Raw genomic sequence first — 72,089 nt, 5'->3', positions numbered from 1 at the left:
TGAGTCTATCCGCCTGAAGTTCAGCTGTTAAATTACCAAGGGCACTTGCAGTAATATTAGCAGTCGACTCAACTACACGTGTCAACTGTCTTAGGTTCCTGCTATTAACCATAGGTCCCCAAAACGGCAAGAAACCCTTAAAGAAGTCTCCTGCTTCTTGACCGGCAGTATCCTCTTTGCTAATAACGCCTCTCACAACTCTAGTTTTGTGATAATCTGAGGCGACAGTGAAAGTCGGTGGTAAAAGATTCGCAATATAACAGGTACCCGAAAAATCACGGGGTAACCATGTATATGCGCGTTCATAACATACAAAATAAGTGCCCTTAGCGGTCAGAAAAACAGGGGAAGTGAGCATCGGCAGAACATACGTGTCAGTGCAAGCACTGTTCCCAAGTTGTGCTCTCGGATTTCGACCCAAACCTTTCAAGCAGAAATTACCGAGGTGTGGTACAATCCATATTGGGGACGAGCTCTTAAGCTGTCTATCACCCACTGACGTACTATACTCAGCCTCGCTCAGATCCTTATAAGCCTGTACCTCTTCATTTGGGATAAGCGATGCATCAAAAACATCTCTATCTAAATCCGCGATCGCTATCGCCAAGGGTTTGTGATACGGCCCAGGACCAAGATTGGCAGAACGTGGCTCTCGACTGGGGTAGGAATCTAGTGCACTACGGAACATAGTTTGGAATGCTCGAGCTGAACCCTGGGAGCTGTACGGAAGGACCAAATATGGAATACCCCTATCCATGGTATATGGCATTAACCCACACACCCAACAATTGGTAGTATTCATCACCAACTGATGCTGATGTAGAAGTTGAACGAAGGAGTTATTCATAAATTCCGCACGTCTAACCTGTTCATGTTGAGGCAGAGGATGGAAAGAATGTGGGGAAACAGTGGTGAGGGAGCTTAGTTTAGGAGAAAAGGTAGGTGAAACAGAAGGTAATAACAACTGTACTCCAAAATACACTCGACCCACCAATAACATAGATACGGTCAGGAACAGTAGGAACACCTGAAACAAAAAACATTTTGTACATACAACTCTTCTTAATTCTGATCTCTGCGCTGACATCCTTTCTACTTCCAACAGCTTAGAGAATGCCATCCTCTACAAACCGTCCGTGACGTACTTGACGCACTTCGTTCTGAGTAGCGATTATCAATCCCCAGGAGTTCCCAGGAATCGACAAAAGTAACCGACCTAGCGTCAGAAACCTGCTAAACAGAAAGGAGTACCCGCACGGCCCTACGGTGACCCGGATGGAGAGGTTTCCTCGAAAAGTTCAGATTATAAATCTCTTAGCCGTGGGACAACACATAAAAATTCAAAAAGAAAGGATAATTGTCCATAATGTTCATAACACCAAAAACAAATATACAACTAATTTTTATTAGTCCTTGAACGAAGAAAGTATCGACTTCTTCCAGGTCGAGTTTGCTCTACAAACAATTGTTCAGCTGGCGCAACAGTATTCGATGAAGTGGACAACGAGTCAGACCTTGGGCTCTCTGCTACCGATGACTCCACATGTGGGTTTGGCAGTGACAAATCATTCCCCACAGGTTGAGCGTCGCTAAACGGCACAAAGTGCAAAGGAGTCTCAGTTTCTGTTGCCGAAATCCCAGTCCTCACCCAACCATCCGTTGGTAAGGGGATCGGTACCTTCTTCGTGTGGCTGGCGTGTACCCAGTTCTTCCGGCCCTCCAGTCGAACCGCAGTCCGCGTTGTCAACAAGACTTGAAAGGGTCCTACAAATCTTGGCTCCAAGTTACGCTTCCGACCAAAATTTCGGGTAACAACCCAGTCCCCTGGCCGGAGCTGGTGTCCAGGACCCTCTGTCTGCGCCGGTAGAGCTTCAAAGACCTGTTGATGTATTAACCGTAGTTTAGTGGTCAAATCATGCAGGTAATCAATTAACATTGGATACTCAAGACTATCAAAAGCCCTTGGTCTCGGGACCCCCCAAATATTCGCAGGGCGGCCGAACACAATCTCATATGGGCTAAGCCCTACTCAAGAGTGTACGGTCGCTCTGGTCGATAGGAGAGCCAGAGGCAAGGCATCAGGCCATGATAGGCCAGTCGTAGCTTGAATCTTGGCGAGTTTTAGTTTTAGGGTACCATTGTACCCTTCAACCAAACCCGCTGCCTGAGGATGATTAGCACTATGGAATTTTTGACGAATTCCGAGACCCTTACACACACTCTGCATTACACTTCCCACAAACTCACTTCCATTATCCGACCATACAATCCGTGGCATTCCGTACCGAGGAAAGTATTCCTTCAGCAGGATTTTTGCTGTGGACAGGGCAGTGTTATCCTTAAGAGGATAGGCCTCAATCCATCTGGAGAACGCACAAACCACAACCAAAACATACTTTAGGTTATTGCATCTTTCCATATGGATAAAGTCCAGCTGGATAACCTCAAAGGGACAAACAGGAGGAGCAAAATGACCAGGTGGAGTGGGGGTGCCCTTGCCAGGATTGTGCATCAAACACACCATGCAATTCTTAACCACTCTCTCGGCACATTTAGCAATACCCTCATTTCTCCATACAGGGGACAAGAACCTACATATTCCTTTCGCACTGATATGTGACAACCCATGAGCCATCGTCACAACAGCTAATACATACGCATTTGGTAACATCCACCTCTGACATTCCGTCAGGTCAACCCAACATCCATGCATGTCCAACTTTCCCGTACTTTCTTTCCACTTAGTCTTTTCAGCTTTAGTAGCTTCGTTCTGAATTGCTTTCACACTCTCAATAGTATTTTCACACATACCAGTCTCCGTCGGCCACCTCACTGAACTCGTGACATACATTCGGGTCGCAAAATCTTTAGCCGTTTCCTTAGCAATCTCATGCGCAAACGCATTACCACGACCAACATCATCCGTCACTTTCTGATGTGCACTACATTTAACAATCGCCACTTGTTTGGGCAGTGTAAGTGCATCCAAAAGGTCATTCACGAGCTGCCCATGCTGAATCTTCGTACCATGTGATGTCATAAATCCTCTTTCTCTCCACAGTCTTCCAAAGTTATGCGCAACACCGAATGCATACTGACTGTCGGTAAACACATTCACTCGCTTTCCTTTAGACAAAACACACGCTCTTGTCAATGCGATCAACTCTGCAGCTTGTGCTGAATTCTGATTCAATCTCGCAGTTTCCACAACCGTGCTCAACGTCACCACAGCATACGCAGTCGTCACATCGCCATTCGGCAACTTAAAGCACGAGCCATCCACATACAAAGTACCATCGGGATCTGTCAAGGGAGTGTTTTTCAGGTCCACACGACCTTTTGTTTCTTCCTCAGTTCGTAAATAACAATCATGTGGTGGCACATCATCTGATTCCATATTAATCGGCAACAATGTCGCCGGATTCAATACATTACAACGTTTGATCTGTATATGACTTGCCAAAAGGGTCAGCTCGTACCCAGACAACCTTGCACTCGTCAGATGTTGAGTCTTTGTCCAAATCAAAAGAGTATCAAGTGCATGCGGAACCATCACCATGAGCATATTATCCATAACAAGACCTGCGGACTGCCGAATAGACGCCGCTGCTGCCGCTGTCGCCCTCAAGCAACTTGGCAACGCTCTAGCTACCGGGTCTAAGGTCGAGGAAAAATATGCACACGGGCGCTGCTTGCCACCAAATTGTTGCGTTAAAACACTCAACGCACAACCTTCCCTCTCGTGAACGTATAATGTGAATGGCTTGCTGTAATCAGGAGTACCTAACACGGGAGCCGAACACAGTGCATCACGTAGTTCAGAAAAACTTTTCTGACATTCCTCCGTCCATGGCAAAGGAGTCGAAACGTCCTTGCACGTGAGAGCTATCAATGGCTTCGCTAACAGTGAAAAATTCGGAATCCACTGTCTGCAGTATGACGTGATACCTAAAAAGGCACGCACATCTCTCTGGGTTGTTGGCACAGTCATTCGAGCAATTGCTGCAATTCTTTCAGGGGTCAACCTTCTTCCCGCCTTTGACAATAAGTGACCTAAGTAGGTAACTTCTTGACAACAATATTGCAATTTAGAAGGTGACACTTTGTGGTGTAAGTCACAGAGATGCTGTAACAGTGACACAGTAGCAGTCTTGCAAACTTGTTCAGTATCTGCAGCTACCAACAGATCGTCGACGTACTGAATCAAAGCCGCACCAGTCGGCAGCACAAACGCATCTAGTTGACTCTTAAGAGCTTGGCTGTATATCGATGGGCTCTCACAATAGCCTTGAGGTGCGCGTTTGAAACGGAAACTGCGACCTCCTAACGAAAATCCGAACAAATCACGACTTTCCTCAGCAATCGGAATGCTAAAGAACGCATTCTTCAGATCAATTACCGAGAACCATGATGCAGAGGCTGGAATCAGAGTCAGTAAAGCTGTAATGTCTGGAACCACAGGAAACTGCGGGACAACAATTTTATTTACTTCCCGTAAGTCAATAACTAGACGGTACACGGGAGGCTTGGACGGATCAGTTCGTTTCAGAGTAGGCAACACAGGACTATTACACACGTTACCTCGTGTCTCCTCGATAACATCTTTACCGATCAGATCATAAATGATCGCTAATAGTGCCCGTTCACCATCAAGGGAAATACGATACTGGGGTATGCGTGGTAAGCGCGCATCAACTTTCAATTGAACGACATAAGGTGGGATATCCAGCAGGCCCACATCATTGGGACCTGTCGCCCACAAAGAAACCGGAAGAGAAGTCAATTCCGGTGGGAGCTTATCAATCGATAGATACATAGGGGAAATCACATTCTCACCCAATGTAAGCTCCACACCCGTAGGAGAGCAGTACAAAGTCGCATGTAACCTCTTCAACAAATCCAAGCCCAAAAGATTCTCACCACAACCAGTAGTCAAAATCAAAGGAGCTTCTAACTCATGAGACCCAATCGTAAGGGGCAAGGGGCTAGAAACTGGATTGCTAACGGGGGCGCCAGAGAATCCTACGGAAACATTCGTTAAGCCAGACAAAGGCGCGCCAGGGAGTTTCGAATGCATAATGGAACTTTTTGCTGCACCAGTGTCCAACAGAAAAGGCTCAACGACGCCCAATGTGGCTACTGCAACATAAGGCCCTCTCTGATCAACCGGAACTGATACTTCTCCCTTCCTTCGTCTATGGCTGTCCTAGTAGATACCATCCGTATCAACATCACGCTCGACGTAACAGTCATCCACATGATACTGTGCAGATCTACCGGACGATGGTTCACGTCGATCGAAACAATTCTGCGAGTCTAAAGAAAGTGGCAAAACGCTCGGCCTGATTCTGAGTAACTCCACGACCTCTACCACGTGAAGCTTGTTGAGGACCACCACGACCTCCTCGAGCTGACACACCATTATTCCTATCACGGAGAACCGGACAATTAAACTTCAAATGGCCCTCCCCTCGACAATACGCACATTGATTATATCCCAACACAAAACGAGGTGCGGGAGAGTCATTTCGCGTCTGCGATCTGGAGAACTGTGATTGCGATCAATTTGGCTGTTGCGAATCACTGAAATTCGAGCGCGGAGGATACGCTTGCTGCAATAAGACCTTAGTTTTAAGATCCTTTGTTTTCTTATCTGCACGTTCACTTTCCTCCTTTTCCCTATTTTCGTAATATTGGGCCGTAGCCAATATTTGAGCAGTGGTAGAAACAGCCCATGAACTCTCAGAATTTTTCAACTTATTGCTAAGTTCGGGCAACAAGTTCGATACAAACTTATCAACGAACAGCCGCTGACCACCCTCTGAACCCATGTCCTGGCCACTGTGATCAACGAATGCTTCCTCGAATCTCGTAAAGAAATCGGAAACGCTTTCATCCCTCTTTTGCTTGCACGCGGACAACTTGTCCCAATTGACGCGCATCGCCGGCATAAGCGTTTTCACAAGAGTAATTATCCTCTGGGGCAATTCCACAATAAGCTGCTCAGGCTTAGCCCCACCGACTTGCTGAGCGTCTGCCGCTGTAAGGGCAGCCCAGTCACCGCCTAACTCGGCTGCGTGATTCTCGTGACGAATTTTCGCCCAAATCGGCTGAGGCACTACATTGCCAAACAACATGTCAATATCAGCAAGATTCATAACAGTAGCATCCACCAATTGGGACAGCTCCTTATAATAACCTGCTGGATTTTTACGGGGATCAGGCAAAGTTTGCTTCACCTGTAAGACTTCCGATCGTTTCCAAGGGAGGTGTATCCACACTCTCTGAAAACGGCCTGGGACAGCAGGGTTAGCATTAGGATCACCTGGCATCCATACTGGGGGAACTTCCCGCATCGGATATTGACCAGGTTTTGCCATCCATTCTGCAGTCTCTTCCTTAAACAATGCTCGAGGTTGCACTGTACATCGAAATGATAACAAACGTTCTAGAGCTTCTCGAACCTTGTCACCCACGATCACACCAGTTGTGAACCGATGCTGGAGCTCAGAAACCTCAGACGGTACAGTATCTACCACATCATGATCCCACTCCTCCTTCAACGATTTACACAATTCCTCAAACACGAATCGTTGAGTGGGCGCATTAAACTGAGAAAATGTTTCAAACACTACACGCGAAGGGAATTTAACAGGATTACGAATCCATTTACGTGCCATTTTTACCAGCGATTCACGTTCTCTATCATCAGGAAGCTGGCTGCGCCTCTGAGCGGCATCTGAAAGAGTCGAGCCGAGTATTGGCCCAAAAAGCGGAGAATAAAGAGTAGCAACAGCAGTCAGGAGACGGCTACGAACAGAAGGAGAAGAGGAAGAAGATGCAGGCGCAGCAACAGTAGGGGTGGAGGCAGTAGAAGTAGACGCGGCACCAGGAGTAGTGGGAACGACAGACTGAGGAGGGACTTGAAAAGGCGCAGTAGGAAGAGAAGCCGGTAAAAGAGGATGAACGATCTGTGGTACAAGAGGATTCGGGAGAGCGGGAGGAACGGCGGGCTGACCAGCAGCCGCCAAAACAGCAGGTGGAGGAAGAGGTAGAATCACAGGGCCCAGAGTATCGGGAGCATAGGGAGGTGGTGATTTCAACAAATAAGACAATAGCGAATCCTCTACCGCTTCTTCTCCCGACTTATCAACATTAGACGGTAGCACCGGATAACATTTATCCACCGCCATATGATGAAGTCGAGCACTAACTTCCTGCTCTTTCTCATCTTTGTCTCGCTGATACTGTTCAGCATCTTGCATCACCGCAATAACGCCTTCTTTTTTATTTTTCTTACTCTGTTTGATTTCTTTCTGCTTGGCCTCTTTGCGCCATAACCGGAAGGAATCAAACATGGCCGGCCTAGCCTTCTTTATAAACAGTTTAGCTTCAAAATTATCTGAAACGGCAGTTTCGAAACTACCATGAGATGGCCAACTAAGAACACCATCATTTTTAGTGTAGCGGACCCAATATTCATTATACACGATAGGACCCACACCATGGCGACTATAGAGCTCGTAAATTGGAGTTCCAACCGGAGGTATCGGACATGAATCCTCCAGCCGGGAATCCATTCTGCAACATTTGAGAAACCCAAACAAAGTACTACGGCTAGGCATCGCGCACACTAACCGAGTTTACAAACTTCAAGGGCTATCGAATTTATGATATCCTCGCAAAAAGTTTGCGAGACCCTCGGTTTTTGGCAATTGCAATCGTCAAATAAAACCCAACAACTAAGAACCACGAATGCTATGGTACCATGCAAACAACAAAGGAACACTGGGAGCGACCCACAAATACTTAACTGAAAGAACAATGGCGTCACCAGGAAGGCCCGTCTATCGTCTCGCCGTACAAAGGACTACGCCAGGCGCCAAAACAGGTCGACAGTCAAGGCATCAGTCCGTCGCAGCCGTCAGGAGGCGGGGATCTTCGCGGGAAAAGACGTCGGGCCACTTAGTTCGACAACTGGATCGATGAAGCGGGGTGCACCTTCCCTCTGAGATTTCACACGAAGTTCCTCACGATCGTCGGGCTTTGGACCGGTACCGCTGATGTCGCCCCACGTTGGGCACCAACTGAAGGACTGGGTTATTCTAAGACCCAGCGGTGCCAGGGAACAACACCTGAAACCTTCGTGGGTTACCTGTTCTGGCGTACCAAACACAGAGACACGGGACACTTCCAGCGACGTCAGAGATCAGCGTTTATTTACTGCAGGGATACAGAAGTCACAAGAAGAACACAGCGTGTAGGTTCTCGGAGACTGCTTCAATTTGCAAAAGTGGATCGCTCCTTTTATACACGTTTTTCCCATAGAACAGTATGGTGAACAAAGATTACAACTCAGTTCCCACAATAAACTTCAAAAGAGTCGCGTTCATGTTTCAGGAGGCCGGAACATAATTACAACAGTATTGCCAGTTCCCAACTGTAAAAACATATCTTCTCTGCAATAAAACACATTCCATCCTGACCATAAACACATTAGGAGAAGGGACAAGAACAGATGCAAAGAAAGGACAAGGATGCACAACAGATTAGAGAAGAGTGTTAGGAGTAATAGAGGAAACTTGATAACGAGATCAGAGACACCGTGTCTAATGTATGCATGACTGAAACAATAGACCGGCACGGCAAGATGAGCCTTGAGCGGGGCCATCTGCCTTCGTCGTGTCATTTCCCTCATCATAAAAGTCATACTCAAAGGAACACGTGTCCCTCGTGTAAGCTTGGGAGTCCCAGGGTCACGAAGCGGACAAAGTCCGTTCGCTGGCTACTTGAGGGCAATAAACAAAATGGATGCCGTATCTAAAATGGAACCCGAGGGTTCAGATGAACAAACCCGAAGATAAGACGAACCATACGTGGTTGCGTAGCGAAACTGCGTACACCCACTATACTCGTCATTTGCGGTTCGTAGATACCTAACTCATCCATATTCGTCACCACTCAAAAGTGTTGTTCCGTCTCACACGGAACCTCAATATGAGTGGAGGTGAGTAATATCACGCAATAAAACAGTGGCATACAGTATCTTCAAAATAAAATTATGATGTGGTAGTACACTACCCCAGATAAAATACACAGGGTGTTCAGGGAATGTCCAAGTACATGTTGGAGAAGATGTGAAGCCACAAACACAACTGGTGAAATTGACCCAAGGTTTAAATATAGGTGAAATAAGACCTGGCTGCCAAGGATATAAGGGATTCCCAAATCCAAGAGACACAACTGCCAGTATTGGGAATTAGGCCTAAGACAAGGTAAGCAGTGAATGAAGGAGTTGGAAACTACTAGATACCATGGGGCAAGAATGGGAAGAAGTAACATGCCCCCCAGGCATCAGGCTTTACACCTGTCTGACACCTACGGCAAACGCAAAGTTGAAGGAGAAAGGACTGAGATAAGGGGATGGGTGGGAAGGATTAGATTAGATAGAAGAACATTAATTGATTTTATATGGAAAATATTTTCACAAGACATTCAATATCACTCAGGACAATGGAAACGTGAGGAGTGGTGACTACTCTCGTGATGAAGTAAGAAGTAAATGTTGATTCCACTGTAATCGTTACATTGGCAACAAAAAGTACAAATAAAAAAGTGTTGAAGTATAAGGCATTCCACAAATATGATATTGCATTGTATTGTTGAACTTGTGACTGGGGTGTGTCTAGCTGAGACTGTGATGCGTGTGTGTTGTGATGACGCAAGCTGACACAAAGGCAAGCACATTTGAAATTGCATATACTGCTAGGTTTTTAAGTGTTTTTACCTGTTTTTAACTAACAAAGAAAAGCAACCTTTTTAAATTTTACTCACTCCCTGCTCCCTGGTTTCGCTACAAGCCGCACTGCTCCCCGGTCCACCACGGGTTTTCCCGCTTGAATGGAGGGAGCTGCCGGCCAAAAATTCAATTCCCTCACTTCTGGGCTTGAGACCGGAGGGGGCGGAGCCCGACAGGGTTACTTAACCCACATGCCAGTCTCTGCGCAGTGGCAGAGCGCAGAGCGCAGCAGGTGCGCCGGCGGCACGCCAAAGGCAAGCCCGTCTGCACCTGTCCTCAGCCGGACGGGGCCAGGAGCCACAACCCCTGCCCGTTTTCAGCTGCATATTAGGTCCTATAGCCCCCATTCTCTCCTAGACCTTAAAGGAACGACACTTGACAGTTGCCAACACTTATGGAATGTTTCAGCCGAGCACACTACTTGCCCACACTGTCAGTTTCATTTCCAACCCACCATCAAAAACCGTGGCCCCCCAGCCAAGCATGTCAGCCTAAGCATGTTCCTGCTGAACTGCAGATCACTCCCTAAGCACACCACCAAAATCGTCCTGTTGCTAGAAGAACTCAAACCTGATGCCCTCTTCTTGACAGAAATGTGGCTCAATGCAGAGCCAAACCTTATTCATGCCCTCCCCCATGGATACTTCATACAACAAGAAGATCGCAAAAAGGGCAGAGGAGGAGGCTTAGCGATTATTTTTGAGGACCACTATACCTGTCACATCCTCCCAAACCAGGTACCAGATTGTGAGAGTCTTTTTTTCACCATTGATTTCTCCTCCACGAGTACCTTCTCTGGGTTACCTATTTACCACCCACCTGGGGCCTTTGGCCAATTCCTCAATGCCCTCCCCCCACCATAGCAAATCTTGCCTGCTCCCCATCCAATTTCACAGTATTAGGAGATCTCAATATCCATCTAGATAATACCTCTGACCACACCACCAAGAAATTGATTATGAGCCTCTCTGCACTTCAACTCAAACAGAAACTGTTTGAACCCACCCACACTAAAGGCCATCTACTCGACCCTGTCTTAAGCAACTGCACCGAACTTACAACAGGAGTGCCTTCCCAGATCCCCTGGTCTGATCATTTCCTGATCCCCACTGTCCTGGGTCACCTCTGATTCTCCCCTCACCATTAACACGGTTTCTCGCAGGGAACGAAAATGGTCCAAGCTTCCCCTGGATAATTGGATATCTGCCCTGGAAGCCACAAAACCAACCAGCAACCCTAACCCTATCTCAGCCAATGAGGAATTTAATCACTGGATCCAGGGCTCCCTAGATCAGGTGCTCCCCATAAAGTGCTCCATGACGAAAGGGGGATAGAGGGTTTGGAATCTCAGTTTTTATAGATGCTCGCTTTCTTGTAGTGGAAGTAGCTGGCTAGGGCTGTGCAGTTTCTGTGAAGATGGAATGAAGTTTTCCTTGGCTGATGGGCAGGTGAACTCTCTGATGATGATGAAGATTTCCTTAGCGTGGTTGGCGCTAGTGTCAATCCAGTTGGTCAGCACCTCCCTTATTGCAGTTTCGATCTGTTTATGTTAGTTGTCGAGGGCTGATTTGAAGGTGGGTCTATAGGTATACAATATTACGTCAGCCATAACATCCACTAGCAAACTGTATTGGAGCATGCTCAACTAGCACTGGAGACTCATAATTTGAGCAGGTGGGTGTCAGGAACGCCACACAGACTCATACTCACAGATCTACATACAGACTCACACTGACTAACACTCAGAGACATTACACATACATCCATACACACACACTCGCACCTAACATTAAAAAAATAAAAACTTACCAGGCTGCAGCTGTGATTTCGAGATACAGGAGGGACGCCTCAGTGGTTCTTGGATGGTTGGGACTGCTGCCTCCTCTCACTGCCTGACCTTGGGACAGGCAGTAATAAGAGGGGGCAGTCCCTTAGTTGTCACAGAGTGGGATGGAGTCAGTGACAGTTGCTGATGCCACCCCACTCTCTGAGGAAGCATCACTATTGGGTACTTGACCCTGAAAACTTCAGGGCTTATAACTGGGGCTATCAGTGACGTGCCCCACATCATGAGAGGGAGGACTGAAAAGAACATTGCCAGGCTGAAAAGGTCCCACCCACATGGCTGTGACATCTTCAAGCTTGCAAAGTTCAGCTCAGACAGCAAGGGATTTACTGCGAGTACAGTGTCTGGCTGCATGACCTGACATGAAGAGTAGCTGTCAGGCTTAGCAATGGTTTGGAAAAAGGTGGAGGGACGAGGCCTCTCTGCTCTTAATAGTGAGCCATGCCTGTTGACAAGCAAAGTTACAACACCTATTTTTAGAAGACTACATTCTGGTTTCCAATGGAGACACCCACATCCCAATTTGGAGTTTGGTGGTCGGGGTACTCAATTGCAAATGCGACAGAATACCATGCCCAACAAACATTCCGTCAGCCATGACAGAATTGTGTGAGCAGTACTTCTGATACAGTCAGTTTCAGCAAAACTTTAAAGGAGCCTGTAAATTACATCCCATACTCTCTCATGTAGCTTTGGGGATATAAGCTGGCTATCGCCCAGTATTTCATCAGAGCAGGCTTTCAATGCTTGTGTTAAATATAGGAATGTCTATTAGTCACTCAGCAGTGTCCGGAATCAATCCATGCCTGAAAAATTGCTTTCTATCAGATGAATAAACTACTTTTTCTGAATGAACAACAATCCTTTGAAGTCACTATGGTTTTGTGTTCGAATCAGTATTGATTGGGTCATTTCTGTTTGCACTATAGGTGGGTGGTGGCCATGGCAAGGCTGTATTCCTGCACAATATATTGTTTACAGCAGTTGTATGAGTGCTCAGTAATAATATAAGTTAGTAGTTATATGGGTATTTATAGTGCAGAATCATATGTTTTTCGCATCCATAATTTGAACTGCTTAGAAATATCTCTGCCACACCCAGCTTTCCCTGAGTGGTAACCAGTGTGTCCTCTCTTGTCACAACACCTCCGCTCAAGCCACTGCGGCCTCTACACTATGATAATCTTTATACCTGGAAGGGGAAAGCAAAGAGCAAGAGAGATATAGTCAGGGAGAGGCATAAACTTTTCTTGCCATCCCTCCTCCATCCTTAAAGCACAGACCTCAATTCACTTACAGCTACGGTTCTAGCACGCTCGACCCAGCAGAATAAGAAAAAGGACCAAACCTCAGCACAGGCAAGGAAATGAAACTGAAATAAAGCAAGAGCTGAGTACAAAGTTTTGTGCAGTATAACATGAGATGATTGGTTCATTGAAGACAATGGTCATCAGCACCTCTTCATTGGCGCAGTTGCCACCATTGTTCTCTTCATGAAAATCAGCGTCCAATACTACTTAAATGCTGGTTGGTACATCGGCTCCTGCTGCCTCTTTTGAAAGAGTGTCAACTAACCTATCATTGCCCCCAAAATCATCCTGCATGTCTAGCTTCTCCTGGCACTAATGGTGAATGGTGAATGGTAAATGGTGAAACCAGCAATAGGTCTCGGTATTTCTGGAGGGCACATTTGCATTCACTTGAAAAGCTGTAAAGGACTCCTTTCTGATGTAGTTTCAAGTATCCTGGGCCCTTACTAGAGCGTGTAGGGTCTGATGCAAAAGAAGGTCGGGACCTCTGAGTTTCCCTCTTAAAAGAGCACTCATTCCTTCAATAGATGTCACTTCCCTCTTAGAAAAAAAGTAAAAAGAAATCCTTGAACACTACAGCTTTTTGTGTCCTTCTTTACTGTGACTAGTGATAGGAAGCAACCTCTTGCATGGTAGCGTAGGGTCACGAGGGCTGCAATCCTTTGGTGCATCCGGCACATTCTTGGCCTAATTATTATGCATGAAGGGCTATCCTGCAAATACCTTCCCCATCAGGTGGGTTACAGACCCTCGCAGGTCTCATCTCAGTTCACCTTCCACATTCCCACATTATAAGTGGATTTAAACTATTACTGGGCTTTATTGGTGAGAAGCTGCCCTGCCAAGTAATCCCATTACATGGTACAAGATAATGGTGGAATGGCTATAAGGACTCTGATGAGAAAACTCAAGTGTCTGATTACGCTAAATTATCTCTACTACAGTTACGACTGATGGTCTTTTATTTTGCCTGCTAAAAGTGGTGGAGGGGAGAAAAACAATTCAAAGTTATACTTTCAATTTAGTCATACTCTAAGGGACAACAGACTCCGAACTTCAATTTAGTGGGTTTATTATAAAGCCAAAAATAATTGAATATAAACACACATCAATATCAGAGTTTATAGATACATAAAAATCAATACAGAGCCAATTCTAAGAATATAGTTCATCCAGCACAGAAGACATGATATGATGAACTGCAAAATCAAAATACAGCAAAGAATAGAAGCTGAGTCCTATTCTATTTTCATTTAAGAAAAAGCAAAGATAGCTTTCCCTACACTACTCTAAAAGAGGGTCCTGCCTATCTCCCCTGTATCATATCCCAAAGGTGTCAGCACGTGTTGACTTCCTAAGAAGTACTCACGTCAAATGGGTCTATTAGCTTAAAGCTATGGAGCTCCCTCTAAGACGCTCCTTTTCCTCCTAGAATAAGCAGAAGTCTACTTAAACTGTCCATGCACATCATACAAAACCCCATGTTCAACCCACATCACGTCATATAAAACTTTCCATTTTCAGCCCTTTTCAGTGATTTTCCACAGAAGCTCTAATTAAAATGAACTTTTCCAGTGGCCTTGGTTCCCAGATAGGCCAGACACGAAAGGCGTCCTCCCTTCTCGCCTTGCAGCCTTCTTCAAAGACATTCCGGGTATCTCCTTAAATCTAAGAATAACAAGGTCGAATTCCTGCACCTGCAGTAGGATGAGAACATACTGTCTTTGAACACAAAAAGGATTCATTTAATTAATTCTTGAGAACCAAGGGAAACGAAACTCACAACAAATTAAAGTTTGGGCCTAAAGTTTGGGTAACTTAAACTAAACACACATTACATTACACAGATGTAAATTCATCCTGCACATTATAAATACAGGAATTATGTTTCTCTAATACATACAAAATCTTACTTAAATGTGCTCCTTATATTTCAATGCTAATATAACATGAATAAATGCATCATAATAATTGTAAATGATAAAGGTACATGCGTATAGTGCACTCATACAATTTAGAGAGCTGTAAGCTCTCTATCATGTCTGTTCTAGCAAATAAGTAAGCTGCCGTGGACTTACCTCTTTTTCGCTGGATCTCCATTTTGTGTTCTGTGCGATGTGTCCTTGCACAGGATGTTATTCATTCCTTTAGGTCATTTTAAGGAAAATGTTAAATGAAATAACAGAGGTATGATTAGTTTTCCATAAATAGTATACTTTTTATCAATAATATAGCACTGACTATGCTAAAATGTTGTCATTATTGTTTTTAAGTTTCGCCTGCACAGCGTGTGTGCTATGCTTGTGACATCTATTGTATTTAATATATATTTTACAAGGGGCTTACCTCCCGCCCTTACTTTTCAGTGGTTGGTGGGCTTGCCACTTACTTTTATTCCATTTCTATTGGCTGTAGACTATTATTTCTTGTTGTTCTTCTCATGTGTTTCTCTTATCATTGTCCCAAGTACAATTTTCATCTGCTTTTGTCAAACTTCTTTGCGTGCATGAACCCAATTGCATCGCTTACAGACTGAGACATTCTCAGGGACAGAGTGTGTTTTTCAGGCAATTTGCCCTCCTCACATTCCTTCAGCATAATTACTTTCAAAAAGGGCCTCTTCCCCAACGTTGTTGCTTTCACCAGTCGCCACACACGCATATAGTCATGCATTGCATGTTTTAACTTTTATGTCTGTCCAGTGACATAACTTGCACATGCAATGCATGAACAGGTCAGGGATGGCACATGATAATGGGCAGAGAAGCACCACCCGTACAGGTTTAAAAGCTATTTTGATGGTAATTGGAAAAAGCAATTCCCATCCACTTTTCCTTTAGAACTTATTTGGCTGCCTGACTGACCTCACACTGGTTGCTCACAGAAGTCAGAGAGGCAGTTTATTCGAAGCACATGCATTAGTACTCATGTGCCAGGAAAATGGGTTTAGTAATACCGTGATTTTTTTGTATGGAACGAGCAGTTAAGCTCTATAGAGCGCATTAGTCACATGACCCTCATGGCCTACAATACCAGAAAATTTAAAATGCGGCGATTATGAGGGAACAACCTTCCAGATCATACCTCCTGCTGATTATTATGCCGGTAGACCCTAGACCCTAAGATCTCCTGCATTCTTTCAAGTGTGTCAGCTTGATTTTCAGATATTCATTTGTTTCTGTTTCACCTTCAGTTGCATTAAGTTTTGTTTCCACTTTGTTTCAGATACTAGTGTATCATGCACTTTATCGAGCAGCTAACATGGTGGTCCCTTTTTATTAACATGCATGTCTTTGCCTCACATTATGACCCTGTGTTTCAAACTCATTCATAATATTAGCGCATCCGTGTGGTTTTCAATTATGAATGTGTTTCTGTTTAACAGTTAATCATGTTAATTTTTATTTCCACTTTGTTGACAATACCAGCGTATCATGTACTTTAACATACTGGTCCACTTTTATTAAGAAGCATATCCTTGCCTCACAATATGACCCTGCGTTTTAATATCTAATCACAATATTAGCACATCATACTTACTACAAGTGGCCAGTGAGCAAGCTTCATATGATGACACAGCAGGGCTTTGCCTCATTTTGGACGTTTGCAATTTAGTAATCTTTAGTGATTGTTCATGTTTTAATTACACATTCATAATGAGTGTTTTATATACAGGATCATTTTTAGGTTACGCTGCTGACATTTCTTTACAACACTTTCATACCTTTCACCTACTCTCAGACACTGCTCACCCTGCACCTCTACCCACCATTTATTCTGCACAGTCTCCCTGACATTGTTCTGGAAGGTAGATGCTGCCCACCCACCACTTGTGCTAATGCTGCACTCAGACACCATTAACCCCTTTGCTGCTAGGCCTTTTCCCCCCGTGCTAAGCCTTTTTTTGGCTATGTTGGGGTAGTTTGCGCTTAGGACCCAGAAATTAGCCAAAATACAGCTAAATTTCTTTTGATGGGACAAATGGGAAAGAAGGGCTCCAGATGAAAGTGTCTGCTTTTTTTCCTGCAAATGGTATCAAAACAGGGATTGTGGTGCTGAAATCACCATCTTCCCAGCTTTCAGGGACCAGCAGACATTTGTCAGAAACCCTAAATTGTTTACACAGTTTTGGCATTTCTCTGAGACGTAGTCTATTTTTGCTATTTTTTGTGATTTCAACCTCCTTCCAGTTAATGGTAGAAATGGGTATGAAAGCAATAATGGATCCTGGAAAGCTAAACATTTTAGAAAAGTAGATACAATTCTGAATTCAGCAAGGTGTAATTTATGTAAATCCTTCAAGGTTTTTTTTTATAGAATAAAACAGTTAAATATAGGAAAAATTGAAAATTAGTAATTTGTGTCAACGTTTTCACCTGTAACTTCTTCTAAATATGACAGCTGTTTGAAAGCAATATACCGTTACATTTGCTGGACCTTTCTGGTTGTGGGGATATATAGGACTTGTAGGTTCACCAAGAACCCGACGAACCCAGAGCCAATAACTGAGCAACGTCTTTCAAAGGTTTTTTATTATGTGCCGGGTATATAGCAATTATTTTGGGAAAATGTAGACATGGAAAAATAGGTATGAAAGACACCTACTTATTTCTGAAATGGGAACAAAATAAAGAGTTTAGAAACAGTAGACATTTGCACATTTCCAAAATTGGGAGTACCCATACTAGCATGAGAATTATAGGATAGTTTTCAAAATGACTTCTTTTTTACACATTTTCTTTCATGTGGAAGGCAGAAATGCAGCAAAAGTCAATAGGTAATAACAGTTGTTCTACAATTCTGTGTTACCCTACGTCTCCCAATAAAAATGGTACCTCACTTGTGTGGGTAGGCCTTGTGCCCACGACAGGAAATGTGACAAAACGCAACATGGACACACCACATTTTCACAATGAAAAACTGACCCTTTCTCTGCAAAGTGCCTAGCCGTAGTTTTTGAACCCTACCTCTACCTGCACCTAGGGAAACCTAGCAAACCTATACAGTTTTGAAAACTAGACACCCAGGGGAATCCAGGATGGGGTGATTTGACCGGCTCTCACCAGGTTCTGTTACCCAGAATCCCTTGCAAACCTAAAAAAGTATCAAGAAAAACGCATTTTCCTCACATTTCTGTGGTGGAAAGTTCCGGACTCTGCATGGATCCACAAACTTCCACCCACCCCGCGTTCCCCAAAGTCCTCCAAAAACAATGGTACCTCACTTGTGTGGGTAAGCCTAGTGCCCTGCGACAGGAAATGGCCCAAAACGCAAGGTGGACACACCACATTTCCACTGTGAAAAATGACCCTTTTTTTACAAAGTGCCTAGCTGTAGTTTTCAAACCCTAGCTCTGCCGGCACCTAGGTAAATCTAGCAAACCTATACATTTTTGAAAACTAGACACCAAGGGGAATCCAGGATGGGGTGACTTGACTGGCTCTCACCAGGTTCTGTTACCCAGAATCCCTTGCAAACACATTTTCCTCACATTTATGTTGTGGAAAGTTCTGGAATCTGTGTGGATCCACAACATTCTACTCACCCCACGTTTCCCAAAGTCTTCCGAGAAAAATGGTACCTCACTTGTGTGGGTAGGCCTAGTGCTTGCGACAGGAAACGGCCCAAAACGCAAGGTGGACACACCACGTTTTCTCACTGAAAAATGAAAAAAAATTTGCAAAGTGCCTAGCTGTAGTTTTTTAACCCTAGCTCTGCAGGCACCTAGCAAACCTATCAAACCTATACATTTTTTAAACCTAGACACCTGGGGGATGCCAGGGAGGTATGGCTTGCGTGGATCCCCCAAAAGTTTTCTTACCTAGAATCCTTTGCAAACCTCAAATTTAGCTGAAAAAATCCCTTTTTCCACACATTTTTGTGTGGGAAAGTTGTGACATCACCGGGATGACACAAATTTCCTACCACCCAGCATGAACCCAGGTCTCCCGATAAAAATGGTGCCTCACTCGTGTGGGAGGCCCAAGTACCCGCAACAGGCATGGGCCCAATACGTATTGAGACGACATCAAAATTGCCTATCACAAAACAACCTGGGTGTTTGGCCCCGTGCTCGGCGGCCAGTTAGGGAAACCTACCAAACCCAACATTTCAGAAAACTAGACAACCAGGGGATTCCAGGGAGGTATGGCGTGTATGGATCCCCCAACGTTTTCTTACCCTTAATCTCCTGCAAACCTCAAATTTAGCTGAAAAAATAACCTTTTCCACACATTTTGTTCACGTTGCGTTTTGTTCCTTTTCCTGTCACGGGCACTATGCCTACCCATGGTCCGTTTCCTGTCACGGGCACTAGGCCTACCCTTACACGTGAGGTACCATTTTTCTCAGAAGACTTTGGGGAATGCAGAGTGAGTGGAATTTTGTTGATTCACGCAGATTCCAGAACTTTCCACCACAAAAATGTGAGGATAATATGGGTTTTTAGACAAAGTTTGAGGTTTGCAAGGGATTCAGGGTAACAGAACCTGGTGAGAGGCACACAAGTCACCCCATCTTGGATTCCCCTTGGTGTCTGGTTTTAAAAAATGTACAGGTTAGCTAGGTTTCCCTATGTGCTGGCTGCGCTAGGGCCCAAAATCCACAGGTAGGCGCATCTTGAAGAAAATTCAGTGCCTAGTGGTCTTTCTGCCACCCTGGAAGGGGGAAATCGCGGGCTATTGCCCCGATATGCCCCCAAGGGGGGCAGAAAGACTGTGGCTATTCTTTTGGGAGGGTGGGGGCATTGAGATGCCCATTCTGAGAAGCCCCCATCCCTACTAACAGAATAGCCAGCATAATCGCTGGCGTCTAGTGGACTTCCTGCCCCCCGGGTGGGGCAAATTGGGGGCTACTGCTCCATCTGCCCCCCAGGGGGGAAGAAAGACTAAATTTGCCCAAATGCATAAGGGGGGAGCAAAGGCCCTTGCCCAAGGGGTTGCTCCTCCCTCCCTGGTGTCTAAGGGGTGGATCCCTGCTTGGCGATCGCCCTTCTGGGGTGATCCTCAAGCAGGGATCCACTGGGGAGGGGTACCATTTGGAAAGGGGAGATTCTCCCCTTTCTAATGATACCTCTCCTGTCTTTTTACATGCTCAGTGGGCTGAGATAGCCCCCTGAGCACGCAGAAAGTGAAACTGAAATGAGCCTAAAGGATCATTTCAGTTTCGGTTTCTGTGAAATGACGTCAGCGCGACGTGCGCACTGATCGTCAGTTCACAGAAATGGCGGGTGGGGCCTCGGGAGCTAGGGAAGCTCTGCCCCAGCTCCCGAGGCTTTGGGGGAGAAAAAGAAATCCCTCTGCTGTCTGCAGCAGAGGGATTTCGTGCCCCTGTCCTTATGACGGAATGGTTCCGTCATGAGCACAGGAGCACCAATGCTCATGACAGAACCATTCCGTCATGAGCATCACCATGTATTGAGGCACTTTCACCCTGCACTCTGACTCTTCTCAACCTTCATTCATGCACCATTCACCCTGCACTCACACCACTATCCTTGCACAATTGTACAGAGATGCACACTTCTGAATGTTTGTGTTTGCATGCCTTTCAAAGCATGCACAAGGGTGAATCTGGGTGCTGTATTTACACAATAGTTTCTCCAGAAAAAAGTGCATGAACGTTATATATATACTCCTTTCACAGTTCCATGTGCCCACAGGAAGTCTGCAAACCTGCCGAGCAAATATATGATAAACTTTACAAAAGTGAATCACACTAGACTTAAGCAGACAGGACCACTTCTGTTCTGGCCAGTCCTACAAATGCCGCTGACCACCCAAGAGAGAAAGAACACAATTTAACGTCCTCTTCTTCAACCACTCTTCACCCATGCAAAATCTATTCTCTTTGTCAATGTTTTTTTTTAGATATCGCACAGCACTTGAGCTGCTGTACAACATGGCTTACAACTTTTTTAAAAGCATTATGACTCCTTTTAACTCATCTTCTCGTAGTTTCTCTAATTCCCCTTTCCACCTCTTAAATCACAACAGCACTAAAACATGCTTCTCACATTTTTATTGGGAGAACGTTTTGGGCTGAATTTCATTTCAGTTAAATACTCCCCCCTTCCCCTTATCTCCTCATGTTGACCTTACTGAATGCATATATTGCTGTATATTGTAGGTTAAAGTCATAGACTTTGCAAAACTTTATTGATGGCTATATATAATTCTTCTAATCTCCCTATGTTGTACGCCTTCACTCTATACTAGTTAACAACTTCACGGACGGTGTAGATATTTCATTAGGACTGAGTGTGATTTGTGTGCTTTTCGGCTGCATGTTTTTGTTGTCAGCACACATTTCAAGCATGCTTGCTGCCTGCATATTGTTTTCTTTGTCCTCCGCACTATACATCATTTCCCCGCTTTATATTACTACCAGTTACTGTACAATATAGGGCCTTTCTCAATAAATAAGCCATGGCAATTTTATGGCATTTCTGTTACATATTGCATAACTGCTCGCCATGCCAAAACCTAAAAACAACAAAAAAGTATTACTAAATACCTAGGCAAAACCTATTGAATTTACCAGTGCTTGTTCTTAGAGAGTAGTTACAGATTCCTGGAGCGAATCCCTTAAAGGAACAAAGCTGCATTGACACTTACCAACCAGTCAGGTTTATTATTACATGTCAGTCATTCGATATCGGTTTTTCCAACATGTATTCATCATTTAATAATGCTAACGGTTGGCAGCATAAAGTGGATGCAACATAAGTGAGGTTCTTTATTCTGTCCATGCTCTGTATCAGAACTCTTTCTGATATTTTATAAAAAAGAGGTGCTGTCATTGACAACTGTCACCACGTTTGTCTCACTATATTTCATTCCTTTACACACTGCTTTCCACAGTAGAATTAATTTCTAGGTTAGTATTGTTTAAATGTTTCAAATAAAATTCAGCTTTTTGTTGATGGTTCACGCTTTAGGTGAGTCTCATAAGGCATTTCAGTTTAACTCTCATAATCTGGCACACTTTGACATTTCTAGATGCTCTTCTTTACCACAGGGCTCCATAGGTTTCTTCTCCCAACTCGCCTTGCCTCATTCATTGTCCTTCTGTTCTTCAGTCACTAATCACAATGTTTCGATTACTGTTTCACCTTTCTCCCAAACATGTTCCTCTCTAATGTAAAACCTCCATAAATGCACCCCTTTCTCACTTCCCTTGGAGGGGAGCACCCAGACCAGACTTTTGTTTACTCTCATCTTCATTTGCCATCATTCATCCTGAAAGGTTTATCTCCAATGGACTCTCAGTGCAGCATCAGTGCTTCCAGTGGAGTCGTCTCTGATCTCCTCCTCTCTCTATACAAGCAGTCTTTATTTTTGTGATTGTATTCAGAGACATCCGTGGTCAGGCCCTGCTACGCCTCCTATCATTCTGCAGTCAGTTTTTTCAAAGATTGTATCACTTAACAGCAAAACATCAGTCTCACAAGACCTATTATTTGTATATTTACTTCCAGGACTGCACAACAATACCCTTTCATACCTTCACCCTTCGCAGGAGTACATGGGTACAGCTCTCTTCTACTTCACATCTCAAGCCCAAACTGAAACGTCAAGAAAATACCATATTGGAGTGATTGTGGGCAATCTCTTGCGTGATCCCCTGCATAGCACCTATCTTTAATGTCCCCTGTCCCTGTGTCCCCTGTGCTGTCCTTCATTTCCCCCTTCCAAATCCAGTGTATAACCCCATGCTCAGTGCTGCTTTCACTACTTTTTCCCTCAATGTTCATATGCCACAGCAGACTCTTACTTCTTTTTATTTTGCACCATTTGTAAACTTTCCTGAAAGTCTTACACCTAACGTGATATTCACAAACACTCTTCATGGAATCACCGGTGTGTAAATAATAAGACTTTACTGGAATACATTTCTAACCACTTCCAAGGTAGGAAAAGGTCAGATGATAGTTGGATAATGGTCACAAATGTAAGTGTTTGTGGACGTTTCTAAACTTGTAACTAGGACTTGGGATGCCCTCTTTTATCTCTCTGTTTAATTAAGCAAATTACTTAATGCAGCCCTACATAATCTTCTACCAATACCCAACTGTTGCATGCTGTTCTTATTATACAAAGATTGAGTCTCTTTTCATGAAGCCTGCCTCCAGTGTTTTGTTCATTCCAACATATAACAAGTGTCTGTGCATGAAGAGTTTTACACTGAGACCCTGCTGTGATTTGTGTTGCCAGTGCACATATAGTGTCTAACTCACTGTGTTCTTGTTTGTTTCCATATTTCCTCATAGTAGCCTGAGTCCAGTCTCACATGAAGCTCCTGCTCTTCTCCTGGCATCAGAAGGATTGTGGGCCCTCCCTCCTGCTCCACCACCACTGCAACAAGAGTCTCCTTCCTTAGTGTGTAGCAATGGCTCTCTTGGGGTATTGAGGCCGGCTCTGTTTCACTCCCCGCTTGCACTGCTTCATTGACTGGAACACTGGAGGGACAAAGATTCATTTAGTATCAAATATCATCCTTTGGTTCACTGTATCAAACATATAGCAAACCTTCAGTGATAATTATTGTCTTCTGCAAACATTCACTAGTGTTGAAATGTCATAAAATCCATACACTCATTATTATACATTGGTATTCTTTAACATCAAGAACGTTTTTCTTTCTAGTGAATCCTCCATCTACTACAGTGTCTTGTTTCCCTCTGACTCTATTACTTAGCGTAGAAGTCATGCCTTGGTGGAGGTGTTCACGATGTGATATAAAAGGATGAATATTGCAATGCATCCTAAATAAAGCTCTTAAAAGATTACAACTCGTTTGGATTTATTTAATGAAATACATTGCACTTTGAGTCACAGTCAATTTCATTATCCTTTGATTAAGTTTATTACTATTTTACATGTACTGTATCCACTGTAATGTATAATAACCTTGGGTTTTTTGTAGTAAATAATTTTCACTTCCCAAAGCCTGTGCTGTGTAAACTAGCAGGCTCTATGAAAAGAAAACCCAAAATGTAATGTACTAAAGCTTGTGGCACTGGGCAGCACAGCAAGTCTTTCTGCTGTGCTTCCCTGAGTCAAAATGAAAGAGCAGAAATGCACCGATTCTACGACATATGGCCATTCCTGTCCTTTCAGCCAGCACTGCTGCATAATGTGGTGCCTAGCGCCAATGCCGGCATCCTTGCACCATGGTGGAAAGGTGTCTGTGTTGTTGTCAGGATTGCTTTTGTGTAGGAAGGGACACCTTCCTGCGCAAAAAACAATCCATGGACGTGTTTTCCTCATTCTTTGTGTGCTGTAGAATGCAGCACATATGGAAAGTGGAAAAAACGAGGAGAAATTAAAACATTTCTCCTCGTTATGCCTGCTCTAGTTAAGGCTAAGGTTTTGGCGCTGCCCCGTTTATGTGATTTTGTAATACCTGGGCTGCATCAAAATCCATGAATGTTGTGTGGTAACACCCATCACAATGCCCATGGAACACCTCCTTGATGCACAGTAAGGCAACAGAGTACTTTTCGCTGCCTTGCCCTACTCCATATCTATGAGGATATGCGAATCCAAGAAGGGTGGCTTTGCCTCACCACATAGATGTGATTGAGAGGCCTGTGCCACAGGAGCGTAAAAAAAAGTGACACTCCGTCAGCACAGGCCTCTTGCAAATAACTCCCTTTGCATTAACAATTTGGGAGGGGTATGGCCAACAAGATGGCCGATTGAACACCCTGAGCTAGTGCTCCTGGCCGTTAATTAAGAATCCTTAATAATCCTCCTGTCCCAAGTGGATTACCAGGACCGATGACCAGGTGTTCCAGTTTATGAAGCCCAGACTCAGCTGATTGTTCCAGTTGGTCCCCAGATGTTTCCTTGTGCAGCAAACAAGTGAGGAGTTGAGAGGCCTGCAAGGGTTGAGTGAGCCGCGCTGCCCAGAAGGCTATGGGGAGCGGAGGGCACCCATAGGAGACGCAGAGGAGTGGTACCTGGAGATGTGGGAGCAGATCAAAGGACAGAAGTCGCCTTGCACATGACTAGGGGAGCTCTACCGGAATTGGCTAGGACGGAGCACTGTCTCTCTAATGAGGGATCCTGGGATAGGCGTTACTGGGACTACATGTTTGGATTGGACCGTGCTACCCGGACGCCTGAAGTGATGGGCGGGCAGATGCAGCGACAAAGCACGGTGCCTGGATCCGCTGGGCCTGACGACAGAACTGATTGGTGCCTGGCATTGCACCAATAGCTGATCGAGGGATGGGGGTGGCCTTGCAGGAGACCTAGAATCACTGTCACTGTGACCCTGAACGTAGTGCTGCCCTTCTGTCGCGTAGGCCCGGTGAGGTGACGGTAGGTCTGTGCTCTTACAATTAAGGGTGGTTGGAAATTGCGTAAGCGCGTTTCGCAAATCTTCGGGAAAACGCAAAAAATTATCGCAAACACGCAGAAATATCGGCAAGACGTGGAAGTTTTTGTCCCGCCCGTTCGCGATGTTTTTTACGTGATCACATTGGAAATGTGTCGCCAACATGCCCATGCGGTCGCTAATCGGCGCAGCCATCTTGTTTTCACTTGTCCCACCCGCTCGCGATGCTATTTCCTGTTCCGCGTCGCGCAATGCATGCTCGCGCTTGTTCGCGTTAGGTATTTCCTGTTCGAGAACGCATATTGCGTTTGCGCGACGCTTTTTGCATGCTCAGGGGTAAAATATCTCGCGAACTTGCCCATGGGGTCGCAATGGGCGCTGCCATCTTGTTTTTCACTCTATGCTATGGTTCTGGGGCCTGCTTTTCAATCCTCCCTCTATCTTTTCAATCCTTTTTTTCTGTAAACTTTTTTTTGATCTATTTATTTATTATCTCTCTCTCTATTTTCCTGACTCTATATTTTTTGCTTTTGTCTACTTTTTGTGTGTGTTTTAACTACTTTTTCACTCTTTTTCTATTACCTGCTTTTTTCATTTCTTTTACTTACTTTTTTAATTTTTACCTTTTCTTTTCCGCCCCCGCCTACCCCAGAACAATGGCAAAGGACCACAGGGGGCATTGCAGCCTGAGCCGCAACCACCTTCCTTGCGGAAGGCGGCGCCCACAAGGGGTGCAGGCACGGGCTTTATTTGGGGAGGTGGAGGTGGAGTTGGCTGCACTGTTTTTTTATTGTGCAGCGCCACCTCCCCTTAACCTTGGCAGCAGGCGGCAGGCCTGGGTCTGGGTACGGGCTCCGGGAGCGTCGGCAGTGGTGGGGAAAGGTGTGCCGGGAAGTGTTTCGCTGCTTGGGTGTCTGGCACAGCCAGAACCAGCTGACACACCGGTGGTACGATACCCTGGACCGGGAGCAGGACCTGCTGGACCTGCTAGGAGTGGAGGTCCAGGGTCTTGGTGAGTAGCTATTTAATTATTACTACTTTGTGTCTGTTCTTCTGCTCTGTGTTATATATTGAGAATATATTTTTTTTCCGACCACCTAGAATGCTGCTGCTTACATACATTACAGGTAATTTACGTTTAAACGTCTTCTGTGATTGTTATGACACTGTTGCTCTGCGCTACTAATCTTGTTATTTGCAACTTTGCGTTTGCGCTCGTTTTGCGTGATTATGTAAGAGTTTATTTTAGAAAACTTAAGTTAGGTAATGCAAGGGTGACTCTAGTCATTCCTTTGTCCTGTCACTAAGAGATAGGGGTGGATTGATACTTAGGTTTAGTTACTTATTATAAGTTTGTAATTTTTTAGTGGTCTGCAACGCCCCCTCTTGTACGTCACGTGCTGCTGTTTGCTGCTAGTGCTTACTCCAGTCCTTAGTAGAACCTTTTGTAGTTTGTTCAGTGAGTGCTAATAGGCTTAGCACTAGCAGAACATCTGCATCAACCAACCAACAATTGTGTGTATGCAAAAATACAGGCATATGTCCTCCATTTATGCATTTTTGAGGACTAAAAGAAGTGGAAATGCTTACTTAATGTACAATTGGCACGCCTGGAATAGGTGGGCTCGGTCAGGTGGTACGTACTACTTAGGCTTAGTTAGTATTCTGGAATCAGAATGGAACACTGGATTAGTGTAGATAAATAATAACTAGTCGGTCCGCGAATCCCCAGATACAACTTGTCGACCAGATTAGATAGGTCAATTTTATTGCAATTGTTGTTTACACAAATGTTTTTGTTGACTGTCTTATAAAAATATTTTATTTGTGTCACACCAATCATCAATGTTTGTCTCTTTCTTTCTTATATCTTTCATGATCAGCACCCAGGGGCAAGAAGACGGGGGCAGAGTCAGCGGGAGCAGTTCCAGTCGGACAGGAGGACCCGAACGAGGGCTCTTCTGCTGGCCCCATTAAGTCTTCTTGTTTTTAATATTAATTCTTATTCACTAACTTTTGATGCACCGTATTTTTTTTCCCGAACTATTGTTTCCGTTTCCTAATGCTATTTTTTACCAACAATTACCCTTCGATCTAGACTATCTGTTTCTAGATTCTTGTTATCTCTGCCTCTAACTGCCTCTGCTATGACTCTCTGTACTACTACTATTAGTCTGTCTGTAGCTAAGCATGCCCAGTTGGCCACTCTTTATTTAAAAGGTTCTAAATAAAACTCAGATTCACCAGTAGCTCTAGACATTGATGAGTCCAGTCCTTTGGGTTGTCCTCTTGTACTCCTTCTATTCTTCTTAATCTTTGAGGCTTTATTAATCTTGATGTTTTTCGACAATTCCCACCAACAAAATGCCCAACCAGATTTTACTATTTTGATAGGATAGGACATACTAATACTGTTGTAGGGATTTTCCATATACAGAACATTGCACAAGAAAATAGGATGTTGGTGATGGGAGGTTGGACCTTCCTCAAACTCACATCTCAATCAGAACAGAACCCACCACAATACCCTGCCCGACTAGTTATAATAGTGTTTTATTACTATTTGCTCTCCGAACCCCCCAAGATACCCAATGAGTAGACAACCCAAAACATAACACTCCCGACCTCTCAGTCGTGGAAGCAATGCACATGCACAGTTTGCACACCCTTCCTTTCGCTCGCTCACTCGTGTAAGTCCATCCACACCAAATACCACCGAGCCTATGTAAGTTCAAAATTTTTATTTGCAACTGACAAGCTCTGTACGTTGTTCTATAATGCAACACCAACATCAAAATGCATAAGATTAAAACTATAAACATTGTTGCACTTAGTTACACTTACAACAACTACAAGTCCATAGAACTAAGAAAAAAGGGAAATCATGATTAATAATCCGTGAACAGTGGTGGAAGATCCACCATCCCCTTTGTAGGAATAGGAATATAGTTTATATAAAATTATAAATGAAGATCTGAGCAAATTCTGTGGACCCCTCACCTTAGAAGAAGCTAGTACTGGTTACATCATAAGCTCTGCAAAGCGCTGGTTCATAGAAGGGAATCTTCTGTCTGTTAGGAGAAAAATGGTGCGCATTAGTATTTTGCAAGCATTTCTCAGTCGTGGCAAAAAGTGTAGCATTTTGGATAAGCAATATGGACTAACACCAGAACTCCATAACAAAGTGGCTTGTTTTGATTGACCCTGTACGCAGCGCTTAGACAGTAGCAGTATGAGCTCATGTGGGTTCAAAGGCGTCACTCTTTATACAACAAGCTGCGAGGTAACGACGCGTGTGCTAAAATAAAAGACACAAAGGTAAAATGGAAGCATGGCTCGGGCTAACTAAGCAAAGACTAGAATGACTCTAGGGACCATATAACTACTAGTGTCTACTCTACTACTACCTGATTTGTACTAGTGATGTATGTTGTATATGTATGTATTACTATTAACTCATTTTTCAATCTTGCTAGTGAAAAATAGGGGGAGGTGGATATGACACCTAATAAATGTGTAATGTTTTTTCAAGGCGTACTACCAACCACCAGTGCCGGGGCCAGCGGCGACGCGGCTGCTGATGGAGGAGAGGAGGAGGCAGCGGTTGCAGGGGGAGCTGCAGGGGGTGAGCCAGCAGCAGTGGCAGGCGGTGGTAAGTTCGATACCTAATCCTTACTTATTGACATTACACTCACTGCAAGGGTGTACTGTATAATACTGTACAGTTGACTTACTAAGTAAGAGGTTGTTGTGAACGGTTGAAGACACCCTTTACTTAGCATTAGTAAAAGCATTAGTGGCGGGAGTGTTGAGTAACCAATGGCCTCTTCTATCTGATGATTTCAACTCAGCTGTGAAAGTTTTATGGAGAAGACTAAAAGTCAGATCAGATGACCTTGATGGATCGGTTGAATGAAAAGGGAAAGAAGAGTGGAAGGAAGAAGGACGGGCATGATTTAAGATTTATGACTGCAGAGAAGGATTTGTGGGATGCATGCAGAATGCATACTGGTGGCTGATAGGAATCCGATGCATGGTTGGTTGAATGCCTGAAACTCCCACAAATGTTACAGTCCAAGAAAGTGGGAGGATAGATAGTACATACCGCAAATGTTATGTGCTTGCTAGTGCTACCGTGACACTATGTGTAGAAATATTTGTCTGACTGCAATAGTCTTGTTTTTTCTTCTTCATATATAGCTACTCCTTCCAAGGGGAAACCTGACCGGAAGGAGTTGGCAGCCAAGGCCCTACGCCGGAAACTGGAGGCCATACAGACCGAATATCGTCGGCTGGTGGTCCTGGAAGAGGAGGAGGAGGCGGCAGCAGCTGCAGCCTCCTCCAATGCTCCGGGCCCCAGCCACCACCCTCCAGTGGTACGTCGCCACCGAATTGAAGCGCCGTGTTGCCCGCCTGGAGGAGCAAGTTCGTGTCCTCCTGAAAAAAGCCAGCCGAACTTAGAACCTGTTATTATTGCCCCTTTTTAAATTATTCTTGGGGTGGGTGGGAATCGGTGTTGGGTTTTCTCTTTTGGACAATTGAACATTTTTTTTATGGACATTGGTTGGGGTTAGGGAGAGGGGTGGGTCAGGTGTGGGATTTTTTTTACATAGTTTATTTTTGTTAGGGTATTAAATAATATATTTCTACTTAAGTTTACATACAATGTAGTTAATGTTTTCTGGGTGTGGTTACTGTTTTACATCACACTGTATCCTTCTTTCCTTGCTGGTGCAGGGCCGCCCACAGCCAGTGTTTGATTTTAATAATTGGATGACTTTGTAAGACAGAAACAGATAGATGCGGCACCCCTCACTGAGTGACTTGTCCTACTAGTACTGTCAGTCTCTTCTACTCTAGGCACTCTGCAACTGGACTCAAAGGGGTGTGTGAAACTGAATTAATGAAAACATGTCCATTATTATTTATGCCTCCCCCAAACTTCTCTTACCTTTGCTTGATGTTTAACTTAGGCACAGCGATGGCGGCATGGTGATAATGGTTTTCTTTCCTAACATGCCATGGTTGTGGTGTTGGTAGTAGTAGTAGTAGACACTGGCAGCAGCATTTGCAAAAAAAGAAAATGAGACAGTCAGTAGCCTGAGAGAGACTCTTCGAGGAGTAGTAGAATGAAGTACAGTACAGAACTTACTGCCAAACAATAATATGCCCAAATACAACAAAACATAATGGTGGTGGGGATAGTCTAGTAGTACGCAGAGTTATAAACTCTAGTTGTGTCGAGTCACTTGACTAGGCCTACAGTACACTGGACACAAGCGTAACTGTTAGGGCTGTGTAGGAGGATGACAACAAATGAAATCTATTAATCCAATCAATGCCGGGAATTAATGCTGATGTATTAGCCGGTTCCTTTGGTAAAACAATTACCTCACAAATATACTGCTCATGGGTGCGCAAGCAGAAGAAGATCCCCGCCCTGATTTGAAATTGAAGTACTGTTGCTTTTGCCACATCCGCCCCAGCAAGCGTGTGATAAATTATTGGTGTACATTTAATGTAGTCATACCTCAATAAGTCACAGAGCCCGGGGGAAGGTGGTTAGGGTTTGTTGAATGGTTGGGAAGGGGTGTTTGGGGAAAGGTTTGAGAAAGAAAAACAGTACGCATGGACAAACATCAAACGACAGAATCTTTGTAGACTACCATATCCATATCAATACGTTAAGAGAGAAAAAGGAAATGCATGCATGATGATTGATGATAAGGAGAGACCCGGATTACATACAGTTTGTGTTCAGTGTTACCGGGCTTACTTTTACAGATAGCAAATACATTTTTAAAATATCTGTAGGGATGAATTATAGACAGAGAGCAAACCTAATGATAATAATAGTAATAACAACAAGAACACACTGCTGTAATGATTGTAGACAAAAAAATGAATCAAATTATTTAAAAGATGATGAAAGTTGATACTGTTTCTGTGTTATCCTGGTCAAATGGTGAGTTGAATCTCAGCATTCCTCTTGGTCCTCCCTTCCATGGATGCTCCGTCCATCAAACTTGGGTGACGCCACTGCCTGCCTGGCAGATGTAGATTCATTGTTTTCCCAAGTATAGCACAGGGTAAGGCCCGTCCTGTAATTGTAGATGCAAAAACAAAAGGGATAGTGAGATTGAAAGCAAGTTGAAAAAAATGGACAAGTTAATGGTGTGGTGCAACAAGAACACTTTCCGAGGCGGCATGGATGCATCATCTCTACTCTAGTCTGTTTCCAGCATTAACCTACAACACCAACAGGACAGAGCAGGCCCACGGTGACAGCACCCTTTGCACATCCTCCATTTAGCGTACATTTTTTGAAAGAGTTGAACAAAGCACATATCCAGCAACATAGCATTTTGCAATTTACCGCAGTATTACCACCGTTACACTTGACTCCACCGCTACACAGACATTTAGGTCTGCTGTGGTTGCTGTTTACTTGTTTACCTTTTATGCCACTCATGAAACGGTCTGACTTATTCCATCAATCATCTCCGATCCGTGTACTGAGTGACTGTGACGATACTATGTCACTGTGGTCATCATGATTAGGCCTGGGCGGTAAATTCCGTTCCGCTCGCGGAATTTGCGGAATTTGGGCAATTTCGCGTTCCGCAGAGAACGCGAAATTGCCCAAAATTCTGCTTTCCGCGAAATTTTTTGCTTGTTCGCGTTCTCAAAATGCGTGTTCGCAAGATATTTCTCCCCGAGCATGCAAACAGTGATTGTGAATAGGAAAAAAGCATCGCGAACAAGCAATTCCGCGTGTTCGCGGAATTTCTGCGTGTTCGCGGGGATTTTTACCATTTCACGGAGATTTGCGTAACGCGATTACGCAAATTCCGCCCACCCCTAATCATGATAGTGTTGTTCAACTCAGTCTGCGTGTACTGAGTGAGTCCCCTTCCTATATTTAAAATGCAATGTATCGGCCTGCAGTAGAAGTAAAAATTTGTTATTAAAAATACAAGAAGGGAAAAGGGACTTGAGTTACTTTTAGTGTGTAGATTATTACATAAAGTACACAATGAAGTTACTTCATGCACAACAAACAACAACAAATACACTCAGTCAGCGTCCAATGCATGGCATCATTCAGTACCTGTTTCTTCTCATCTTCAGTTAATGGGCAGTCTCTCTCGGATCACAAAGGAGGATATCTATAGTAGTCATCATCAATCATGTTCCACTTATTTTGGAGGGACAAGGAAATATTTTTTATTTTTTCTTCTATTTTGCATCATCCAATCATCATCTGACTTCTTGAGGGCAATGGATTTAGGGAAATTCAGGCGGATGGAGGAGCAGGATTCGGAGGAGTGTACTGTGATATGCAGCCAGCCGAAACTTGTATATGGCAATAAAACAATTAGAAGACGGTGGTGATGGATTTGTTGTGATTCAAAGTTTCTAACCAGAAAAACAGATACACCAATAAAAGAAAAGAAGGGAGAAAGACAGTAAGAACTGGAAGCACAAGCCTAATTGTCAGGGAAGTATAGCTCGTCCTCAAACTCTGGGGGTTCAACCAGAAGTAGGTAATCATCATCTATCAGACCAGATCCGTCACCTGAGCCGCTGTCCTCATCTTCCTCCCTTGATTCATGTATTGTGTAATTCGGTGGTATAAAGTGCTGATTCATTTTGATCATTGTTAACCTCTCCACGTTTTTGGGCGAGAGACTGGTCCTTCTCACTGTTACAATGGAACCAGCAGCACTGAAAACACATTCCGAAGAGACACTTGTGACAGGGCAAGCCAGATAGTTTATCGCCAGCCTGCTGAGCACTGGCCATTTTGGCCCTTTTCCCATACCAATACCTCAATGGGTTTTGATCAATGTACACCTCTGTTGGGTCGTCCAGATAGGCCTGGACCATCCGCTCTATGTTCAGGGGTGCAAAACTTTTTTCGGGCTCTTTTCTTATTGCATCAGCACTGGACTTACCAATGCCTTGTTGTACATACCAATCCTGTAACTGTAATTTTACTGGGCCTGAAGATCCAGTTCTTGCTGTTGTAGATAGTGTTGGTGAGTGTTCTGAGCCAAACGCACTGCCCTCAGGCTCCGGGGTTGAACTCGACGCTGGATGCCGTGCTGCAGTACTTGTGGTGGGTTTATCTAGCGGGCTTTTAATTAGCAGCCGTTCATTTTCCAACTTACTCGCTGACTCAGCTATCCCAGTTTTGTATCGGGCAACATCCATTTCTGGAAAAGGAATTAATGTCTTCAGTATCCATTTTGTCCGTGGATCCAGAACTGAGGCACAAATGTAATGTTTTTGGGACAAAATCTTATTTTGCACCCTTGCATTGTCAGCTAAGCGACGGGCTAATCTCTCCACCAACTCATATGCTTCTTTTTATTCCTCTACATCTTTGTATGCTTCAGACACCTCCTTCAGCTGATGCTCTAGCATTTGCAACAATGGGATATCTTGGCCCATAGTACAGTCCTCCTTGCTGACTTCACGTGTGAAGACCTCGAAAGGAAGAAGCATCTCAGTCAGGCATTTAACTAGGCACCATTGGTCCATCTGAAGGCTCATGTCTTTCACAGTAGCATTCCCTCTTCGCATGACATAGTCACTGATTGCTCAAACAGACGGTCAAGCATGTAATAAGTTGAGTTCCAATCTGTTGCCACATCCTGGACGAGTGCTTTGACTGGCATTCTATAGTCACGTTGAAAGATCCTCAGCTCCTTCCGAGCTTTAAATGAATGGCTGAAATGAGTGCATATTCTTCTGCAGGTGGTCAGTAAGTTGCTGACTATGGCTTCTTTTTTCAGAAAGTCTTGAACAATAATGTTAATGCAGTGTGCCAAACACGGAACCCTGAAATAGGAACCGAACTCCATGGCCTTAAGTACATTACTGCCATTATCTGTGGAAACACAACCAATCTTAAGCCTTCTTGCTTTGAAAGTCTTCCAATATGTTTACAGCAGTATGAGATTTCTCCATGGCGAACATGGATACAGTTGCATGTTTCCGAGTAGCTTTAAAAATCTCAGCTGTGTCAATGTCACCTACTTCAGATAGCTTATCTTTAACCCCCACAAATGAGACCCAGTGTGCAGCGATGCACATGTAATCAGTGGCTTGGCAACTGGTCCACATGTCTGTTGTTAGGTGGATATTGTGAACTGCAATATGCTGCAACGCTTGTCCAACCAATTCCAGCACATCATGATGTAGTGCTGGAACAGCAACTCTTGCTAAATAGGACCGGCTGGGAACCTTCCATTTAGGGCAGATGGTTGACACAAATTCAAGGAAACCCACCCCTTCCACAAATGAAAAAGGAAGAAGGTCCAGCGCTTACATTTTAGCCAGCTTCGCATTGTACAACCGTGCCGTTGGGTGGTTGCGTTGTTACTGCCCCTCCAACCTAAGCATGCTGTCAATGGTAGTCTAGATTATTTTCCTTTGTGGTGCAGTTTTCTTTATCCCAGTTAGGCTCAACGACGCACTGTGTTTCATTGCAGTACTACTCGGTCGCCTTGGTGTCTCAGCCTGACTCAGACTCTTACTGCGGTGCCACTGAGATGTTGCTGAGGAGGATGTGGGCGGTACTACTACACTACTGGGGACAGGGTTAGAAATGTCACCCTCTTGTTCACCTTCCACCGCGATAATATCGTCCCCTGATTCTTGATGCCCAACAACAATGGGTTGAGTTTTACTTTGTTTTAAGCGAAGTAGGTGAACCTCCCACATGATAGTGTGGTGTATTTTGAGATGACTTGTTTGGCCTCTGGTACCATAGTTTGTACCAAGCTTACCCCGCCTAACAGCATGTCGACAAATTGAGCGTGTTGGACCCGGCCTCGTAGCATGGCTCTACTGGTCCCCGCACCACCTCACCTGGTACCTGCAGCCCCGAGCTCACGGCCTAACCGATCCTTTCCACCAGAACACACGCACCCGACCCGGACATCCTCGTCCATTGCCTCTCCCCCTTCGGCCACCCCGGGCCTGCGTGCCCACTTCAGGCACCAAGATGGCCGCCCGGCCCCAGCGCGACCCGGGCCTAGAGGCGCCACTCCGGCTGGAGGACATCACGCTTCCAGGGGATGAGAGAGGGAGGAGCAGTTTCTGTCGCACCTCTGAACTCCCCTGGGACGATGGGTTTCGATCGGCCCTCCGGCCTCCCTGAGAGCTGGCTCCACGCCTGCTGGGTGTCTGGGACTCCTCCCGACCCGGCCCTGAAAAGATCACAAGACAATGGCAGGAAACCCCGACAAGCGACCCCCAGGTGACAAGACCCCTGCCTGCACAGACTCCGGACATCAAAGAGGGGTCGACCTATAACAAGGGGTGCTCTGGGACTGTACGGCAGATTCGACGCTGGAACAACGAGAGCCTGCTGACGCGGTCGCGGCTCCTGGAACTTAGAACCACCTGAGCCCTGCTGAGTGACTCGCGGCTCCCTGAAGATCGTAAGACCTCCGAACTCGTACCTGAGCCCTGCTGAGTGACTCGCGGCTCTCTGAAGATCGTAAGACCTCCGAACTCGTACCTGAGCCCTGCTGAGTGACTCGCGGCTCCCCGAAGATCGTAAGACCTCCGAACTTGTACCTGAGGCCTGCTGAGTGACTCGCGGCTCCCCGAAGATCGTAAGACCTCCGAACTTGTGCTTGAGCCCTGCTGAGTGACTCGCGGCTCCCTGAAGATCGTAAGACCTCCGAACTAGTACCTGAGCCCGCTGAGTGACTCGCGGCTTCCACAGACTCCACCGGTCCCGCCGGACCCCACGACAACCAGCCTACCCCCCAGCTCGAGGATTGTGAGCTGTGCGCCGGGTACGTCCTTGCCTTGAACCTTTTACCAGAGACCGTCCCACTACCCCCTATCCCTTCCGAGACTCATTGAGCCCGTGCTCTCCTTGTACATATTTGCAGTGCTAACCTGTTTGATAAAGATTGATTCCTAAGGACACACGGTGTGGTGTTTCTGTGTCGTGTGGTGCCAGAAGTACGATCCTCGATACGAGATTTCTCCTCCTGAGGAGTCTTCCGCCAGTGCCCGGCTACGATACTTTGAGGGTGGGTCTCAGGGTAGCCAGGACCCCCTTTCCGGGCTCCTCTGAGGTCGCCGTCTAACATTGGTGGCAGCGGTGGGATTCGGGCCCATCACCGAGAGATCGTACCGTGAACGACGGACGCACTACCGACAAAGATGGCAGAAGGAAACGCCATGATCCCCGCAGAAACCAACGCCAACAGGGTGTTCCAGGTGGAACAACTAGAAGAATACACACACAAAGAACTAAAGCAATTCTGCAAGGAACTTAGAATCGCTACCACCGGTCTCAACACCAAGGAAGATTTGCAGAAAGCACTGAAAGCCTGGGTGGATGCCGGGGCCTCCCGCCCGGAAGACACGGGGGAGCGCCCCGACGAGGCCGAACCCCCCCAAGGCGAAAGCAGCAGCAATCAGGTGCGAGGCATCGTACCAGACGGGGGCCTATCCCCGGAAGAACTCGCGGACAGAGAGAGAAGCCGCAATCACGAACTCGAGTTAGCTAAACTCAAAATCGAAGGCGAATTAAAGTTAGCGGAGAAAAAGCTAGCAGTAGAGCAAATGCGCGTGCAAGGCGAGCTAGAAGAGAAGAAGCTCCAACGGGAACACGAAGGAAGGAAGCTCCAACTAGAGCACGAACGCAGCTTGAAAGAAATCGAGCTCAAGGCCAGAAGCGAGGAAGGGAGGCCCCCGGGAAACCGAGAGGCGACCTCCCCAGCGGAGCAGAAGGTCCACATCCCCAAGGATGTGGTCAAGGAATATTATAAAAACGATGACATTCAACAATGGTTCAGGGCCTACGAGGTCGCCATGACCTCCCATCGGGTCCCGCAGAAGGACTGGGGGGCAGGGTTGTGGGGACGGTTTCTGAGCGAAGGAAGAGACACCCTGCTCGACCTACCCCTCTCTCTGCAGACCTCCTACAGCCACATGAAAGAGGCTCTACTCACCAGGTACGGTCTCACCCCCGAGATGTACCGTCAGCGATTCCGGGACTGCAGGAAAATCCCGGGCACCACCTGGGTGGAATATGTAAACTTTTTTAGTCGGGCCTTCGATGGGTGGGTCAAGGGCAGCAAAGTCACCACCCTTGAGGGACTCACCGACCTCCTGTTGTGGGAACACCTGGCTGCGAACTGCTTTGTGGAACTACGCCAGCATCTGCTTGACAGCAAACTCACTGATCCCAGGAAGCTGGCGGTGGAAGCAGACCGCTGGACCAACACCCGGGTCACCCGGGGTATGGTAGGAGAATACCCCCGAGCCAGTCAGGGACCACCCCGCCAGAGAGGAGGGGGGAACCAGGGAGGCCAGAGAGAGTCCCAGCCTAGCCCCCCAAAGACCCAACCTCCACCTTTCCCAGCGCCCCCCCCCCACCAGTAACCGGACCCCCCGGGAGACGGGGACACAGGGTAACCGTCACTTGTTTCCATTGCCAGAAGCCCGGGCACTACGCCAATGACCCAGAATGCCCCATGGCCACCCAAAACACCCCTGCAAGACAGATAGCCAACATAGCTCTGGGGGAGGAGGTTGAGGAAACCGGGGAGTGGGAACCTGCAGCCTTGGCCCTAGTATCCCTGGGAGATAGGGAGATGGTCCCTGGTAGCCTCCTGCCCTCCAACACGAAGAAATACGGGCAGCTCATCAAGATCAATGGCCACCAAATAGAGGCCCTGCGGGACACCGGGGCCAGCATCACCGGTGTCCTCAGGCACTTAGTCCCCGAGGAGCAGATCCTCCCCAACGTCTTTTGCCCGGTAATTTCCGCAGATAATAGAGAGAGTATGTGTCAGGTAGCTCTGGTGCCGTTTGAGTGGGGTGGAGTGATAGGTAAACTGAGGGTGGCCGTAAGAACCTCCCAGCCGGTCGTCTGCCTCTTAGGGAACGACCTGGAGAGTTCTCCCTGGAAGCACGTCGAGCGCAAGGCCCACCTAGAGATGATGGGGTTCCCCGAGTGGGTGTGCGCCACCACCCGATCTATGTCAGCTCGACTTCCCCCCCTGGGAGAAGTCGAAGACGCCCCGACCGAAGAAGTCAGAGCAGTAACCACCGAGGGTCCTCCCGTCCCCCCATCGGAAGGGCCCGTCGCCAGCGACGAACCCTCACTGTCCGACACCGCCCCGGTCCCCGAGTTGGGCGATCTACCCGAGTTAGCCCAATGGCGCCACGAGGGCAGGCCCACCCGGGAGGAGTTTTGCCGGGAGCAAGCCACTTGTCCTTCCCTGGTCGGACTACGGCGCCAGGCCGAGGGCCAAGCCACAGGCGACCAAACTGGAACGCACCGAATTTATTGGGAGAATAACATTTTATACAGTGAGCAGAAGTCGGTGGAGCTGGGATCCGGACGGGTGCTGGTGGTACCCCTCCGCTTCCGAGACTTCCTCCTGGGCTTAGCCCACGACGTCCCCCTCGCCGGCCACCTGGGTCAAGACAAGACCTACAGCCGTCTCGTGACCCATTTTTACTGGCCTAGAATGAGAGCAGCTGTAGAGGCCCACTGCAAGTCCTGTCCCACGTGCCAAGCTAGTGGGAAGAGTGGGGGGAAGCGCAAGGCTCCCCTCCAACCCTTCCCGGTCGTCAGTACCCCCTTCGAACGAGTCGGGATCGACATCGTGGGGCCACTGGACCCCCCCACCTCCCAAGGTCACCGTTTCATCCTGGTCCTGGTAGATCACGCCACCCGATACCCTGAGGCGATCCCCCTACGCACCATCACGGCCCCCGTAGTGGGCCGGGCCCTGATGGGGATCTTTTCCCGGGTAGGTTTCCCCCGCGAGGTCGTGAGCGATCGCGGCACTAATTTTATCTCGAAGTACATGACGTCCCTGTGGCAACAATGTGGAGTGTCCTACAAGTTCACCACCCTGTACCATCCCCAAGGGAACGGCGTAGTAGAGAGGTTTAACAGGACTCTGAAAGGGATGATCACCGGCCTAGAAGAGCCCCTCCGGCGTAAGTGGGACGTCCTGCTCCCCTGCCTCTTGTTCGCTTACCGAGAGGTCCCCCAGAAGTCCCTAGGGTTCAGCCCGTTTGAGTTGCTCTATGGACACCCCGTCCGAGGTCCCCTCAGCTTGGTTAAGGAAGGGTGGGAGGCGGCACCCCAGACCACCCCACGAGATGTGTTCCACTATGTTCTGACCCTCCGGAACCAGACCAGGAAGTTCCGAGCACTGGCCGAGGCCAACCTGGAGACAAGCCAAGAAGAGATGAAGCGCTGGTACGACCAGAATGCCACTCTGGTCGAGTTCCAGCCGGGCCAACAAGTATGGGTCATGGCCCCCGTGAAGCCAGGCGCCCTCCAGGACAGGTGGACCGGGCCCTACAAAGTGATTGAGCGGAAGAGTCAAGTCACATACTTGGTGGACGTCCAGTCGCCTCGGGATCCCCTTCGGGTCCTTCACGTGAACCGCCTCAAGCCTCACTTCGTGCGGACAGAACTAAGCCTCCTGCTGGCCACCGATGACGGGGCCGAAGATGAGTCCGATCCCCTCCCGGACCTCCTGTGTGTCAAGGAGCAGGATGGCTCCGTGGAGGGAGTGAACCTCTCCCCAGCTCTCACTGCCCAGCAACAAGAGGACTGCCGCCAGCTACTAGGACAATTTGCCGACCTCTTCTCCCTGATCCCCCGAGTCACCGACTGGTGTGTCCATGACGTGGACACCGGGGACAGCCCGCCGGTGAGACACCGAGCATACCGGGTCCCAGACCGGGTCCGGTCCTGCATTCAAGCTGAAGTCTCAAAGATGTTGACCATGGGGGTGATCGAGCCATCTGACAGTCCCTGGGCCAGCCCCGTGGTCCTGGTCCCGAAGGCAGCGGCCCCCGGTGTCGCCCCCGAGCTCCGGTTCTGTGTGGACTACCGGGGGCTCAATGACGTCACCCGAGCCGATGCCCACCCCATTCCACGAGCCGACGAGCTCATTGACCGACTCGGGGCAGCCCGGTTCCTCAGCACCTTCGACCTCACCTGCGGATACTGGCAGATTGCGCTCACCGAGGGAGCCAAGGAGCGGTCCGCCTTCTCCACCCCAGATGGGCATTACCGCTTCCGCGTAATGCCCTTCGGAATGAAAAATGCCCCGGCCACCTTCCAGCGACTGGTGAATAGAGTCCTGGCCGGGCTGGAACAGTTCAGCGCGGCCTATCTAGACGACATCGCCGTTTTCAGTTCCGAATGGAGCGAGCACCTCCAGCACCTCCGGAGGGTGCTAACCGCCCTGCGCCAGGCAGGCCTCACCGTAAAAGCCAGCAAGTGCCAAATTGGGCAAGGATCAGTAGTCTACCTGGGGCACCAGGTCGGTAGTGGCCAGGTCGCCCCTCTACAGCCGAAGATCGACGCCATCGTGGCCTGGGAACCCCCCACCACCCAAACGGAGGTCCGAGTCTTTCTGGGCCTCACTGGCTACTACCGAAGATTCATCAAGGGGTATGGCAGCCTTGTCGGCCCCCTCACAGAACTCACATCCAAAAAACAGCCAAAGAAGTTGCAGTGGACGACCGCCTGCCAGGAGGCGTTCGATGCCCTAAAGAAGGCCATGTGCACGGCCCCCGTCCTCCAGGCTCCCGACTACTCCAGGGAGTTTGTAGTCCAAACCGATGCCTCCGAGCATGGCATTGGGACCGTCCTGTCCCAGGTGAATGACCAAGGCCTAGACCAGCCCGTCGCCTTCCTCAGCCGGCGGCTGTTGCCCAGAGAACAGCGATGGAGCACCATTGAGCGCGAAGCCTTTGCCGTGGTCTGGGCACTCAAGAAACTACGCCCCTACCTGTTCGGCACCCATTTCAAAGTCCAAACCGACCATCGGCCCTTGCGATGGCTCATGCAGATGCGGGGAGAAAACCCCAAGCTACTGCGGTGGTCAATCTCCCTCCAGGGGATGGATTTCACCGTAGAACATCGCCCTGGTACGGACCACGCCAACGCTGACGGCCTCTCCCGGTTCTTCCGCCTCAGCGAAGAGAACCCCCCAAGATGATGGGCAGTTCTCTCCGGCTTTCAGCTGGGGGGGACGCGTGTTGGACCCGGCCTCGTAGCATGGCTCTACTGGTCCCCGCACCACCTCACCTGGTACCTGCAGCCCCGAGCTCACGGCCTAACCGATCCTTTCCACCAGAACACACGCACCCGACCCGGACATTCTCGTCCATGGCCTCTCCCCCTTCGGCCACCCCGGGCCCGCGTGCCCACTTCATGCACCAAGATGGCCGCCCGGCCCCAGCGTGACCCGGGCCTAGAGGCGCCACTCCGGCTGGAGGACATCACGCTTCCAGGGGATGAGAGAGGGAGGAGCAGTTTCTGTCGCACCTCTGAACTCCCCTGGGACGATGGGTTTCGATCGGCCCTCCGGCCTCCCTGAGAGCTGGCTCCACGCCTGCTGGGTGTCTGGGACTCCTCCCGACCCGGCCCTAAGAAGATCACAAGACAATGGCAGGAAACCCCGACAAGCGACCCCCAGGTGACAAGACCCCTGCCTGCACAGACTCCGGACATCAAAGAGGGGTCGACCTATAACAAGGGGTGCTCTGGGACTGTCCGGCAGATTCGACGCTGGAACAACGAGAGCCTGCTGACGCGGTCGCGGCTCCTGTAACTTAGAACCACCTGAGCCCTGCTGAGTGACTCGCGGCTCCCTGAAGATCGTAAGACCTCCGAACTCGTACCTGAGCCCTGCTGAGTGACTCGCGGCTCTCTGAAGATCGTAAGACCTCCGAACTCGTACCTGAGCCCTGCTGAGTGACTCGCGGCTCCCCGAAGATCGTAAGACCTCCGAACTTGTACCTGAGCCCTGCTGAGTGACTCGCGGCTCCCCGAAGATCGTAAGACCTCCGAACTTGTGCTTGAGCCCTGCTGAGTGACTCGCGGCTCCCTGAAGATCGTAAGACCTCCGAACTAGTACCTGAGCCCGCTGAGTGACTCGCGGCTTCCACAGACTCCACCGGTCCCGCCGGACCCCACGACAACCAGCCTACCCCCCAGCTTGAGGATTGTGAGCTGTGCGCCGGTTACGTCCTTGCCTTGAACCTTTTACCAGAGACCATCCCGCTACCCCCTATCCCTTCCGAGACTCATTGAGCCCGTGCTCTCCTTGTACATATTTGCAGTGCTAACCTGTTTGATAAAGATTGATTCCTAAGGACACACGGTGTGGTGTTTCTGTGTCGTGTGGTGCCAGAAGTACGATCCTCGATACGAGATTTCTCCTCCTGAGGAGTCTTCCGCCAGTGCCCGGCTACGATACTTTGAGGGTGGGTCTCAGGGTAGCCAGGACCCCCTTTCCGGGCTCCTCTGAGGTCGCCGTCTAACAGAGCATATAGCAATGTTCTCCTCCTTACTGCTAACCGAAAAGCTGTCCCAAACTGGGGAGGAGAACTTTATGGTGCTGCTGGATGTGCCACTTTCAATACCAGATGAACTGGAGATTGTGCTTGAAATGTGACTCTGAGCAGCTACACTGCGGCTTCGACCACTACCTACTGATGTGGTGGTTGAGCTGGATGTAGGTCCCTGCCTTTCCTTTGCAAATGAAAATATGAAAGCTGGAGGTTGTGGTGCTGTTACCTGTGTTGGTGGTATCCGTGCTACATCCCTTGCAGCCATTTTGGATTGGGTAATAATGTTGGTCTCCATATACTTTGGGCCGGGAGTTATGTCCGTGATGATTGGCTCGTCATCATCATCATCCCCCTCTTGTACATCTACCTCCATAACTCTAAGGCTTTCTGGAACCTTCCTTTTCACTAGCCTTGTCTTGAGGTGTGCATCACTCTCAGACTGAGCTGGTGGCTTCCAAGTGGCATCAAGATCATCAGAAGCGGGGCATGAAGAAGAAGATGATGGAATAACCGTCCTTTTCCTTGCTGGGGGTCTGGAAGACAATGGATCTTCTGAAACAGTGGCTTGCCCCTCTTTGTCTGCAGGAAGCTCGATTTACTGAAATGCCCCTACTTCAGGAGGAACAACTACTATTGTGGGCTGTTCTTGAGGCTGCGGCTGTTCTTGCAGCTGCTGCTGTTATTGCGGCTGCTGCTGGTCTTGCGGCTGCGCCTGCTGCTGCTGTTCTTGCGGCTGCACCTGCTGCTGCTGTTCTTGCGGCTGCGCCTGCTGATGCAGACTTATCTGCTGAGTTTCCGCCTGCGTTGATTGTGTACTACTTTGCAATACTGACATTTCAACATCGCTGCTTGTTAGTAGACTGGCTACCTCTGCGACACTCATGGGCTTGGGCCTAAGTTGGTGGGCTTAGCCCGCTGGTGCAGATGTGCTGCTCCCAGCTTGGTTCCCGATGGACAACGCTGCTGCAGGCGTGTGTTTTTTGGTCCCAAAAACACATTTGTCGGCACACCAGTCGTGGTTAGTGCCTCTTGCTTTTTCTGTTCCTTCTTCTCACCGGCAACTTTCTTGGTACTGGAGGACCTGGTACCTTTCATTGGGCCCATTTTCTTCAGAGGTCAGACAGGACGCAGGTGCACAAGTTGCAGAGAGGTCTGTGTTCACAGTTGGACGTGATGTGGTGTGCAACAGGACTTCTGTCTGGCAGTACAACGGATGATGTTGATAGTTACCTCCTCCTCTGTCTTTTTGTGCACCTAAAAGCAAATAAGCCAGGAGAAGAACATCAGTGAAATGTTGCATTTGTTGTTGTGGTTCAATTACTACTCTAGTAGAAACAAAAAAATAGAAGATATAGTGTAGCCATTTGTGAGACTTTGGCAACAAGGGCTATGGTATACTACTTACTGTGTACAGTATATACACACTTCACTCTCAGGAAGGATAGGAAAGAATAAGAACAACCACAAAAATACAAATGTAATGGAAGGGAGTGCTACTGGCAAAGGGGATGGATGGAAGCAGTAAGCCAATAGGAAAACCATGCAGGCCCATATTAACTCTCACCAGAAAAGGCCACCAGCCACATGGACACTCACAAGCAACAAGCAGGAGGCCTGGGAAACAATGAACTGCCAAAATCCCTATAAAAGAAGCCAGGCAAAAGATGCATGCTAAATCACACTGCTGTGCCTTTTTAATGGAATAAAATGCAAAAACAAAAATTCACAGGGCAAAACAAGGTCTGCAGGGTGCACACCAACACCCTAGGCACACACAACAAAGGCATTTCTTTAACACACCCCCAAAAACAGAAATACCCCCAAAAAACATATTTTCCAACTCAATCCAATGCCATCCCCGCCCTAAATCATGTTTAAGTTCAACAGAACACACAGATAAACACTTGTTTAATGCACTTGTGGCTACCTGCTCTGAGCCTACTGGATGAAGGCAGGCCCGTGGGCAGACAAGGCAACACAAGCTTGCAGGCCTAGGCTTCAAAATGGCCGCCAGCCACATGGCCAGGCCCACCCAACTACAAGAAACAGAAGACAGACAATGCAGGCCTGTTGCAAAATACACACTGCCTGTCTTCAAAATGGCCGCCAGACTCATGGCCAGGCCCACAACAAGAAGCCTAGACCACAAAGGAATACCATGCAGGCCTATATATGGCAAAAGCAGCACACTAATAACTCCCACCAGAAAAGGCCCACAGCCACATGGACACTCGCAAATCACAAGCAACAAGCTGGAGGTCTGGGAAACAATGAACTGCCAAAAGGCCTATAAAGAAGCCAGGCAAAAGATGTTATGTTATGTTATAAAATTTGTAAAGTGCAGCTGCCCCCCGCTTGTGTCCTGGCGCTATAGAAGAAGTCCCTCCTTAGGTTGAGTTGGATATGAACAGTACCATTAGAGCGCGAATAGCCAGGTTTTCAGTGCCTTCCTAAAACTCAGGTGATTTGAAGTGCCTCTGAGGTATCGTGGCAGAGTATTCCAAGCCTTAGTTGCTCCAACTAAGAAGCTTCGTCCTCCCCAATTATTTTTTTTTGCCAAAGGAATTGAGGCCAATTTTGCCTCAGAAGAACGTAACATTCTTCTGGGCGCATACCACTGAATGTGCTTAGTCAGGTAAGAAGGCCCCTTGCCTTGAAGTGACCTGTGCACGACACACATGGCTTTAAACAGTATTCGTTTTTTCACTGGAAGCCAGTGCAGTTTTTGATTTCAGACGAGATTGCAGCATATTTTAGAATCCCTGAGGTATGTCGCGCGGCTGCATTTTGTAATAATTGGAGTTTTTTTAATAGCCCTTCCCGAATATTTAGATAAAGGCTATTGCAATAGTCCAATCTTGAAGGAGCAAGGGCTGATACCACAATTCTTGACTCTCTTTGGGCAGCAGGGGCAGGATTTTTTTACATGACCTCAAAGTAAATGAGGTGGCAGAAACTACCGCATTGACTTGTTCTTTATAGGACAGCTGGCTATCTATCAATATACCCACGTTTTTTTACTTTCCTACTAGGCGAAGGAAGTGGTCCCAATGAATCTGGCCACCATTCTGGGGTCCAGAGATTTAAATCATTACCGAAAAGGACCACCTCAGTTTCGTTGGAATTCAATTTAAGGCAATTTTGAGCCATCCAATTACCAACCTCCATCATACAGTCCTTAAACCCAGAAATAGTATTCTGGTGTTCCCCCGGGAGCAGACCACAATCTGGGTATCATCTGCATACGAGGTAAGATAGAACCCAAAGGATTCTACCAAAGGGGCCAACTGTTTTACGTAAATATTAAAAAGGGTTGAACTGATGGAAGAACCCTGTGGAACCCCACAGGGAAAGGAGAAGGGTTTGGCGGAGAAATCTCCCAATGTAACCGTATGTACTCTATCTTCCAAAAAGGATTTGATAAGATTCCAGGCATTGCCTTTGACTCCAATTTCATATAGACGGTCCATCAATCGCCCGTGATGGACCATATCAAAGGCCGCTGATAGATCCAACATGATCAGAGCCGCTTTTCCTCCTTGGTCCAGTATGGCTCTGATCTCCTCAGTAGACTTAAGGAGCCGATTCGGTGCAGTGTCCTGCCCGAAAACCATATTGAGTGGGATCCAACATCTTCCAAGAAACTACTGAGTTGAGTGTTCATTATTTTTTCCGCAATTTTTGCAGGCAGCGGGAGCCTAGATATGGGCCTAAAATTGTTAGGATCATTGGTATCCAATTGTGTTTTTTTTAAAAGTGGAAGGATCGATGCTGATTTCCAATCTTTAGGGAAATAGCCTTTTTCGAACATGGAGTTAATCATGGATGCTAAGATTGCCGTAACTGGTTCCTGTAGTAATTTCAATACTGAAGTGGGACAGGGGTCCAGAGGAGATCCTGATCTAATTTTATCCAGCAATTTTCCAACTTCTGAGACTGTAATAGGTGTGAAATTGAGTAGCTGATCCAATGAATTATTTATACCTTTCTGATCTGTCAGCCTAGGTGGGGACATTTTAGGAGAATGTGAAAAAGAAGAGAAGATAGCATCAACCTTATCAAAAAGGTGATTGGCTATCTTATCACAAAGATCTTGGGTAGATTTTATAGGGGGGGAACTGGGTGAGCCAGCGTCATTACTGTTTTGAACAATTCTTTGGAAGAGTTTTTTGCATCATTGATTTTGAAAGCAAAAAAACCTTGTTTAGTTTTAAAAAGAAGTTTCTTATATTCGTTCAGTCTTTGTGTAATTTTTTTTCTTTTTCATCATAATTCCTTCGCCAGGTTCTTTCGAGAAGTTTACAACAGAGTTTTTTTTCTTTGCGCTCAGGAGAATACCAAGAGGACGTTGGTCGCTTTGTAGTATTACCGTATATTTTTTTTGGAGCCAGTTTGTTGCTGGCTGCTTCTAGCCAATTAAAATAAGATATAGCGGCGTCATCTAAATTGATAGGGAGAGTGGGAAAGGTGTCAGCTAGTAGATTATTTAAGTCTTTTTCCCTCACCTTACTCCAAGGTCGGTTTACCAAATAATTAGTCATGCCTTGTTTAAGGTTCGGTGAGGGAGAAGTAACCGTGAATATCACTGCGTTATGGTCCGACCAGGTTACTGGATAAGTGTCAATAAAGATAACCTGTTCGTTATTAGAGAATATTCCATCCAGGGTATGACCCGCATTGTGTGTGGCACCCGAGACCAATTGTTTCAGATCAATTGTATTCATGAGATCTACTAACTTACTAGTATCTCAATCTCCCTCTACTTTTAGATGAAAATTAAAATCCCCTAGTATCGTGTAAGAACTTGTCCCTAGTTCGTTCTCGACCCAGCTACCGGCTTGGGTTATGAACTGAGATTTAGGACCCGGAGGCCGATACACCAGAGTACCTTTAAACATGTATTGATGGGAAAGATAGAAACAAAAATCCAATGCTTCACATTCTGGCCTTGGCGAGCCCTTGAACATAGCGTTTAGAGATTCATGAAAAATTATTGCAAGCCCCCCTCCTTTCCTATTCAGTCTGTTTAGTGTATGACAACTAAACCCCGGAGGTGTAGCTTTTACCAAATCTGGACCCGATGCCTCATCCATCCAGGTCTCAGTGATAAAAGCGATCTTAATCCCTTCGTTCTCCAAAAGATGTGCGCATTCAATGCTATGTTTGACCAGAGATCTTGTATTTAGCAGAAGGCATTTAAATGCCTTTGTTTCTTTACCCCCACTATTTTCTTTGGACCAGGACTGTGTGCTCGCTAACGTGTGAGGGTGATATAATAGTATTCTGGAACTACAGTTAGGACAAGTTGTCTGGTCTATACATGGAAGTGTGTCAGGAAATAGACCGATACAGCCAGAATTATGTATTTTACTGTTTAGTTTATGCAACGATTGGCTAGAGTATGTCCAACGTGTAGTTTCTTTTGCTGTGGAACCGTCATTAGGGCTGGCGCTGGTCACGGATCTTGCGTGGCCGGGCGCAGACGGGCTTGCCTTGGGCGCGCCGGCTGCGCGCGTCCGCTGCGCGCTCGCTTCAACTTCCGACTTAAATAGCCTGGAGGAGCGGCAACAAGACCGTCAACCCGCCTACCTCTATAGATGGCGGTCGCGTCTGAGGGCATGAATACCCCCGAGGGGCTGAAGGTTAGTGCAAGTTATGCAGGATAAAATAGCAGCACTCACAAAATTACTATGTAAAAGCAAAGGTTAAAAAATGTTAAAATACCATGTATTGCGCTCAACAGCTCAAAGATGCATGCTAAACCACACTGCTGTGCCTTTTTAATGCAATAAAATGCAAAAACGAAAATCCACAGGGCAAAACAAGGTCTGCAGGGTGCACACCAACACCCTAGGCACACACAACAAAGGCATTTCTTTAACACACCCCCAAAAAGAGAAATACCCCCCCAAAAACACATTTTCCAACTCAATCCAATGCCATCCATGCCCTAAATGATGTTTAAATTCAAAAGAACACACAGATAAACACTTGTTTAATGCACTTGTGGCTACCTGCTCTGAGCCTACTGGATGAAGGCAGGCCCGTGGGTAGACAAGGACACACAAGCTTGCAGGCCTAGGCTTCTAAATGGCCGCCAGCCACATGGCCAGGCCCACCCAACTACAAGAAACAGAAGACAGACAATGCAGGCCTGTTGCAAAAACACACTGCCTGCCTTCAAAATGGCCGCCAGTCTCATGGCCAGGCCCACAACAAGAAGCCTAGGCCACAAAGGAATACCATGCAGGCCTGTATATGGCAAAAGCAGCACACTAATAACTCCCACCAGAAAAGGCCCCCAACCACATGGACACTCACAAATCACAAGCAACAAGCTGGAGGCCTGGGAAACAATGAACTGCCAAAAGGCCTATAAAGAAGTCAGGCAAAAGATGCATGCTAAACCACACTGCTGTGCATTTGTAATGCAATAAAATGCAAAAACGAAAACCCACAGGGCAAAACAAGGTCTGCAGGGTGCACACCAACACCCTAGGTACACACAACAGAGGCATTTCTTTAACACACCCCCAAAAACAGAAATACGCCCCAAAAACACATTTTCCAACTCAATCCAATGCCATCCATGCCATAAATTATGTTTAAATTCAAAAGAACACACAGACAAACACTTGTTTAATGCACTTGTGGCTACCTGCTCTGAGCCTACTGGATGAAGGCAGGCCCGTGGGCAGACAAGGACACACAAGCTTGCAGGCCTAGGTTTCAAAATGGCCACCATCCACATGGCCAGGCCCACCCAACTACAAGAAACAGAAGACAGACAATGCAGGCCTGTTGCAAAAACACACTGCCTGCCTTCAAAATGGCCACCAGTCTCATGGCCAGGCCCACAACGAGAAACATAGGCCACAAAGGAATACCATGCAGGCCTATATATGGCAAAAGCAGCACACTAATAACTCCCACCAGAAAAGGCCCACAGCCACATGGACACTCACAAATCACAAGCAACAAGCTGGAGGCCTGGGAAACAATGAACTGCCTAAAGGCCTATAAAGAAGCCAGGCAAAAGATGCATGTTAAACCACACTGCCGTGCTTTCTTAATGCAATAAAATGCAAAAACGAAAATCCACAGGGGAAAACAAGGTCTGCAGGGTGCACACCAACACCGTAGGCACACACAACAAAGGCATTTCTTTAACACACCCCCAAAAACAGAAATACCCCCCCAAAACACATTTTCTAACTCAATCCAATGCCATCCATGCCATAAATGATGTTTAAATTCAAAAGAACACACAGATAAACACTTGTTTAATGCACTTGTGGCTACCTGCTCTGAGCCTACTGGATGAAGGCAGGCCTGTGGGCAGACAAGGACACACAAGCTTGCAGGCCTAGGCTTCAAAATGGCCGCCAGCCACATGGCCAGGCCCACCCAACTACAAGAAACAGAAGACAGACAATGCAGGCCTGTTGCAAAAACACACTGCCTGCCTTCAAAATGGCCGCCAGTCTCATGGCCAGGCCCACAACAAGAAGCCTAGGCCACAAAGGAATACCATGCAGGCATATATATGGCAAAAGCAGCACACTAATAACTCCCACCAGAAAAGGCCCCCAACCACATGGACACTCACAAATCACAAGCAACAAGCTGGAGGCCTGGGAAACAATGAACTGCCAAAAGGCCTATAAAGAAGTCAGGCAAAAGATGCATGCTAAACCACACTTCTGTGCCTTTTTAATGAAATAAAATGCAAGAACGAAAACCCACAGGGCAAAACAAGGTCTGCAGGGTGCACACCAACACCCTAGGTACACACAACAGAGGCATTTCTTTAACACACCCCCAAAAACAGAAATACCCCCAAAAAACACACTTTCCAACTCAATCCAATGCCATGCATGCCATAAATGATGTTTAAATTCAAAAGAACACACAGATAAACACTTGTTTAATGCACTTGTGGCTACCTGCTCTGAGCCTACTGGATGAAGGCAGGCCCGTGGGCAGGCAAGGACACACAAGCTTGCAGGCCTAGGCTTCAAAATGGCCACCAGCCACATGGCCAGGCCCACCCTACTACAAGAAACAGAAGACAGACAATGCAGGCCTGTTGCAAAAACACACTGCCTGCCTTCAAAATGGCCACCAACCTCATGGCCAGGCCCACAACAAGAAGTCTAGGCCACAAAGGAATACCATGCAGGCCTATATATGGCAAAAGCAGCACACTAATAACTCCCACCAGAAAAGGCCCACAGCCACATGGACACTCGCAAATCACAAGCAACAAGCTGGAGGCCTGGGAAACAATGAACTGCCAAAAGGCCTATAAAGAAGCCAGGCAAAAGTTGCATGCTAAACCACACTGCTGTGCCTTTTTAATGCAATAAAATGCAAAAACGAAAATCCACAGGGCAAAACAAGGTCTGTAGGGTGCACACCAACATCCTATGTCAAATTTGGCGTGTTCGCGACCTTCACCACACTTCCGCCGGATGTCGATGGCACGTCCAAAATGACGTGTTCGTGATCTCATGCTCTTTGTCGCGGTGGAGATTGACGTGTTTGCGACCTCACGCTCTCTCTCGCGGTGGAAAATGACGTGTTTGGGATAGCGCGACTGGCTATCAACATCTTGTGGAGCACACAAATGGATTGGGAAACTCGTCGGCAAACACTGGGATCCCGGTAAGGTGATCGCGCGCGAGAGAACGCATTTTCAAAGCACAAACATGAAAAAAATCTTCGCAACGTGGCAAATAGCGGAAATTCGGGCATTAACGCGCTCTCCGCGGAATGCGAAAATGTCAAACTATCGCAATTCCGCGAGCGGAACGGAATTTGACGCCCACCCTTACTTACGATGAGAGTAGTCACACAAGGATCAGGGTACTCTAGTGCAGCACCAGAGCACGTAGCTCAGCCAACTGGGCGGTACAGTCCTCTAATGTCTGTGTATGCATGACATCGGACTTGAACTCTCCAGTCACCATCGTACCCACCACTATTGCGCAGGCTGCTGAATAAGCATGCTTTGAATCCGTCGCCGGTTGCGCCAAACCGTCAGTGTAAATGATACAATGGAAATCCTCCAGCGGGCGCATGGACTGAGGAGCCGGATGAACAAATTCATACTGCAAGTACTCCTCAGGAATCAAAAATAAACGTCAGATCCGGAGACGTCAGGGATGTGGCCCTTTGTATCCAACGCGGATGCAAACTTTTGAATTAGGTACACTGGCTTTGTCACTGCCTCCAAGGCAGGATACGGTGTAACAACCAACAAGTGTTTCCCCTGTGACAGCAATCTTTGTTTTATAATCGCCATCTGCACTGCAGTCAAAACTTTTCCGACCGTGGAAAATCGCATCCCAGCCGAAGTGTAGAAGTGTGATATGTAAGCAATAGGGACTGTGTCACCCTCATTAAAAGTCAGGTACGTGAAACCAACCGAGCCTGGCACGATCCTTCTAACCAGGTACTTGTGGTTGTCATGCGTCAGTAAGTACTTAGATTCAAGAAGCTCAGACTGCAAAGATTGCAGTATAGCTGAATGTTCTGGCAGCCAGCAAGATTTGGAAAAAGTATGTTGTACCAAGGCATAAAGCGGCTTGAGACGCTGGGCATAATCGGGAATATAAGTACACCAGAAGTTTAAAAACCCAGCAAAGATTTTAGTTTTTTCAGAGTTGGTGGAGCGCTCAACTGTGCGCATTTCTCCAGGAAGTGAGGTGCTAAACCTCGACCTTCATTGTTGAGCTTATAGCCCAGGAACAAATCTGTGTACTCTGCAATGTGCGATTTTGCAAAGTTAATCTTGTAACCGAAGTCCGCAAACATACAAATGATGCTGTCAATGCGACACAAATGCGTCCAGATTTCGTCGTCTGTGAGATAAATATCATCCACATACGAGCATGCATCAGGGTCGAGTCCCTCCAAAAGACAGACAATGCGAGCGGCAAAGACGCCAGGGCTATTTTTGTAGCCCATGGCTAATCTTTCGAACTGAAATTGTTTGCCGCCCGAAGTAAAAGCCGTCCATTGACTACTAAGCAAGGATAGATTGTGGCTAAAAAAGCCATTGGATATGTCAAGTGTGGTTTTAAATCGTTTTCACCTTGATATTCCAATTGCTCAAGGATTTCTGCAACAGGGGCTTTTGCTTCACGCCGCATGGGATATTGGGGTTGTGGCTGTAGCATTGACCGCAATGGTATCTCATGTCTGGGCGAAAGTGTGTCCCACCCACAGTGAGTACGGTACAAAGCTGGTGCAAGCATCTTAGCCCACTCTTCTGCAAAATTCAGCGCTTGCTCCTTCGACACTGTGTGCGCGAAACTAGGGAGGATTACCTCCTCCCCTCTCGGAGCTGCCAAAACGAAAGGCGGGGGCCAGTCTGCCTCCGCTAACAAAATGTCATATGTAGAGGTCAGATGTTCCCAAAAACTCCCTTTTATTTTACGTTGTATGTCACCTTCAATTAAAAGGACGATTTCAAAAAGTCTGCCAGGGGGAACCACTCTACTGTCAGCTGTTTCAACAGTGACGAACTCGTCAGTTGCTGTCGCCTTCAGAAACAGATGCAGTGCTTGCCGCACTACTGTAATTTCCGCTGCGCTGTCTAGAAGTGTTAGCGCCCATGTCTGGTTCCAAAGCTGTCTTCTCACTATCCGTGGCATACCTCGCTGTTAAGAGATGTGTAAAATTGGGGGTGATTCAATGAGGTGATCAGAGGCTGGAATCTATACTAACTTTTTATGACATACAAGTACCTCTGACACCATTGATCACAAAATTTATTTTTCCAGCTAGCCTTTTTAATGACTGTGGTTTGTAAATAGATTATTATACTTTCATGTTATTTTCGGGGTTGAACGAACACAACTTCATTTTTCAAAACACATGTTCTACATATAACACAGTGACAAATATATACTAGACTTATTTGATGTTTGCTGTTTTCGCTCTTTTGGGGAGTTCTAAAGTCTAGATTGATCTCTCCCAGTGTTTTCTAGATCTCTGCCTGTTAGCCAACACGTTGGCTAACAGGCAGAGATCTAGAAAAACATCAAATAAGTCCAGTGCTCCTTAAAACTACTGCGTCACAAGTATTTGACTCTGCCAAGGACCGTACTAACTTTATGAACTAGAGGAATTAACTTGCTTCAGTTCTTAGAGATATAGAAAATCGGACAACATATTACTGTTAGGCAAGAATTATTCATGTGTTTGTTTTCAATTTCTTTTTTGATTTGTGTATAATACGTTTATAAGTCACTGTATAAATGTATATATGTATGTATAAAGTGAGAGTGAAGGGAGGAGGAAGGGGTGTATAATGAGAAGAGGAGGGTGGGAAGTGAAACTGTAGAGGAAGTAGATAACAGGACAGAGGAAGGAAAGGATGGAGAGAGAGAAGGTATCAAGAGTTTCCAGGTCTGCAACTACAGCAGAAGGACGGCTACCGTCTTGGAACTCTTACGGCCAGCAGCTCAGGGGCTTGACTTTAGAGGTAGGCGGCAATCAAGTATTCACAAATTCCTGGGGAAAATGCTAAGTCTGCAAGATAATCCACTGGTGGTATTTTGTTAACCACAGGTTGTCTGTTTTTTCAGACTGCCCCTCTTGCCAGGTGTGATGGCAAGCTGCCAGCAGCTTTCAACTGCCTTGTGTTCTGCCCTGTGTGTGACAACTCTTGGCAGAATGAGGTGCACTGAGGAAAGCTCCCAGGTTTATCCTGAATACACACTGTTCACTGAACGCAAGTTGTTGTACCTGTGAGCGCTAAAATGCCAGTGTATTCGTCATCTTTGTGTAACAGTCTCAGGATATCAGCCCTGTCACACTTTTTGTCAGTTTTCATGCATAACTGCAAGTATTGGAGTTTGGCACGCAAATCGCCTGATGCGTGGTACTTGGCAGGACTGCAACAAACTGATGCACCAGCTTTCACTTCTTGACTCATACCAACAGAGGAGCGCTGTCTTGGGCTGCAAAAACCTTCCAGAGACAACAGATTGCAAAGATCCAGCTAACTCGCACCAGTACAGCAGGTCTACCCCTTAGGTTGTGGAGGGATTACAAAATTGTATTTTACAGCAGAAGTGTCTCCCAGTTTACATAACTCATTCAGGCTCACACCTTATGCAGTAAAGCCCTTCCTCGTGCAACACAGTGTGGTATGTGCATGTCCTTGTCTGATTGTTTTTGTAGCGCTCTACAGAAGGCTGACGGCCGCGCTTCTAAGCACCTGGTGGATGTCAGTCAGAACTGAGTGCAACAAACAAGATGCAGATTCCCAGCGTTTGAATCCATTCTCAATCCGCTCAGGGGGGCTGCATGTCCTGTTGTCAGTCCGTGGGCGTAGGAGACACTTACATCTGCGAAGGAGGGGGGCATGGTAACCTCCAGAGCCAGTACTGTTGAAGAACAAATTACTGACGTGTTAAAGGCTATATAAACAAGTGAGAAGACAAAAGCGTGCACCGTTTAGAAAAATAATTGTGAAAAGGGCAACAAATTGTGCAAAACAGTCATTATGTACAATTACGTTTTCTAGCACAGGGCCGCCGGACAAAACAGATTCAATCTGGGAACAAGGCAGAAAATAACTTATAAAACAAAGTAAGACTCATAAATTGAATGTCGATTTTTCCCGCTCTTTTTCAGTTTAAGAAAAACAATGACCTTATTTTCCACCCACTTTCCTTGATACTCACTCCAAGGCTGAGACCAGTAGGTTTGCTCTTGGACACCACGGATCACTGCCAGGCCATGACTACAATCCGCATGTAACACGACTGGCACCCAGTGACTGCAGGCAGCTCAGAAGTGAAAGTACAGAAGGGTGCTTTAGATAGGCAGGCTTGTTAGACGGAGAAGGCAGCTTTGAAAGCCCAGCTAAGGCATGTTTCACACGATCACAGCAGTGATACTGCAGCGCACATACATTAAGTGCATATTCGACAGGCACGTTTGACAGGTAAGTACCCAAAGATACATTTAAAAGGCTGCAGTGCCAACAAATCAAGGGGCATATTATCAAGCCAGGCGATAAAATTATCGCCGCTTTAGCGACAGAAAACTGCAGCTAAAATGGCAATAATGGGCTTGATAATATGCTCTATGGAATTCCAATTGAAGCCCATGTTAGACGTCCTTCACATTTAACATGGGCTTCAATTGGAATTCCATAGAGCATATTATCAATCCCATTATCGCCGTTTTAGTGGCAGTTTCCTGCCGCTAAAGCGGCAATAATTTTATCGCCTGGCTTGATAATATGCCCCCAAATGGGGGAAACGGTTTGACAAATGCACTCCCACATTGCAAATCTAAGAAGGAAAAAAGTTTGACTAAAGCTCTCCGATGTCTGTGACTGTGAGAGCCTCGTCCACAGCGGGGCATCCCGTAAACATGCACAAGCGCATACAGCGTCTGCAGTGGGTGCCGCCTCCCCATCCACATGCAAAAACGATGGCACGAGGAGCGTCCCTCTCTAGACATGCACTGCCCAGCTCAGTGTGCAAGGGCAGCTTAATTATGATACCAGACCAGCACTCACCGTGGGTGGAGGCCAGGCTGCATCTGTCATACTCGGTAACAACTGCTGTCTTCGGGGGCTCCGTGCCTTGAATACTGCATCACCCCCTCCCGCAGTGATCCCATACACGCCCCGCGTGTGCATGGGACACATACCAACTCAGATCGCAGGGTGTGGCTAAAAGGGACGGCTGCTCGACAACACACGCAGTCATTGGACCCCCACAGTGCCTCTTCTTTGCCGGTCGACGATCGTGCTCCCGCAGTGATCCCATACACGCCCAGCGTGTGCATGGGACACATACCAACTCAGATCGCAGGGTGTGGCTAAAAGGGATGGCTGCTCGACAACACACGCAGTCATTGGACCCCCACAGTGCCTCTTCTTTGCCGGTCGACGATCGTGCCCCTGCTGGTTTGCCCCCTGAGTCCTGACAATCCCACATTCTCCACTCCAGTAGGAGGGGCATGATTTACGCCGGCCGCCACACTCACCCGCGCTGCAGGAGATCCTCCCAACGGCTGACCCTCCCCTCCTTCCAGGCAGGCCTTATCTTTAACCCTGGGCAAAGTACTACGCTACGCTTGCGTAGTTTGCAAAGTTTGCGCTACTTCGCACTACGCATATTGCACGTAGCACAGTGCAAAGACACGTAGGGGTCATATTTTGCTTGCTAGCTGTCCTCAACGTCAAGTTGGCGACTGTGAGCGAGCAAAATGACATCCCAGGGAGACTTTCCTAGTTCATGATCAGCAACATCAAGTTGCCGATTGCGAGCGTGGAAAATAAACCTCCCGGTGAGATTCTCAACGCGGGGAGGTCATGTTTCTCATTGCGAGTGGTCGCGTATGCTCACGACCGCTCGCGATGAGAAACTACCAGTCCGCGTTGAGAAAGCTGCCGCTCGAGTAGAAATCTACTCGAGCGGCAGAAAACGCCCGTTTGCACTGTGCAAGATGCAGCTTGCACTGATTGCACAGTGCGGACAAGCATCCGGCACTGTGCAAGCAGTGTGAACAGCATTTTGCACAGTGCACTACGCAGTTCGCGTAGCTACGTGTAGCTTGCGTACTGCGAAGTGCACTTTGCATAGCTACGCGTAGTGCTACAACGTAAACTACGCGCAGGGTTACTTATCTTCACTACTGGTGGGGAGGATGGATCATACGGGCTGCAGCTGCATTTCAGGCAGTGTCTTGCTCCCTACTCCCTGCTTGTCATGGATCTCTAAGTTTCTTTGCAGTAAGTCTCTACTACAAATACGGGCAGCGTAGGGGGAGGGTGACACACACAGGCTCCCTCAGAGACCTCGATTCTGCTGCTTAACTTCTCTTCATTACTGCACTGCAGCAGTCAGCCCACCACGCATTCTTTATTGCTCCCGCTCCTCACAGAAGGCACTCTATCCTCATAGGCTGCGTGGGGCTGGAGCTGCTACCTGGGAAACTCCGATGCCTCATCTGGCATCGCAGGGAGTTTATACTGTGACAACCATGTCATTCTATGCTCCAGCTGACCTCAAACTGTTCGAGGCCACTCTTCAACCCGCGGCAGCCCCTCGGCACCTGTCAGCCGACAGGTTTGCTTCCTGCCCGGTGGGTCGTTGCTTCCGATGTTGGTGGGCTCCGCTTCGGTTCTTCCATTCTCTCTGGGCTGCCATGGGTCAACAAACCAGACTCTCCTGCCTCCCTCCCCACACCGCATCCTCACTCACTCGCTGCACAGGGTGCTGGAGCTGGCGCAGGACACTGCTTGATTTATTCTTGGCATTCCACATGCCTGGGAAGATCCGCGAGGTCAGAGTCACCCAGCCCTCCCTGGGCAGGGGTGAATGGGTTCCCGGAGCGTCCTTGGTCTCCTGCAGGCAAGTGGGGCTGGCCGAAGCTCCCACAGACGGACACTGCTCCTCTGCGGGTCTGAGTGATGTCTACGAGCTGAGCAGGAGGAGGAGACTGCACAGAGCAGCAGCTGCGGCCTCAGCCCTGAGAAGAGAGTGAAAAAGAAGGCAGCACCCTCAAAACCAGCCCTGATAAGACAGTGAGAGAGAGAAGGCAGCACCCTCAAAACCTTCTATTCACTGCATATCATTACAAATCAGTGCACCAAGATGGCTGCCAACACTTCCTGGTTTGAAGTGTTGGCAGCCAATTAGAGCCAAGCTCGTGCTCCGGTGTTGTAAATTAAGGCAGAATGTGATTAAGCATTTACTGAAAACATTAGTGTTTTCCTCTATCGTGTTTTCCCCATTATGTTGGCCGAAGTCCGGACTCCATTTTGTATTGACATGCTGCCACGTGTTCACCACGAGGAGAGTCCGACCTCTGTGTTAGTTGCTCTTGTAATCTGCCTAGCAACAGTTATAAATAGCTCCCTCTTGTCCATCTGGCGCATGCCCAGACTTGACCGCATCTGTTATAATTAGCTTTGCTTGACCATGTGTTTTCGCGGGCTCAAGGAGTGTGTTAGCTCCGCCCATGTATTGATTTAGAATCGAGAATGACCCTAAATGGTAATGTTCTTCGACTTCATGTACTATCCACCCACTCATGAGCCCCTCTGTTGTGTATAAAAGGGGACTGTGTACGAATGTTCGGTGTGCTACTCCTTGCAATACTGAAGAGTGTTGTGTGGATTGTAGGACCACCCTTAAGGGTTAATAAACGTTGTTTTTGTACTTTGCAGTTTCCGTGCCAACTTCCTTATAGATCTTGTTACAGAAGAGCGAACCCTTGTCTCTTGCGGGCCTAGCTGGGGCTTGTATTCATCAATTGGCGCCCGGCACGTGGGGCTCATCGGCGACTCGGATGCTCGAAGGACTGGTCGCGACGAAGGTGAGGAGTTTGGCCAGGGACGTGATCACTGCCAGCGGCGTCTTAGCCTTGGCATCCCGAGGTTTTTCTTCCTTCCCTTCCGAGCTGACCATCTGGGTGGCGCCGGTCATCGACTGAGACCTCTTCTGTCGGTCCTGCCGTGAGAGCCGTTTGGGCGATTGTGGAGCTTGGCAGTTGGAACCTGGACTCTTGATTGGTAAGAACCGTTGTACGGTACTTGCTCCGAGTTTTGAAGCCTGGTCTGGCTATTTGAGTTTGATTGATGGTGACTAGTCATATTTTGAATTTGTCTTTGTGAACATATATGCGTTGCAACACATATAGGCAGGTAATGTGGAGAAATTTCTCCGGAGCTGTGTAAACTTGGAACGGCGCAACGATTAAGTGCCATTTTTCTTGATAATACTGCATATTTTGCATTATTCCTAACATGCCTGCTTTTAGCGCACTCCGTAAGTGGTGCTGCTGTTTGGGTAACCGGTTGAACCTCGAGGAATCTGCTCCAGCTCCCCCAGAGGGGACTCCTAATAGGGATATGTACGTGAAGCATGGTCTTTCTTCCATAATGTACAGCACATTGTGGAGGAAATATACCAAGAAGGATCCTGAGTTGCGATGGCCTTTGTATGGATCGTTTGATATGCGTAAGATTGAGTATGTGGAACAGTGTATGTGTAAGCGACGTGCTCGTCAGGATATGTTTGAGTGTGTGCGGTTATGGGTGAAGGAAGTGCGTGAGCGAGAGAAACGTGAGAAAGCATTGTTTGATAAAGAGCAACGAAAGAATGATCATGTGCGAGCACAGGAAGCAAAGCGTCGGGAGGACAAAGAACAGACGGATAGACAAGAGAAAGAGCGTAGGCTACAAGTTTCGGGTCAATATGTTGTTCGCCAGCCAATTTATCCTGTCCTTAATAATCCTGATGACGATTTTTATTTACTAGATCGCTCTCCGCCCCCTTATGTTGGCGCATCCGCTCCGCGGCCGCAAGATTCCGACCCGGCTTCGGGTAAGGTAGACACACGGTCCATGTTGCCAGCCGAGCAAATGGCTGAGCTTCGGCAAATCTCCTTCCGTGCGCTGAAAGGCAAGGTATCCCAGGAGGAATTATTTCAAATTTGGGGGCCATGGCAGGAGAGAGATAAAGTGTATTTTCTGGGTCATTTCGCGGATGAAGTGATTAATGCTTTCCGAAAATATTCTCATGTTTTTGAGCCTGACGAAGTGTCTTCGGATGCCAGAGCAATACGTAACGGTGCTTTTTCTCCCTCTAAGGCTCCTGAGGCGGCTCGGCGGCTGTTCGCCTTGCGGGACGAGGTACTGGCCCTTCGAGAGAAAGCACGCCAACGAGCGGAAACGGAGAAGCAGTCGGATTCGGTTGCAGCAGAGGGCCACCCATCCGCCTCCCAGTCAGATAAGGATGACATAGTGCATGCTAAACCAATGCGAGAGGCGGCGCCTTTGTATGTTCCTCCTAAGGGAGCGGGGACTAGCTCCGATATTAACTCCGTCGATGCTAAGGGATATTTCGTGTATAATTGGGTTTATACTCCATGGCATAGAGCCGATGTTATGGCGTTAAAGAATGCATTGCCTGACCCCCGCAAGAATCCAGCGGCCTTCTATGAAGAAGTCGAGGGGGCCTTGAATTCTTGCATTATGACCTTAGCGGATATAGATCTGTTCTTTGGCCTTATTCTACCACCGGACACGTGGCGATCTGTCCGAAAGGTGGATGATATAGTTGCTTTTCAGGCCCGGTGGTCTGACCTTGAGGATGAGGATAGGGAGCGGAAGCCCGCACAGAAACCTCCCCGGAATATTCTAGATCTCCCTGCTGCTATTGTGGCTAAATTAAAAACAATAATCCCCCCCAAGAAGATTGACTGGAATATGTTGGCGGCATGTCAGCAGAAGGTTGATGAGTCAGTGGCAGATTTCTTCACGCGTTTTGAAGAAACGTTCCATGATTTTAGTGGCCAGTCGCTTACCGACGACACAGGCCGCCACCTTTTTGCGGACAAATATGTGGCTAATCTACTGCCGGCAGTTGCGGCCCGGTTAAAAGCAAGTGAGAGTTCTTGGTCCTCCGCGACACCGACGGCCCTTCTGACCATCGCCCAGTATTATGAGCGTCAGGAGCACGAGGCGAAGGGCCAGGAGGAGAAGAAGTCAAAAGATCTCAAAACGAAAGTTATGTTAGCACAAGTATATGGCCCGCCCCGCCGGGGTAATAACAATAGGGGAAGGAGCGGATCTTATGGTCCCCCTTCGGGCCGACCTGTTTTGAATAAGAACCAATGTGCGTACTGTAAGCAGTTGGGCCATTGGGCCAGGGAGTGCCCAGCGTTGCGCGCTTCGCGGCAGGGGCACACTCTGGGTGGCCAGAGGGGGAGAGGGGGCTTCTCGAACTTTAGAGGGACCTCTAATGATAATGTCCGTTTTGATACGGCCGGACAGCACCGAGATAGCTCGAATATTTTTGATCACCAGCATCAGTACCATGTATCGGACATCGATCACTCGGGATATCACGATTCTAAGCATGCATAGGAATGCGTAGGATGGGGGTCCGAATCAGTTGAGGTGCCGGTCGATCAGACGGGTCCTTATGTATCGGCTGAGGTTTTAGGTTCTACTGATCAGTTCCTAGTGGATACAGGAGCGACACGTAGTGCATTGTCTAGGTACTTGGTTCCGGGGGCTCCCCCATCCGGCTCAATAGTTACATCGGTAGGGTTTGACGGTACACTTTCCCGAAGCCCTCTTTCACAGCCCCTTGCATTTAAAGTTGATTGTTTTTCTGCGCCTTGTCCGTTTCTGCTTGCTCCGTACACACCGGATAACATTATGGGCCTTGATATGTTAAAGCACTTTAGGGCTACAATTCGCTGTTCCCCCGAGGGTGTGAGGGTGATTTTAAATGACAACTACCCCCGATCTGGGCGGATGTGTACGATCTCAGAGGATGCGTTGTTGGCTACCCTCCCCCGAGCTTTATGGGCCACGTCGGACACGGATGTGGGACAAATGGTGATTCCTCCGGTCCACATTAGTGTCCAGGAGGGGGCGGTGCTACCACGCCTCCCCCAGTATCGTATTTCCCAGGAGGGCGAGGAAGCTCTCATACAGATTGTGCAAGATTTGATCGCGGTAGGAGTAGTGGAAGAAGTTCCCTATAATATCTGTAACAGTCCGATTCTCCCTATTCTGAAAAAGGACACGGATGCAAAGGTTTATCGGTTCATAATTGATTTGAGGGAGGTGAACAAGATCGTGATACCTCAGTACCCGGTGGTTTCCGATATCACGACGTTGCTCACCCTGGTCCCGCCTACGGCGACCGTGTTCTCAGTGATTGATTTGAAAAATGCTTTCTTTTCTATTCCCATTCACCCTGATAGCCGATTCCTTTTTGGGTTCACATTAAACAATAGATCTTATCGCTTTTGTAGAATTCCCCAGGGCTACACAGAAAGCCCTAGTATTTACAGTCAGGCCTTGAAACGACAGTTGGATTCCTTTGCTTTACTCGAGGGGGTCGCCCTCATTCAATATGTCGATGACATCCTGTTGGCGGCTGACACCCTGGAGTTGTGCGAGGAAAGTACGATAGCCTTACTTTCCTTTTTAGCATCCCACAATCACAAGGTCTCTAGGAAGAAATTGCAATTCTGTAGACCAAAGGTGACTTATTTGGGTCACCTTTTGTCTAAGGAGGGGCGTGCACTCACACCAGATCGTATCCAAGTAATTTTGGACACACCAAGGCCATCCACGCAGAAGGATGTGCGTGCATTTTTGGGTCTTGTTTCTTTTTGTAGACAGTGGATATTGGGGTTTTCACACATAGCTAAGCCATTACTAGCGCTCTTGACAAAAGACACGCCCATCCCGATCCCCTGGTCAGATGAGTGTGACGCTGCTTTTCAGCAATTAAGACAGGCCCTTTGTTCAGCACCAGTGTTAGGGACCCCTGATTATGCAAAACCCTTTTCGTTGTATGTGCATGAGAAAGATGGATGTGCATTATCAGTCTTAGTGCAGATGCACGGCGATAAGCAGCGCCCTTGTGCATACTTTTCGGCTGTGCTTGATCCTGTCGCCCGAGCGTTACCAGGGTGTTTTCGCTCGGTTGCGGCGACAGCTGTGTCAATACGGCAGAGTGAAGGAATTGTATTGTCCCATAAACTGTTGGTGTTAGTTCCCCACGCTGTTGATGCTCTGCTTAATCAAACAAAGACGCAGCATTTGACCAGTGCCCGTTTAACGGGATATGAGTTGACGCTTTTGGCTCCTCATATTACGTTAAAAAGGTGCGTGACATTAAACCCGGCCACATTGTTGCCATACCCCGAGACCCAGCCTGAGGCGCAGAAAGCGCATGATTGTATTCTTGTGACTGAGGAACAAACAAAGGGTCGTATTGATCTCCAGGATACGCCCTTTTTAGATGTAGATGGAGAGTTGTGGGTAGACGGATCATGCCTGAAGCTACCAGATGGTACGACTTCAGCAGCGTATGCAATTACCACGTTACAGACGATAGTGGAAACAGCACGCATACCACAGAAATCAGCTCAAGCAGCGGAACTGATAGCGTTAACACGAGCGTGTGAGCTCAGTACAGGATTGTGTGTGAATGTTTACACAGACAGCCGCTATGCCTTCGGAGTAGCGCACGATTTCGGCCTACTCTGGAAGGAGAGAGGGTTTCTAACGTCACATGGGGTACAGATAACGCATGGGGAGTTAGTTCATAACCTTTTAACTGCATTGACATACCCAAAGAAAATCGCCATTGTTAAGTGTAGCGCCCATAGGAAAGTGGTTGATAAGGTTGGAGAAGGGAATGCGTTAGCAGATCGAGTAGCACGGGAGACTGCGATGCAGCCCGGTACTACTGCGATGTATGTAGTGAAGTCACAGGTGGAGAGATGGCATGATGCGAAGGAGCAAGTGCGAGAAATACAAAAGACCGCTTCTGACAAAGAGCGGGAACAATGGGTTAGCGAAGGAGAGCTGGATGACGAGGGTTGCTGGAGAAATAAGCAGATGGATAGATGGAAATTACCCACGGCTTTTGTACAACCTATGGTCCAGATGGCACATGGGCTAGCACATGTTGGAGCTTCCGCAATTGTGAAATTGCTTACTCAAGTCTGGGAGCATCCAGAGATTGCTAGCACAGCAAAGAGGGTGGTGCAGACCTGTATGATTTGTCTGAAGTACAACCCAGGGAAAGGCACGCGAACTCCAGCAGGAGGATTTGCGACACCCACTGCACCCTTTGAGGTTCTGCAGATGGATTATATCCAGCTTGAGCGCTGTAACAATTTGAAGTATGTTCTAGTAGTGGTTTGCGCCTTCAGTAAGTGGGTTGAGGCGTACCCTGCGAAAGACAATACTGCAATGACTACAGCGAAGCTATTGCTGAAAGAGTTTTTCCCCCGATACGGCATCTGTAGACTTCTGTGGAGTGATAATGGCCCTCACTTTGTAGCGGATGTTATAAAGTATGTCTTGAAGGGCCTAGGCATCACTCAGAAGTTCCATGCCGTGTTCCACCCTCAGTCTGCAGGACTAGTCGAGAAGTATAATGGTACACTGAAGCTTAAGATCGCCAAAATTCAAGCTTCAACATCTTTGACTTGGCCAGACGCCTTGCCACTGGCGTTATTGTCAATTAGGTCGGTGCCACACTCTCGAACCGGCCTTACACCCTATGAGATTGTATTTGGACGCCCAATGAATATCTGGGGTCCACCAAGGCCTAAGGCTGTGTATGATGTACCTTGTGTAATGATGAGCGATTATCTGGCACAGTTAACGGATAACTTGGTTTCTATTCATCAACAGGTCCGAGAGGCGCTCCCTGATCGGTCTACCGGTGAAGGACATGGTCTCCGGCCTGGGGATCATGTCATGCTGAAGGTCTTCGACAGAACGAACAGTTTGGAGCCGAGATGGATCGGACCTGAGCAAGTCCTTCTTGCAACGAGGACGGCAGTGCGAGTCTCGAACAGGAAGAATTGGATCCATTCCTTGCACTGTCGAAAGGTACCGCCCGGACTGGTGGAGTCTGCCGTGCTGACCGATCAACGAGAAGTCCTAGCAGCAGAGACAGGCCGTGTTGCGAGGCCAAACGACACTGAGGAGCTCTTTTCGGACCACACGACTTCTGGAGGAAGGCGATATCATCTGCGACCAAGGAAGTGAGATCTTCAGTACTGGGACATACTGTCAGAACGGCCCTTGGGTTAGTGAAACGGAGAGCCGCTGAGGCAAGGGGGGGGGATCAGCCCTGCATTAGTGTAGCGACACCCGTCTTGGCCCGTTGGTGAAGAAATCAACCGCTGCCCAAGGGGAAGAGTTCTGACAGACTTTTAGTTTCAGGAAGATATTAGGGTATTGTTTCCTTTGACATGGAGAAAAAGAAGATTTTTTGTGCGTTGGGGTTCATGCTAACAGTAGCTATCGTTGGTATAACCACATGGTTTGTGGAGGAGGCAACTCCAGCTCGAGAGACACTTGTGTTGACGACTCCAGTGCCTGCGGAGCACTACTTTTACACATTGCCATATCAAGAGTTGAAGCATCGACAATCCTATTTGAATAACACTTTCATTCAGATGCTGCATCACACCCACGTTGCTACAAATGCTACGAACTGTTGGATATGTGGGATGATGCCAGCCCATCAGAAGAAAGGAGGTACGCCATTCATACCACTTCCTTTCTCACACAATGGCTCTTGTAGAGCATGGTACACTTTGTTGTTTGCCACTCGGAAACCGACAGTGGGACGACTGCTTTTTAGACTTAATAAAGAATGTCATCAGGACAGAAATGGATATCCACAAGCAAATGGAACAATTTGGGAATGGGAAGAGTACCGACCAGACAATGAATCCATTCCCTATATCTTTACGAACACTAGAGACACTATGGGGAAGGACAAGTTTGTGATCCAAGTGGCACAAGCCCAAGCGGACCTGTGTGTCCAGAGTGTGGGTTTTATCCCTGTTGGTGTCAGTGATTGTTTAACTGTTCTGAATATCGACGGACTGAATAACAGCACCTTCCTAGCATCCCATAATACCTATTTTGTATGTGGAAATAAAGGTTATTACCGTTTGCCGGCTGGGTGGTCTGGGGTATGCTATGTATCATTCCTACTACCCCCTGTATTCCTAGCACCTGCATCGTATCATAAAGACTTGAAATTGTTGAATAATGTGACTGTAAATAGGTATAAACGTACTTTATCGACGGATGATGTGGATCAGACTGATACCAGTTTGCAACAGTATATTGATTTTAACTTAGGATTGTTCTTCTTTGTTGGTGCCGCCTTGAATAGTAGGAAGATCCGAAGATTAACAAGAGTGGTAGAAGCTGTGACAAATCAGACTGCTGCTGCTCTTGGGAATCTTACGGAAGAATTACAGATTACCAGAATTGTTGCATTGCAGAACCGTATGGTATTGGATGTAATGCTAGCTGATCGAGGAGGAGCCTGTAAAATTATTGGAAGTAGCTGCTGTGTGTTCATTCCTGATCATACACCATCCGTTTATAACGCCATTAATAAGCTGCATAAAATAGCAGCTGAAATCCACACGGAAAACGGCACTTGGTCCTTTTCTGGATGGTTTTGGGCATTGGTTACTGCCTGGGGATGGAAGGTCTTAACTGGTCTTTGTATTATCATAGCAATTCTATTCTTTCTCTGTATGTGTATTCAATGTGGACCATTATGTTGTTCTGTATGCATTTCATTCTGCATTCCAGATAAGAAAGCTATTGCCGAAGTTGCCCGTCAGAAGGGTCTAGCTAAAGAGGTTAAAGGAATGATGATAATTGACGTATACGATGATTATTCTTGGAAGCCAGATGTCTTCAGTAAATGCTGAAAGGGTCGTCTGTTGTAAATTAAGGCAGAATGTGATTAAGCATTTACTGAAAACATTAGTGTTTTCCTCTATCGTGTTTTCCCCATTATGTTGGCCGAAGTCCGGACTCCATTTTGTATTGACATGCTGCCACGTGTTCACCACGAGGAGAGTCCGACCTCTGTGTTAGTTGCTCTTGTAATCTGCCTAGCAACAGTTATAAATAGCTCCCTCTTGTCCATCTGGCGCATGCCCAGACTTGACCGCATCTGTTATAATTAGCTTTGCTTGACCATGTGTTTTCGCGGGCTCAAGGAGTGTGTTAGCTCCGCCCATGTATTGATTTAGAATCGAGAATGACCCTAAATGGTAATGTTCTTCGACTTCATGTACTATCCACCCACTCATGAGCCCCTCTGTTGTGTATAAAAGGGGACTGTGTACGAATGTTCGGTGTGCTACTCCTTGCAATACTGAAGAGTGTTGTGTGGATTGTAGGACCACCCTTAAGGGTTAATAAACGTTGTTTTTGTACTTTGCAGTTTCCGTGCCAACTTCCTTATAGATCTTGTTACAGAAGAGCGAACCCTTGTCTCTTGCGGGCCTAGCTGGGGCTTGTATTCATCACCGGGGTTAGGCTCCACCAAGATATCGAAACTTTTTATTTTTTGAATCTCTAAGGAACTACTGAACAGATTTACACCATTTAACAAAAAGGGCTCTTTCTGAACCAAGGGCTACCTTTTTGCCAAATTTGGTGTAATTCCATTCAGCAGTTCAAGCTGCAGCTTTGTCTAGTAAGTTTCCTATAGAAAATTACATGGGGAAAAAGTGTTTTGGGACCCCCGTTTTTTCTTGTCCCCTGCTAGATGAATCACTCCAAAACTTTCAAGACAGGAGCTGTCCGGGCCACTAGTTTTGAAAAGATTTATCAACCGGCGCCAAAGTTATTGGGAAAACAAAAAAGGCTTTCCCTATGGAAACTAGGTCCTAACTATAACTACCTACTGGCGACTGCCAATAGGTAATATAATATATATATATATCAGCCAAATTTGGCTGGGCGCGTGAATCCGTCCAAATGTTTTTTTAAAAAATGAAGCGCAGGGTCCCGTGCTTCGTTGTATAGAAGCCCCTGGGTTGGCCAGGTCCTGGGGACAGTGAAAAAAGTGTGCGGAGCTCCAATCCCCCCACACTGCCCTGGGGACCGCCACCTCCCCGAGGCAAGATTATTGAGTTGCGGGGAGCACGCATCCCCCACGCAGCCCTGGGGACCGCCACACCCCGGGGCTTCTTTTTTAATCTGTGGGGGGCCTCCAAGGCCCCCAAGCCCTGGGGATCGCCACCCCAGGGCTTTTATTAATAATTTTGCGGGGGGCACACGGCCCCCCCGCTGCCCCGGGGACATCCGACCCCTGGGACTTAAAAAAAAAAAATACACCTATGTGGGGGGCACTGGTATTCAAATGCGGGGGTCCGTTATGGACCCCCGAGCCTCGGGGACCACCACCCGCCCTGTCATAGCAAACTTTGATTTGGGTTTTAAAAGCGAGAGTAGGAAACCTGCTGTTGCTTTCAAAAATCAAACCACATTGCTTTTCCACATGGGGACCTGCATGTCAGCAGCTCCCCATGTGGAAAAGCAATGCCGGCTCCTGCAGGAGGTGGGGAGCCGGCAGGGACCGTGGGGGCATTCGGGCTCCCCCCACGGTCCCCCAAAAAAGTTGGCAGGCCCCGGGGATGGGGTCCCCGGGGCCAGAAATGGCCCGGATGGGGGCCAAGTGGCCCCCCTCCCCTATGAATAAAAAAAAGAAAACACAGAGAGGCCAGACCCCGGGGGATGGGGTCCCCGGGGTCATATTTGACCGGAGGAGGGGGGCCACGTGGCCCCATTCCCAAGAATAAAAATGAAAAAGGATGGCCAGGCCCCAGGGCCTGGCACATTGTAAATTGTGGAATTAAGTTCCCTGCAATCCTGAGGGTCCCTGAGGGTCAACAAGCCCACAATGTACCTCCAGTAGGCGCGAAAGAGCTGAGTTGCAGAGAGGTGTAAAAAGGGACGTGACCTCTGAACACCTCCCTGCAACGCAGCTCACTGGCGCATACTGGAGGTACCTGGTGGGCTAGTTGGCCCCCAGGGACCCTCAGGATTCAATGGGACTTATTTCCCTAACTTAAAATGCGCCACCGGGCGCATTTACACACTTGTCCCATCAGGGTTGCTCCCTCCCTGCACCACAGTGCAAACGTGTCCCGTGGCCCGTTTTAAGTTGGGGGATTAAGTCCCCTTGAATCCTGAGGGTCCTTGGGGTCCAACTAGCCCACCAGGTACCTCTAGTAAGTGCCAGGGAGCTGCCTTGCAGGGAGGTGGTTCAAGGCCACGCCCCCTTTTTACACCACTCTGCAATGCAGCTCTGTGGCACTTACTGGATGTAAGTGGTGGGCTAGGTGGCCCCCAAGGAACCCTCAGGACTCAAGGGGAATTAATCCCCCAATTTACAATGAACCAGGGGGTGCGTTTGCACAGTGGTGCAGGGAGGGGTGCGTGGCCTGATGTGTGAAGTGTGCAAACGCGCCCTGTGTAGTGTTTTAAGTTGGGGAATTAAGTCCCCTTGAATCCTGAGGGTACCTGGGAGCCAACTAGCCCACCAGGTATGTCCAGTAAGTGCCACAGAGTTGTGAAGCAGAGAGGTGTAAAAAGGGGCGTGGCCTCGGACCACCTCTCTGCAACGCAGCTCTGTGGTGCTTACTGGAGGTACATGGTGGGCTAGTTGGCCCCCAGGGACCCTCAGGATTCAAGGGGAATTAATCCCCCAAATTAAAACCGGCCAGGGGGTGCGTTTGCACAGTGGTGAAGGGAGGGGGCGGTGCCTGATGAGACATGTGTGTACTTATGCAATCACTCCACTAAAACCCAAGCACTTACAAATTCACCAGGCACTCTCCTTGCAGCACTCTAATCTTCCAGTCAGTACCCATGTATTCATCGAGTGACCCAGGCACTAACACATGCACTGCTACAATCCCCTGTGCACTACCCATGCAGACCTATAACCACCTACACAGTACTGATTCACTCCTCCAATTACCCAGGTTGTACCCATGCACTCCAGACATCCCTCTGTCACTACCCATGCACTCCTCCAATCACTCATCCAGCATCATGTACTTATCCAATCACTCCGCCAAAACCCAAGCAGTTATAAAATCACCATGGACTGTTCTTGCAGCACTCTAATCATCCAGTCACTACCCATGTACTCATGCAATGACCCAGGCACTAACTCATGGCAAATACAGAGGAGGTCATGCTCATTACAGGGGTACCCCAACGCATAGCATTCCCTAGTGTATGTAGGTGTTTTCACTGTATTCTAAGTGTCTTTTAGCATAGCACTTGCCCTGGTCCTGGTTAGTCAGAGTCAGTTACCACTAGTAACCATCACTAAAATTTGGGGGCACAGGAGGACTTTCTGCTCCTCTGTTGGTTCTTTCTGCACATCTCTTGCTTCTTCCTGCACTTTTCTTCATCTTTCTGGACTTCTGTTGCCTCTTTCTGCATTTGTCTTGCTTCTTGCTGCGCTTTTCTTCCTCTTTCTTCTCTTTGTAGGCATAGTTAGAAATTTGCATTTAAAAAACCATTGAAATTCACTGGAGAAAACATAGGTTTCAGACACGTTATAGTTAGAAATTAGAATTTAAAAAACCATTGAAATTCACTGGAAAAAACATAGGTTTCAGGCACGTTATAGTTAGAAATTAGCATTTAAAAAACCTTTGCAATTCACTCAAAAAAACATAGGTTTCAGGGACGTTATAGTTATTTGGACATTTTACTCGTACAAAACCATATGATGATGTCACATATTACATCATTCATGACATGATCAGTGACATCACTGATGACATCACTGCTACTAATAAGAAAACGAAATATGAAAGCATGTTATGAAAAAACATTAATATTACATTTGAATAAAAAAAAACAATTGTATTATAGTTAGATAGCAGTATAATTTCCCTTTTTCACTGTTCTCATATTTCATATAACTTCACCATACATGGTGATATGAACATGATATCATCATTGATCAGTGGGAAAAAAATAACCAAATGGGTTGTATATAAAAAAAACAAAAGTGCATATTACACCATTAGTCTTTATACTCAGTACAATTTCTTAGTACTTTCTTTTTACAAGGTAATGCGCTAACTTTGCAATTTGGATCTGGCTCAGAGGGAGCAAATATGGATACTGATAAGGTAATGAACGATATTGAACTGCCTAATTCCTTTAGCGCCTTTACTATGCCCCAATCGGAAATAACTACTGTTGCTAGTATGGTTAGTGGTGTTAGAAGTGATCTAGCAGTGACATCTAATGACCTTCATATTGTGAACTCTGCAACACCGATGAAAAATATTACCCAGGTGGAGGCTATCCCGTCATATGGGAAAACTGGGCTTAATGCTACTAAAGGAATAAATGCGCAAGGTGAAGAGGATCCTGACAATGCGGGGGATAGAGAAGCTGCTGATGCAACAGCGGAGAAACCAGAGCACTATGCTTTGGATGCCTTGGACTGTGAAATTGATATAACTAAAAATGATATCACTAACAAGCCTAAGCTCCATACGTCTTTTACCACTTGTACTTTACCTACTACTTCGACTACATCTAACGGTAACTCTAAACTTGATGCCGTTCAGAAAGATAAACAAATAGCAGTAACTAGTGTCTTTAATAAGGGGGAAAAACAGGAGAAGAAACAGAAGGCTAAGGAGCACGCCATAACAAATCTCAACATGGTTATATCACAAGATATTGGGGGGCATGCCACTAAGGTTAGCCCGCTCTTAAAATGGCTCACGGCTAAGGGAGAAGTTAAAGCCATTATATCAAGACTGTCTGGTTCGTCATCAAGCAACAACTTGCAAACTTCTGTTATTAATAGCCCTGAATATGTTGATTCTACTCTTCAACCCTGTGAAGTCCCTGATGGTTCTCATGTGGTGGGTGATAAGGAAGGTATTGTGGCAGATGCTTCCTTTACTACCTCAGCTACTTCCACCAAGGATTCAGGGTTTATATCTACTAAAGATCAGGACCCTCACTATCTACTATTTTTCAAGCACTCCATGAGGGCTGTCTGTGGTCTCAACC

Source organism: Triturus cristatus, chromosome 6, assembly GCF_964204655.1.
Source record: "Triturus cristatus chromosome 6, aTriCri1.1, whole genome shotgun sequence".
NCBI classification, from domain to species: Eukaryota; Metazoa; Chordata; class Amphibia; order Caudata; family Salamandridae; genus Triturus; species Triturus cristatus.
The sequence above is the reverse complement of the archived record's forward strand: the minus strand, read 5'-3'. Positions refer to the sequence as shown.